The sequence below is a fragment of the Leptosomus discolor genome, chromosome Z (genome assembly GCF_034619465.1).
Source record: "Leptosomus discolor isolate bLepDis1 chromosome Z, bLepDis1.hap2, whole genome shotgun sequence".
In the NCBI taxonomy this organism is placed as follows: Eukaryota; Metazoa; Chordata; class Aves; order Leptosomiformes; family Leptosomidae; genus Leptosomus; species Leptosomus discolor.
This window is the reverse complement of record NC_141419.1, coordinates 50047822-50119910: the sequence shown is the minus strand read 5'-3', so window position 1 is coordinate 50119910 and position 72089 is coordinate 50047822. Positions and strand designations below refer to the sequence as shown.

General features: G+C 40.9%; 1 protein-coding gene across 1 annotated transcript; it reads right to left on the bottom strand.

Annotated features, from left to right (window-relative positions):
• Positions 1 to 13367: 13367 nt before the first annotated feature.
• KCMF1 (potassium channel modulatory factor 1) lies at positions 13368 to 63924 on the bottom strand. The gene is made up of 7 exons (XM_086479353.1): positions 63856 to 63924; positions 38652 to 38819; positions 29805 to 29944; positions 22851 to 22952; positions 18631 to 18805; positions 15721 to 16003; positions 13368 to 14002 (listed from the first exon to the last, which is right to left on the bottom strand). The coding sequence occupies exons 1-7, from the start codon at positions 63869 to 63871 to the stop codon at positions 13741 to 13743; spliced, it is 1146 nt and encodes a 381-aa protein (XP_086335479.1). The 5' UTR covers positions 63872 to 63924; the 3' UTR covers positions 13368 to 13740.
• Positions 63925 to 72089: the final 8165 nt, after the last annotated feature.

Here is a 72089-nt window from a genome sequence, read left to right as displayed (position 1 = left end):
TTCCATTACCTCTTTGGAAATAAGGAAATGGTAATCTTGTCCTGTCCTCTGATGTTGCTTGAGATAGCAGTCATTCTTCTTCAGGTTTTCTGTGGCTTTCTATTGATGTAAGGAGCACTGGCAATTTTATATTCATTGTGTATGAAAGAATTAACAGTGAATATTCCTATTACTGCTTTATGATAATCTTAAATAGTGATACCACTGCAAGCTGTCAAGAAAATTTAAGAGGATTTAGAAGTTTTAAAGTCCTTAGTATTTTGACATGTGAAAATAGCTTTTGCTTTTCCTCCGTTCTCTGGTATATGAGACTGTCCACTTAGCAGCTTCCTGGATGATTTTTAGTGGGTTTAATTGTGTGGACATGTTGATATTTTCTGTAGATTAGGTATTTGAAAAATATTTTAATTTTACCACTTGATTTTGTTATAGTTTGTGATTTGGAGGGAGCCTGTCCTGAATGTGGCTAAATTTTCTTATGAAACAAAACAGTATCTGAATTTTACTCATTTTATAGAGAATTTAATTTCTGCCCAACATTTTGACTTTTTGCAAGGATTGATGAGGGAGCTTTTTTTGCACTCAAAGTCAGCTAAGCAATACTGACTTCTTATGGGGATTTGCATATGTGTTTTAGGTAGAATGTGGACTCTGTTTTACAGTAATATTGCATTGCTAAGCTTAACTGTATCGAGGCCAAGTTTAGGAAATTTTGCAGGCCTTTTCCTCACCAGTATTGTGCAAATAAATAGCTAAAAGAGGTTACACTGTCAGGAAATGTTTTCAAGTTATGTGTGAAGTAGTCGTACTTCAGGGTTTTCGCCTACAGAGTAGTTTGATAGCTGGATTATGCCTGAAATGTGATCTCAGGAAATCACGCACTTTTAAAGAAACCTTTTCAGAAGCCCTTCCTTGGAACAACCGTATTAGCTGATGCTGGCGGTTTGAGACATTTAGCATTCTGTTAAAAGGAAGATGTGAATCCTTATAAGAATTTAAAAGTAAAGATCACATAAGCAAGGAATTCGGTGAATGAGATTTTGAACCTTACAAACTGCACACAGCCCAGATGCATGTCCCCTCCCTCCCAAATCTGAGCAGTTCAGCTCTCTTCTGTGTTGGCAAGAGCACCATGTTTCAGCTTTGTGCCTTGCATCGGGAGAAGGAAGTGGTATTTGTGTTATCTCATAGGTTGGTGTAGGAGCAACTAACAAATCTCACTTGCGCTCAGAGTATCACCACAAGCCAAATCACATTATTGGCTTGTGGCAGATGTCAGATTCTGGGTAGGATGCTAGCTTCCAGTTTGTCACTTTCAAGGAATCAAGAAAATGTCCTGGTATGACTGCATTGCATTGCCTTGCTTCTGTGATCTGTCTTCTCTCTGGAAGTCCAGAACAGGTGCAGAACCTTGTCAGTAACTCTGCAGGCCGTAAGTGAAAATAAGGGGTGATTTCTTCAGTGTGAAGGTGGAGGAGGCAGATGCAAGCACGTATTAAGTACAAAAATGTGAAGAGCAGTATGTCTTTCGCTATTTTGCTTTTTGGTGTTAATTTAAAACCAAAGAAACAGAACCTGAGCTTTTGGAGCTGGGTGGGATTTTTTTTTAATTAATTTTGAATTGCAGTTAATTAAGTATTAGAGGCTTTACCTATGTGAATAAGGAAGAAGCTGTCATTATCAGCCACAGCAACCTCAGGCTTCTTGCATTTGGTACAGTGAACCCCCGAAGATTTTGACTCTGCTGCCAGCTTTGTTGCACCGTTTGGACATGTTGAGGACTTAATCTAGCTTTGTCCTCTGTTTTTCCTTGACTTTACTTTTGTGGATTCATTGGAATACTGGAACACAACGTTCATGTTTTTTAAAAGGCATTGCTAGTAGAAGGAAATCCAGGACAGCTGGGAAGCCTTTCCTCTCTGGTGGTGACTTTATTCATTGCTTCGCATTAGAGAGGTCCTTTACTATCAGATGAAGTTAGAATATCACATTTCAGAAAGAGCAACATGGTTATTTTAATCACTACAAAAGTGGCTGTTTATCAGCCCTTTGAAGAGCTTTAACTACGGTAGCATGGAACAAATCTGAAACACTGCAAAAGCAAGTATTGCCGCAGGTATAGGATAGCTTATTCTGCAAATGGAACTTGAATCCCTGATGATTATCCCTAACTTTAAGAGAAGAGGAAATCAACAAAAAGTCCAATTGTTAGCTTGTTAGCATGCTCGTGTTATTGGTGTGATCATGAAAAAAAGTGGAGTTCTGAAAGAAGATCCCAAATGGTTTATTATTTGTGGAGTTATAAAATAGCTGTAATGAGACCATCAGACTTTTGATTTGGATTTGAACATAACATTTTTTATTTAATTTAAAATTTTGTAAAGCAGAGACTATAGTTCTTAGTCACCAAGATTAGTAAGCAGGAGACTAAACCTGTTTCCTGGAGGCATCAGTGGTTTTGAGAGAGATTTTAAAGCTTTTATTTAGCAGTATCTGTGAAGTCTTGGAATAGTTATAGGCATGACATTATAAGGCCACAATTCTTAGAATTTATAGTCTGCTTTGTATTCTCTGGTTGTAATAGTTATAAAAATGCAAAGTGGTGTTAATACAGCTCTGGAAGATGCTGTGTTGAAAGGCTCCTTTAAAAAAATCGAAAGGAAATTCCATGGAGAAAGACATAGAAAGAATAGCTGCAGAAAGGAAAACAGACTTTAGCAGTAGAAGCCAGTAAGTAAGTTGGGAAATCTGCAGGAAGAGAAATCTGGAGGCAGTTACTTCAGAGCAGAAGCTTGGCAGAAATAGTTGGGAAGAGTGTCAGGTGTTAGACTTGAAAGCGAGTAGACTGCATTGTTCTGATAGCTTTGGTGATTGCATTACAAAGTACTGCTTACAGACAGCAGATTGTTGGCTGCAGAAGGCCTGGTCCATCTTAGGACCATAGACTGAACAGGAAAGTAGTAATTGCTCAGGGAGGACATGTGGCTGTGTGTGTTTGTGGTCTTTTTTGCATCAGATTTGGCATGTGTGAGCAGTCTCCAGATTAAAAGTTCTTGTGTTAGTAGGTACCTCCAGAGCTGGCTAGGTTAGTGAAGAAGGCTGCCATCCTTTCTGTGGCTTCAATGTGCTGGAGGTGTCGTAGTGTTTTGAAAAAAAACGGAAGAGGACAGCAAGAAGTTAAGGAACATTTTAAGGGATGGATAACCACTCATAATGAAGCAGAGCTAATGAGATTAGGTACTGAATATTGAAGGAAAATGCCTCGCTGATAAATAATCCCCCAGGCTGGCAATGAGCCTTCGCTTACACCTGGACTGGCAAGGGAAGTAAGGAAGAGAAAGTCACTCCCGTATAGACACATCATCTGCTGCATAAACTTGTGTCTTTCTGAAGACGCTGCAGAAGCAATGACAGGTTGTGCTGAGTGACTTTACCCTCACATCTCTGTTGCTTCAACACATCTTTAAAATATATTAATTTTGAGGAGGCCTCCAAGAGAAAGAAATTGACAAATTTTTTTAACCAGATCAGAATTTCCAGTCAGGAAAGGGCACTGTCAGATGCATTTGTTACATCCTTGAAAGAGAATATACTGTCCTGAGTTCACAAGACTTCTCTCTCGAAAGTACTGTTGACTCAGAGAAACCTAAAGTGTGATTTCTGTTTATGTGCAACAGGACACTTGAAGTCCTACTAAGTAATAAGTGTGAACTAAGTAATAGCCAGGTGAGACAAAAGGAGTCGACTGTGTTCATTTGTGCACAACAGAGTAGATACATGCTTATGTAGATTGAACTTTTAGTGTTTTATAGCCTAACTACAGTAATCTTCCTATTATTAATCCTGAACTCTTTTAACTATACGCACCCAAGCCGTGCTAACCAAGCTTAACAGACAATGATTACTCAAAATACTCTCTCGAGGTCTGCTTTGTTGGTTGTGTTAATTTTTGAAAATTCTTATTCTATTTGATTTGTGTCTCTATGTTTCTATTTGTTTTTCAACAATGATTATTATTCTGGGTTGGTGAATGAGAAGGGAAACAAGGGATATGCAAGCTGCAGGACTTGCAGCAGAAAGACAGATTTTTTTGTAGTAAGTCCTTGAGTTTAGTTATAGATGTTCTTCATTATCTATTTAACCTGGATTTTCCTGTTACAGGAACTGTTCTTAGAATAATTTTTGACCTGTGCAATACTAGGGAGAAGGAAGTAGGGAGAGAAACAGTTTGCATGCTTTGATTTGTCTGGTGAAGCTATTTTGCTCTTTGGAACATCACAGTGAGTGCAATGCGAAAATGAGAGTGAGCAGTTAGTGCTGTGCCATGCTGTGTAGGGATATTTGTGTTACTCGGGGAAGCTGAAAGCACTGTAGCTGTGTTAGTAAAGCATTCCACCTGTGCAGTCACACTGGCGAAGACAGAGAGTGCATCAGCAAGGATGGAGAAATATGCCAACCTCTCCAATTCTCTTCCAAACCTAGATTCACGTCCACAGCGTTGTGATGTGCACTTTGGGCTGCTCAGTGGCTCCTACTCAGCTTATTTTAACAAGAATACATATCATTTTCTTGCGATTCAAACCTCTATTTGGATGCAAGACATAGAACTTGCCAGTGCCGTGTGGCAGTGATGCTGTTCTAGCCTCACGCACAGGATAAGCTTTGATGAAACATAAACACTTAAAGTCTATTGTGGTGCTCAGAGCTCCAAGGCTCAGGCAGAGTCAGTATGACCCTGATTATCTTTTAGTATATAACCACACACAGTATTGGACAGGCACCTTTCACTTTATATTGCATTGGTTTTTAGCTGTTGCACTTACAGACCACAGGAATGCTTGAGACTTTTTTCATCACTGTGTGAACTTAGTTTCCATAGCTATGTTAGCTGAGAGTGGTGCCCTGAAGGACTTTACTCAGAAGTGCTTAAATTTGTCTGAATTATGTCTAAATTTGGATGCTGTTCAAGGCTGGTTTTTCGGTCTTTCCAATTATTGGCATGTAACCTTCCTGTTAATTTTAAGAGTTGCTCTGGCAAAGATGCTTTGCCCATGAATTTACACAACTCTAAGTATAGACGGCCTTACTAAACTGCTCTGAAAAATACCTGTTCTGTTCTCTGTTGTTTTTTTTTTTAACTGTAATATGTTATCTGCTTTTTAACTTTCTTCTTTATTCTTTTATTTGCAGTGATGTGGTTGCATGACCTGCAGCATTATTATAACAGGGACTGTTCAGTGCATGACTTGCTTTTCTGTCCAGACTGCATAACCAAAACTTAATCAGTTCTACACTTAAGACTCATGGCCATCTGATTTCAAAGGGAGATCTACTTGCAGAGAAGCTTACCATCCTGGGGAGTGGCTTTCCCATTTCCCACTTCCATTTACTCTTTCTCTTCACAAAAAGTCTCCAATGAGGCTAGAAGAGAGGAAATCCAGTATTCAGAACTCGACAGGAGGCGTTCTGCAAGCTGACAGAGCACTCTCAGCTCTCCATTTTACTTCCACCTGTCCACTTCATTTAATTCTGATTAACAGTATTAACACACAGACTTCCTGCAACATTTTCATATACTGAACTAGTATAAAAAACTAGTCTCAATGAGTTCCTAAAAAAGCCTTCTGGTTACTGTTAAAATTTCAAAGCACCTGCACCCTTAAAGGATCCACTTTGAATCTTTGAATAATTAAAGTAAAGCGAAGGAGATATTTTACCAGGAGAAATGACTAATGAATTGCTGCTTGGCCATCCCATCTTCCTTAGAAAACCAGGCAAAGTTCTTCTGATAATCTCCGAGCCAGGCAAACTACTGGGCAGTATTTTGTTCACAGACACTGCCTGCTTCCTTACTATGTATATACACAGTAGTTTGTGGCTGTTGTGTTTTTCTCTCTACGTTTTAGCTGTGTTGGTCAGTTTCTATGAGAAACTTCTTTTTCAGTCTGTGTACAATTGTTAAAACAATCTGAGGAAAGAACATGAATGGACATAAATATGAAAGCCGTCTACACTGTCAGTATTATGCAGACTGTCCTTGCCAGTTTATAAATTGGGTCGTTTATCTTTTACCTGTGCTATTTTTTCTCTTTTTTTTTTTTTTCCTTATCTCAGTCTTGGCTATTTAATTTCCAATTGCACTAGCTTGGCTGTTTCTTTGTATTATGAAGTTTAGCTATAAGATTTGCCATATGTAGACAGTGTAACTCAAAATGCTTTGTGCTGCCTATATTAATTTAAAATGCTGCTTATTTAATATTCTTAAATATCTGCACATTTGTACTACTATGTCTTTGATTTGTATTGGACATCCAGTACTGGCAAGATTCAGAAGATGAGGGAGTGCTGTAGTATTGTAAGTTAAGAGGTTTATTGTATAGGATTTTTTTTGTATGTAACAAACAGGGAAGGGGGCTTTTAAGCCATAGGACTTGCTGGAAAATCTGAAGAGAGTCTGAATAATGAGTATCGTAAGTGCACTTCAGTCCAGTTCTAGAGAAACCCCATTCTTACTCGCTTGGATCTTAATGCTGCAAAAATACAAATGTGTGTACTCTGCTTGCTCCAAGAATGGTTTTGCTTATTCGGGCAGTAGCATAACCACCAGCCCTGTTTTCCATGTGAGCACCCCTGTGCAGGAGAAATGTTGTGTCCGCTGGTCTCTGCAGTCACTTCTGGTCACAAAACACAGTGCATGCCTTGTCCCTGGCACATGAAGTGGAGCTCTGGGTGGAGCTGCACCTCATGCGCTGAGACACCTGCGTGTGTTCAGTCCTCAGGGATCCAGACACCCACTGTGTCAGTGGCATTGTGCAGAGTGACTTGGAGAAAAGGCGGATCACGTCCCCACCCCTGTTTCCACGGGGAGGCCTGTGCCACTGGGCAAAGGGAAGGGCGGGAATGGGCTCCAAGCAAACTGTGCAGGAGAGGGAAAGGTGAGCATTAAGATCCCGGTGAGAAGCATGTGGTGTGTTCCCTTCTGGAGAAGGGGAGCCTGTGGCTGCGGGGTGCTCTGGCTGACAGCAGTCTGGAACGACTCCTGGAGAGGGATGTGTCTTTCCTAGTCCACTGAGACCTGGGACAGTGAAGTCTGACGTGACCGGCAGGCAGAGTCTGGGTTTGATGGTGACAAGTCAGGTATTCCTGCAGCAGAGGCAGCAGCACTTTTATCAGACTCCAGCAGAGAACTAAGGGGTTTGTGCCTTTCCAGGTCCCAGCCGTTGGTCCCGTGTTACGTGTCAGGGCAAGCGTTATTAGAAAAACTTTTTGTTGGGTGTTAGAGGCATGGTTTGTTTCTCATTTGCAAGTGTTGCTCCGACTGGGACTGCATCCTGCCCGAAGGCAGGCTGGGTGTGGGATCCCTAAAGCCAGGGGCTCTGTGCAGGGCGGGAGGGGATGGCTGTGTTTTTGTGCACCCACCTGCACAGATGTCCTGAGGTGAAGCAGAGCAGTGCCTCATTTCTCCAAGTGATCTGTGCGAATTAGAGACTAAGTATCAGTTGTCTTGAGCCTGAAGACATTTGTATGTAAGTGTGTTTAGCTTAACAAAAATTGAGTTCACTAATACAATAGAGAGATGTCTGGTGGAGCCGGTAACTTTCAGGAAGTGAGCTGGCTACTGAGATTAGCCTAGCATCTCTGTCATGAAGTGATTGTGAGTTCACAACTCAGAGGTGGTCTCCAGCATTTCTCTGATATAGTAACTTCATTTGTGCTGCACAGGAAACTTCTGCTTTCTTAATAGCAGCTTCTTTGATAGTCCTGAATTAAGTGTTAACCAATCAAAGTAACTGTTTGTGAAGTTGCCAGTGACACATTTTCTGTGAAAGAATGGATTCCTAGACTGTCAAAACATTAATTTCCCATTTCAGTTCATCTACAAATTGTGTAACTACCAAATCGTCATGATAGCAGTATTAATATACATATCTGTATATAGACAAAAAAAAATAGTAATGATCATTGGAATCAAAAGGTTTAATATTTTTTCCCAGTCAAATACACTAATGCTTCCGAGGTGACAGAAGAGTGTACAGTTGTTAAACAAGTTGTAAATAAACGCTTATATAAAATGTAAATGCTTGTTTTTCCATTATTTGGTACTTTGTTATAATCTGAGGCCAATGCAGTTTGTGTTACTGGTTTGAGCCTGAAGTGCTGTTCTGCCGTAGGAGATGATGGTGGCTGATGGGGACTTTTGCAGCCAGTCGTTGATTAACAGGGACCTCAGTGGAGGAGGAACAACATGGATTAACACAGACCTGGCCTTTAAATGCACTTAGAATCAGGCGCTACAGAACAGCCGGGAAAAAACCTGGACTTTCTAAAAAGCACAGCTACACCTGGGCCGCTTCGGTTTGGCAGGTCGGTCTGATTCTTAGGTCCTCAACTGGCATCGTGGCATCTTGGAAGCGCCTTTCCTGGGAGGGTGAATGGCAGGTAGACAGCAGCAGCGGTGCACAGGAAACAACAAACCTCCTGGCTTCTGCTGGGAAGCATCTGATCTGTCTCCTCCCTCACAGCAAGGATTGCCTGACATGGTTTGCCTCTGAAAGGGCCAAGGCTAAATCGCCAAGTAATGCACTTTTCTCTTGCTCATGGGAGTTTAGCTACAGAGGCAGCTAAGGGTGGGGGAAAAAAACCACTGCTTCTATGGACAGAAACAATTGTCCTCCCTGTCTGCATTGATAAACAGCTCTGCCATCTGGTGTGGGGGGAGGAGGTAGCGGTGTCAGACACAAGTGAACCTCGTTAGCTGTGAAGGAGACGGTAACAGCCAGTACAGGGTATGGAGCCCACGAGCGCCATGCGAGAAGGATGCGCGAAGGACCACGTTGCCGTAGCCTTTCAGGGGCTGCTCTGTAGCAGGAATAGCGGAGCAAAAACAGGAGCATCCCCTGCCCGGGCGCTGGCCAGGCCCAGCCCACCCTGGCTGCTGCAGCTGCAGCATCGCTGTGGCAGTAGTGCAGAGCCCAGGGCCCTGCGGGCGGAGCTGGGGTGCGGTGTTTGCTGGCTGAGGAGGGCAGGAGAATCCCAGAAGTGGTGACCAGCTCTCCCTGAGCTGCCAGCAGTGTAAGGTGGAGCCTGGCAGCTGCCACAGCCTCTCCACAGCTGACAGCGATTTACTGTGCTCCCTCACCTCTGCTCAGTTTCCACCCGTCGCTTCTCTTTCTTCACCTTGGTCATTACTTCAGCATTTCCTGCCTGTGACCATCATCCTCTCTGCTGTGCTGTCCTGCCATTTCTCACACTGCCATCCTTTCCATTCTCTCGCTGTACTTTTTTTCCTCCCCAGCTTCACCACCCCACCCCCCAGTACACCGAGACCCACAACAGCATCCCTTGTTCCTCCCTCCCCATCCCCTTCCTGTCCCTCAGGCTCCTCCACATCAACTCTCACAAGGCCACGGTCACCTCCTACACCATTTATCCCCTTCCTTATCCCCATGGCTGGGGTGGGGGGTAAGTGAGGAACCGTGGCCCACCCTGCCCTGCTGCTGTTGCTGGCCCCAGGGGTAAGATGCAGCACTGCACCTTGTCTTCCACTGCTGTCTCTCCTACACACACCCACAGAAGAGGCCCTGCTTTTACCACTGTATCCTGTGTTTGTTTATCCTTGTGTTGCATTAGATATTCTTGCAGGAGGGAACTGCTGCTGCTGCATTAAAAAGGACACGTGGTGGAAGCACAAGCTAGAAGCTGCAGTTCCCCTTTTCCATATTTTTTTGCCATAAGTAACTTTGAGCTGGGCATATAAATATCTGCAAAAAATCTTTGTGCACACAGGCCTGTCTCGAGCTCCTTTGTGCAACAAAGCACAGCCCACCACATCTGCATCCACTGTGCTCTGCAAGCAGGTGCCAGCAGCATACTGCAGGGCAGCTGACTGGCTGCAGAGCCACCATGGAGGGTGGTGTCACTCTGCCCTTCAGCTTAGGACACAGCACAGCAGAGGGCTTTCCACCAGTGCTAGGCATGCGTACTTAGGTCCTTTTCCTCAGGAGCCAAAGAACAAAACGGGCTCAAAACAGCAAGGCATCCCATTTATCTGGGAAAGCAGGCATCCAGAAGTGAAGGTCAGGCATGTCAGGGAAGAAGAAAGATTAAAGGTGATGTAACTGGAAAAGTCTTCACATACCAAACGTATCCACAGTTTCCCTGTTTCAGGTCTTCTGAGAGCCCCAGGAGGCAGCAGAGCATCTCTCCCTCCTGGGACTGCTGTTAACAGAATTGCCTTTACTCGTTCTCAACAGACAAACATCTCAAAACTGCACGATGTGCACACATCTAGATGTTTGGTTTCTGGGCCAAGGTACCATGTCCACAAACTACCTTGGAGCACACTAAGAAGGGAAGGTCTTTCTTACAAACCCTTCCTGAGACAAAGGCAGAGGAAGGAAACATGCCACCCCCCCCCAACCATCCCAGGGAAGTGATGAAGGCAGACACAACAACCGCAAGTAAAACTCAAGGTGGATGGAAGTTGATGCATTTTCATTGTTTATCACAATATCTTGTGCAAGTATCTGTCTTTGGCATTGACCTAAACAGAAAAAAATAACAGACCCTTGATGAAAGCACGTGACAAGTCACAAACAGAACATAATGCAATTCCAAGTAAGTTCTCCACTGACAGTCTGATGGGACTTGCTCCCCAACACCTTCAAACAAGTCTGCATACACCTTCAACTGCTATAAAATATTGGCAAAGAATATATGCCCTTCTGCCTGCCCCCCTCTTGCAAAAAAAGAAAAAAAGACTCTTTGGCAGTCCTCGCTAGCTGAAGCCTGACACCAGGATGAAAGCTGGCGTGCTCTCCGCTGACAACGCAGTTAACAGACGATGCAGCCCCTCGCCTGCCATCCATGACACAGTGGGTGACAGTGCTCTGGCATGACACCTGCCCCATCAGACACACCTTACAGGCAGCTGGGTGCCCATCCCAGCCCAGGTTATGACCCTGCACATCAAGGGAGCATGTACTCATCCTCAAAACCTCTGTGAGGGCTCCCACCAGCTGCACCAAGCATGTCTGATACAGGTTTCACTGCACTCCCAAGAACTTGGCAAGCACCAAGTACTTGGGCTCCCTTTTCTGAAAGGGTGGTGGTCATGTTGTGTGTTGGGATATGGTTTATGGGGGGTTTGGTTTGTTTGTTTTTATTTTTTGTTCCCTCCCAGGGAAAAGGTAGTAACGCCTTACAGGATTCTCCTGCAATGTTCCTGAAGGCTATTTCCATTACAGCCCAGAGCACCTTGGAAATAAACACAAATGTTTTGGAAATACCAAAAAAAAATACTACAGAGTAAGCTTTGTCAGATAAATGAAAAACATTTCCCTGCAAATAGGAATTGATAGACTACTAGAATTAACATCTTCCTCGTAGCCATTTTGTATTATTTCTAAACCTAAACAAACCCCAAACAATCAAAGATTTCTAAGAGTTAATGCAATGTCCAAGAATAACTTTAAATCCAAATCAGTATACATTCAGTCTCTAAATAAACATGAATAATACTGGTTTGCACCACCTTCAAAGCAAGTGGAATGGAGTTTAGGAGTCATGCAAGTGTCCGCTAGAGATCAGCCATACACTGTCTGTAGGTAACAACACACCAGCAAAAGCCTATTTTAAATGCATCTTGTTCTATGGACACCTGAATTCACGTATCTGTGCAGAGTTTAGGATCACACACTTCATCAAGCATGCCAAAGCATGTGGGTTTAAAATGTGTTTATGTAAATCAACTGGCATTTCTACATGAACTTGTTTTGTATACAGGTGGAATTAAAGACAGCTGCAGAAATTTCTGGAATGAAACTCTCCGGATAATACATCAAAACCAAAGAAAATAAACTGACAACAGTCTTGAAAATGCTTTATTGAACTGTGTGTCTTATTGTAATGTGCAGAAGATGTGTTTGAAAAGACTACAGCTTGAAAAATTTTTGAAAATCCTCAACAATAAATAAAAAAATCCCTACAGGGGGTAACTCTCAGGATAACCAGAGGCCTCATGTAAAGTTTCCCTTGAAACATTTTCTGTTGCAGAGACTAAAAGGGAAAAAAAAAAAAAAAAAAAAGCTAGTACTGCTCTGTGTGGAAACAATCAGGATTTGAGGATTTTAAAAAAAAAAGAAAAAAAAAAAGAAAAAAAAGGAATGGAACTTCAGTCTACCGGGTCGCTTCTTTTGCTGCTGTTATTTTGGATTGGCATACATGTCAGTTCTGCTGAGAACACCAGAACACCATCTGGTGTTCAAGTCTGTAAATTTACTCTAGAACGCTAGTAATGCTGTGGAGATGGAAGGACATAGAGAAAGAGAGAGGGGGTGAGGGGAGAGAGATCTGGAGAGACACCATTACGATACCCGCCTAGTTTAAATTTTCTTCAGAAGCTGTGTGCACTTTTGTTTTTATAATCTAACTTTACATTCAAAAAAAAAAAAAAAAAAAGGAAAGAAACCCAAACCCAAACATACACCTTCTGTCCTTGTCTTGGGACTATTATAAACACCAATGCACAAGAACATCATACTCTCTTTTTTTCCAAACCAGCAGGGTTAACAGTATAGGCGTGTAGGTGGCACGATTCAACTAAAAGGCTTTTTCAATTTTTTTAGACCAGCAAAAATAACCAAAAGAAACAATAAATAAAAGGTGCTAAAGTTAGCATTAAGAATTCAATTGTAATATACTGGCAATCTGGGAATCCAAATCCTCAAGCTCTCCTGATACTGACAGGTCTCTGCAAACTATGAAGCAAATACATAAATAACTCAAAATATGACTCAGACTCTGAGAGGCTTTTTAAACTAAGACAACATGATCCAGGTTAACTTTTTTTTTTTTAAACACAGTGAATATATGAATTGTCTACACCTGAATAAAACATAATCAACAATTAAAAAATTTTAACAACGACAAAAAGGAAAAACTTTGAACAAAAGTGAACATAATTTGATTTCAGGGCACACAAAAGCCCCTTGCAGTAGCTTCCAGCAGTGGCCTTACTGTTGTGTCTCCTACAGATGCATAGAATGAAGTTCAACTCCACACTGAGGTGATGGCTAACAGGCAACATAATGGTCACATACAGCAAAATGCCACACCCTGGTCACAACAATATATCCCACTGCAGTTTCCATCCTGTGCAGCAACTGCACATAAAGATGTCATTCTGTCATATATTATTCAAAAGCTACTTTGTGGCCACAAACTGCTACTCAGCACTAACTTTTTTGCCCTGTAACCTTTGAATAATGGGAAAGCTTTGGGGTTTATAGTTTTACTCCTTGTATTTAAATTTTTAAATGACAAGGTCACTAAAATTCATGCACGCTGCAAAAAACTTCATGCAGTAGTTAAGGTAAACCATCCAAGCAGTTTTTATTCATTAATATTCATAAATACACACAGCAGCTTCATTAGAGATTTTTCATTTTTTTTCCTCTTCAGTTTGAATGTGGAGTATTAGGAGAGCCTTTTGCATGTCAAGGTACAGGACACAGAGATTTTTGCTCTGCACTGCAACCTACATTTACCTGCTAGAAGTAAAAATTAGTTAAGTGGAAATGATTATCATATATATCTTTTCTCTCTTTCTTTTGAATGTACACAATGTAACAAGAGTGACAGACCTGAAATTACAATCACCAAAACAAACCCAAGATAGTTGTTGTCCACTTTCATTGGCAAATACAGCACAGAGGACATTGTCTGCAAAGTGGGATGTCATCAAAGAGGAGGTGGAGGAGGCTCATTTCCTTTATTACTCTCTTTTAAATTTAGGTTTTCTAAAGCAACATCTAGAGGCATAATATCTACGCAGCCCATAGCACCAAAATCTGCAATCTCCCCCCGCTCATCCTCATCTGAGGAAGAACTTTCTTCCCGCATCAAAGTGGACAGTAGAAGCTCCTGAACAAACAGGCTGCAGTCTGCCCGTTCGCTTTCCATTGACTGACGCTCTGCTTCCGACATCTTCGGATCATTCAACCTGTACAGCAGCAAGGGAAGAGAAGACATGCAGTTGGTGAAAGCCCATTTCACCGATGACACTACTGACAGGCACCAAAGGGCACTCGAAAACCACTCCTGCAGGATAGTCCTGCCTGCCCTCTGACACCTCAGTACAACAGGCATGCGTTTAACAAACCACCCTTTCCCTGTTGCTACAGCAACAGTGGAGCGTAAAGTTAGAGGGAAGTAAAAAATATTTGTGAGGTTTCCTGATATTCAGATGACTTTCAAGGAGGGCTGTCGTGATTTCCAAGATGCTCGTTATGTGCCTGTTCTGTTTCTAGGTCAGCTTCTGAGTTCACATCTGCCTTAAAAATGCAAGTGTGAGGCCTAGGGATCCCCAAAGCATGATACAATGTTCTTTCCACCACTTCTCCTAGGTTATAGTGCATGCCCTGATAGGCAAGGAAATTGCTTGCTCCAACTCTGAAAATCACAATCTGTGACACCTGCAAGTACTTTCATTAAGTTTCTCAAATAATAATGAGTTTCTGATTGAAAGATGTCACATATTATTACTTTCCACTTAGATAAAAATCGTATTAACTCAAATCCAGGTTTCTTCATACAGGAGCTGTTAAAATGCCCACACTTTCATGATACCGTACAGAGAAACACAAGTTTGTTAGGGGGGAGGGGGCGGGGCAGGGTAGATGTGGAAAAGAGTTTTATTTCAGGTCAACAGCTGACCTTCTAAAACAACTGTAATGACACAGTGGGTGACTCCTCTTTAAAATAACCCTGGGATCCAAGTATAATTTCTAAACCAGGTAAGTATCCTGTTAATTAATGGCATCCTTTATTTTCTTTGTTACCCAGTCCCTAAATTAATTAACATATAAACTTCCATCCAACCTTCAGCTTTTACTAAAGATTAATCTCCTATTAAACAATACTACCTTCTGACCCCCTCCCTCTCCATTACAGCTCAAGTCTCTATGCTTTCATTACTGGAAATGCACTTGTTTTGTTGGAAGTAGTAGGGGAAACAAGCATAATTTAGTTAAGAAACATTCCCTTTGTTCCTCTTGAAGTTGAGATGCAGCAACTAAGGTTTACCCATTGCTTAGGAGCAGCCAGACCGCAGGGTTGAAAAGATGTCACAAATGCAAACAAAAGCACAGTACGTTGGCTACAGACTTGATGAAGGATCTGGAAGAAGTCCCCTGCCTGGAGTCATAAATAACTTTACTCAGCCAAAACTAAAAACCAGCCTCCTTTTCAACATTTGCAGAAATCCATACTCAAGTCCAATCCTTTAAACATATTCCTATGCGTGTCAAAAAAAGCACAGCACACTTGTGAGATTCCCTCTCCTTTTTGCAAACGCTAGACCGCCACAGGCTATTTCTGTAGCCAGCTCCTGGAGCTGGCTTTCCAAAAGCAGAGTAATTCTCTTTGGGCCAGCTATAAACTGCCACCCTTGGATATTAAATTACTGGTTTTACTTTCATGCTTGAAATGTGGATGGAGCAAGTTTTATGTATTACACATTCTGTGACCACTGTTGACAACTACCGTTAATATATTCTGCACGATTAATCAGCCTGCTAACTCTGGGATATATTTGATCAGACATCACTGTACTAAGGCATATGCCTAACTCCAAACACTTAAGTTTCAGTGAGTTCCATGTGTCTTATCAGGACTAAGGCAAACAGAATTGGTAAAAGGTAAATACACAGAACAAGTTACCTTGTAAGAAGGAACTGGGAATTCTGGATAGTTTGCTGACTGTTTTCTGTGTTAGATGTGTTGGTGGTTGTTGTAGATTGTGTCATAGCGGTGCTGACATTGATCGTGTTGGTGCGCCTAGTTGCATTGCGTGCAGTCTCCAGTTGTTGTCTTGCTGCCTGTGCATGTTGTCGTTCCAACTGCAGTTGCATCTGCAGCTGCTGTAACTGAGAAGCAGAAGGGCCAGAGGAGTTGAGCTGTCCTCCTGCAGAACGCCTCACGCCTGATAGCTGAGATAAAAGCTCTGCCAGAGAAGATGAACATTATACAACAGAATGAATACACCCTGAATTCCAGTGCATCAATTCCTATTTTCAGTCAATAAAATCAAAGAACAAACAATGCTGAAGAACCCATGAAGCTCTTGAAAAAAGTCCTAGCATTCAGTGTCTCAAAAGGTAAGCAAGATTAAGACTCATTTATGTAAATTTATTCCAAACAAGAAGTCAAAGTTTAATGCCTTCAAAATAACAGAAGAGCCAATCTACACATTATGCCTGGCAAATTATGTCCTCTCCCACAATTCTCTGAAATGTCAAGTCAAAACAGCAATTGACTGAGGAACTAGTTAGTTTTAGCTTCGGTTGATGGTTTTATTTTCCTTTCAACAAATGTTCCCTCAAAACACAGACTTAATCTTCCCAATATCCCAGAAGCAAGCCATGCTGCAGCAAAGAAAGAAATATCATACCATCACTTCAAACATTTAATAAAAAATATTTGGTTAAGAAAACATATTAAAAGTATTGCCTCACATCAAAACTGAAGTGGTCAACCTTTTTTGCTGTAAGAATTTTTATTTCTGCCAGAAGTACAGAGAAGGCCTAGCCATCAAAAAACCTCTCTCCTTAAGTCTTCCAATTCAGGGGGATGGAATAATTATAGCACATTTCACTCAGAAGTATTTTTGTGAAATAAATATTAGCAGTGAATCACTGCTCAGAGCATTACTGCAGAATCTCTTCTACACCGTGTGTATCAGATACTTCTTGTATCACCTGTTTGCTATAGCCGATGCAAGGGCAGAGGAAGTAGGGGATGACATTGCTCCTGCCCCTCACCTCTACATTACAAAGTTACTATATAGATCATGACAATTTTCCTTCCCTTGCATTAACAAAATATAATCCTTCTAAATAAGGCTTTCTTTGGAGGAATAAAGCAAAATGCAATAATCTTCCATGTCAGAAAGCCAGGACGGTCAAGTAATTTTTACCAGCACTGACAGCAATACTAAGATTAAATAACTTTTAATTCCATTGTAATTACTAGAATGTGCCACAGGGAGGAGGGGAAAAAAAAAAAAAGGTAAAAAATGTAACATGTTATAAACTTCATTCATTTTAAACATAAAAAATTCTGGCGGTCCTTCCTATTTATTACTTCAGTAACAGGGAAGACATCAAACATCCAGACAAGATCTAGATGTATTTATTCTCACTCTAAGTTAATGTGTAAGTTAAAGCTTAGAGTATAGCGAAACTGTATTTTGGAAGCAGATGTGAACTCAAGACAGTCTTGGTATATGAAGGACACCCAGCTCAGTGTGCAGCTGAACTCTAAATGCAAGAACAGAGCTTCCACCAAAAAAGGTTCAGAAGAATGCCATTTTATCTTGTATTTAATCTTGTTGAGTAGAAAGGCCTCGTGAGGCTGGAAACAAAGCTGAGCAGCCACTGCATGTTTAACTGAGCTGAACCAGCTGCTCTTCTAAGAGAAAGACAAGGTCTTGCACTGGAGGTTCATCAACATCCTCCCTCCTTGAACAAACTCTAGTCCTTTCCAGACTCTCCTGTGACCTCGCTCATTTTCTTCTCTTGATGGGATACTTCTTCCCAGGTAATTTAATGAGTTGAATCAGGCTACAGCAGGCCAGCAGGGCACTGTAGCCAGCAGAAGGCAGGCAAGGGGACCACAATTAAGGAAGGCAGTGGAGCCACAGCTCCCCTTTCAGGGGCAACACCTCATTAAGCTGGCTGGCTACCGTCCTCTGAAGAAGTCAGAACATCGTAGTAGGAAGCTCCAGTTTAAGCATTATGCCTTATTGGCATCTGAACGTGGATTATGGCAGAAGTTCTGAGGTTTCCCTGACACTTACAGTGGCATGGTCAAAGACCACCGCATAAAAACATCCATATTTCCCCTTAGGGAAAATTGTTATTTGTTTTCAGAGTTGTTATTTTCACATCAAAGCTAAGCATACACCAGACAAGTTATTCCTGGGAATCCTGAAGAGAGATCTTCATTATTTGCTGGTGTTGAAAATGAGACATCCTTCCCCGCCTCAAGAGTTCTTCCAAACTTGACCAACATACACTGCAAATACTTGCAACAGTACATTTATGTAAGAACTTACAAGTACACCTAAAAAAAAATATAAAATCCATGGTATTAGCCAGTTTGGCATTCAAAGATCTGACTGAATGCAAACTGAACATATTTTAAATACCCATTAATATTCAAATTCAGCTAATTTAATCTTCATTGAGACAGTTACTTTCCTTCATAAATACCTTTATCCACATGGCAAATTACAATGATATGTATTAAATTAGGTGATTGGACGATCACTTGTAAAAATATACAACACCTGTGCACAGATTAGGTTTGAGAATAAGCCTTACACTGTCTAGAACTAAAAGCACAAGATACAGGCAGCTGTTTCAGCTCCAGCATCGCCATGCACAGCCCCTGTAACAAACCAGCCAAGCACAAAGCTCACCTGCAAGTAGCCATCAATCACACTTGCACTGTGGAGCATATCTGTATGTGCAGCTCCATAACACGGGAAAGCAGGGCAACTGTTACCTCCTGCATTTTACTCTCTGTGTAAGGAGAACACTGGTTAAAGTTTGTGGTTACAGCTCTTACCAGCTATAGGATCCATGGCTTCTCTATTGCTTGGAGAATATGAACTCTGAGAAGATGAAAGCCCACCAGGGGAACTGGTAGTAAAGTGCATGTTTGATCTACGTGCACGGGGGCCTCCCAAACCCCGACCTGGGTGGAACATCCTACGTACATGCCGAACACCACTGGATTCATCGTAATCAAGAAGTTAAGGAAACAAAACCGTTTGCAATTGAGTATTAAGTGACAAGGACACTTGATGGGTGAAAAGCTCAGGTGCCCACTGTTTTCATTCATAAAATAATGACTCAACTTCTGAAGCAAAGCTAAGGTACACTGTAGCTATGGTGCAAATCAGACTTACTGATCTAAACTCAAGATACCAGTCCTGTGTGTAACCAAACTCCCTGTATTTCTCCAGCTTTTTATGATGTCTGAGAAACATCAGGATTAATTTCTTGGGGTTTTTAGATCAAAGTTTTCTACTTAGTAATCTGAAAACTCTGACAAATACATGTTCAGCCAAACTTATTAGAGACATAGGGATTTTACTCCCCCTCCCCAATTCTTATGTTAAGTATTGAAAATAATAAAAAAGTCTATTGCCATTCCTATCAAAAGCACATAATAATTACTGCATTCCTTTTGACTTTTGTTCTTCAGGCGTTTATCCAAGAAATTTCATCACTTCAATCCTTAAGAAATTGTAGGTTTCCGGAGTATTGAGCACTTTCATCACACCCCTTTGTTTCACCTTTCCTCTTTTAGCCAACAGAATTTCCAGTTATCACAATGGTGCCTTTCATATTTCCATTTTCCCCCACTTCTCCATATCAGATGCTCATATTTCAAGTCATAACTTTTATAAGTTTCTTCATATAAACTAAGAGACAATCAACAAATTATTTAAAGATAATTTGTGTCAGAAAGTTGTTAGCGAGATTGTTGTTAACATTCCCCCAAGACAGCCCAGATAAGGCTTCCTTTTATTTTAAAAATCACTAGTATAATTTACCAGTGCAAAATGAAATAGTGTAGGCTTGAATATTTTATTTTACTGTTACTAGACTTTTAGCTTAGATCCTCCTGTCTCCCATGTTCTTTATTTTTATAATAGTATGCTGAACACTCATATGGTATCCATTACTGTCTAAGAGTAGTGTCCAATGTACTTTTCATAAACAGTGTTACAGGGCAGAACCTCAGACTGTCATGAAGGTCCAGAACTTAAGACTGAAAGAAATTACTAGACTTCTCATGGCAAGAAAGAATTTCTGGCTATTACAAAAAGATTTTACAGAACATTTGCCTCCTTCAAACCTATTAGTTACACTACAGTGCAAAACGCTTAACATCTAGGGTGTAAGAGGAAAATCTCCTCTGGCACAGAACACTCTTTGCCTAACACAGAGTGCCTTGCACCTCCGAGCATGCTAAAACGGGATGATGCTGGAGATGAGATGCTGTATTAGATGGACTACTGCCCCCACGCAGTTTGGCAAGCTTTTTGTTACTAGGAAAGGTAGAAAAGGTCAGTATCTGGGGATTTTTAAGGAGACACGGGACTATGGGGTAACTCTCCTAACTGCAGCTTTTAAAGTGTTTTGAGATAAACATCATTCTTTAAATACTAGCTAAGCATGCACCCAAGTCTTACCAGCTAAGCTACACTAAGAAAAACCTTTGTAAACCTTAACTTGTGACAAACAGATAAGCTGAATAGCCACATGAAAACTATACGATTGATACTGAAAAGCTGTATTTAATAAAACTTTTCAAATATTTTCCTGCTGAAGTGAGAAACTGGGCTTTAAAGAGCTGTCCCCAGACTGTAGGAATAAAGGACACACCTTACAATGGCTGCACAAGATATCTAACAAGAAATGCATGCAGCCTTCTGGGACAACTTAAGGGAAAAAAAAAAATTAAAAAAATATCACAAAAACCAAAACAAACCACATATGGCTAATCAATACTTGGAAGATGAGGCCACTCCTCAGAACTCCAGCAGACCCAACAATGAAAGCTTACCTCAAACTGTAACAGAAATCTTCACTAGAAAAAGGGCAAGCGAAGAGCCTTCTCTCTCTCGATCTCCTTTTGAACATGAAGGTTGTTACAGAGCATGGAGAGTTAGTTGTTCTATACAGCTTTAACTTCACATGAAGATGTTTAGATCAGCAATATAATGGTATCAGAGAGCAGCTTTCTAACAGCTCCTTGTTAGACTAAGTTATTTTTTTCCTACCCTACCAGACTCTGGATGAAAAGGGGCATCTGCTTTTCCTTTTTTCCTACTTTAGACCTGCCTATTGCTAGGCATGATGTAGCGCTCAACATGGAACAGCCACTTCACAATACACTTCTTACCAGGTTTTGGAGACTTAATAGCACTGGTCACTGAAGCAATAGTCTACAAGCAGAAAATTCTACATTTTAATGCTGAATCATGGACAATGTATGCCCAAAATATATCCAAGAAAGATCCATTTTGGGATGACTGACACCAAAACTTTACTCTGCATTTGAAAAGATTGATTTTTCTAGCTCAAACATTCCCAAACTAAAAAGTCATCTGGTGGCATCTCTGATACTGGAGGGGAAGTAAAAGCTGCAGAAGCATGAATTCTAATCAAACATCTTGCTCATTTCAGTAGGAAATTAATTTCACTCTGTAACAGGGAAAATTTAAACTTCCTGACCTTCAGAGCAGTTAAGCCAATGCTGGAGGCCCACAGTTTCACCTTTGGTACATTGCTTCGTAGTTATCAGGGATGTAAATCTGGTTAGAAAAAACATATTAGGCAGATGCTATGAAAAACTCACAACTGGCAGAAAGAGCAGAACTAAATTGATACAAGAAAAATTGCTCGGTGACTGACTACACCAGTCATCAAGCAACATCTCAGAGCCCTCCAAAGGCCAGGAAAGATCCAATGGTCTGGAAGATGCTCTCCCCTCATCAATTTCATTGCACCTCCGCCTAAAAGGGAGGATGGTGTGACTCTGCCTTGGGGAACACCTGGCCATGGAGGACCTCCTTGGACACCTGGGACCAAGCTCACAGGGCCTGCCCCTCCCAACTGCTGAGAGCTCTGCTCCTGTCTACACGGAAAAGTGACACAGAGATAACTGCTTTTATCTGACTTTGTAGTGTTCTTTGCATTTCTAGCTACTCCTTCAGAACAAATAAACACCCAAACTCCTTTACACTGATCCAGTTATTGTGTAGCAATTCTCATGTGCATTTAGTCTGTCCTGACCCTAAATCATGGTAACACTAACAAACTTAAATGCACTCAAAAACAATCGTAACTGAAACGGAGCTACCTCCCTCAATGCTGTCTCCCTTCTGTTAGCATAACAAACTCCAGTTGCTAGGGCTTGGATTATTTTTTTTACTCCAGTTTTTTAAAAAAACCTTTAACCAAAAAAGCCACTATCAAAGTAATAATGTAGTCTGTTTGTCTAAATGAGACAAAGGAATACTTCAGAGGGACTACTTACTGTAGGTAGGCTACATAGCCTGCATGTCATTACATAAAAAGCCCAAACCAAAATGCATTTCATTAGTTAATCAGGGGGGAAGGGGGAGAATTTTAGAAAAAGTGTTAGAAAATATTCCTAGAACAAGGATAAAAATCCTGAATAGTTACAGCTCTTCAGCCATCAAGCATAGATAAATGAGCATAACCTGCTACTAAGGTAAGTGAAAACCAACATGCTCTTTCCCAGTAAATCTTTACATTTTCCAAGTTATATTACAAAATATCAGTAACACTATTACAAAATTATGTTATTAAAACATGGTGTTAAAACTAGTTAAGCAAGTTTAAAATAATTTCTCAAAAGCAGCTAAGCTCAAATCATCCTCAGATCATCATCTTCACATCACAAATAATTATAGTACAGGACTGAAGGTGGATATATAAAGCAGCATCAAGACTGATAAGACAGGATAAACCACAGTGCAAGCAGAAACAAGCCTTCATGTCAAAGTTCTTTAAATGTTTTTGTTGTTAGAGCAAAAAGCACTATCAAGTACACCTACAGTCTGTTCATAATCTCGTATCTATACTTTTTTGAAACTAGCAAATGAACATTTTTGACATACAGATCTTTAGCAACTTAAGTTCCAGGAAAACCAGAGATACGACCTCTTGACTGCAAAAATCAACACAAGTCACTATGGCTACTAGATGAAACCATCTAGCCTCTTTGCCTCAACTTGGAAAGGATATTAAATCTCTAGGAGCTCTGTGTTCCAGTGTAAGATGAGCTGCAAAGTCATCTGTGACATGATTTGGATCCCCTCCAGGTAATGCTGCACATATTGGACAAATCTGAAATGATAAAGCAAGAAAAAACCCCAGCTTTATAAATTTTACACAAAAAGAACTTGTATCATTGAGTCAATCATTAGACATTGATTCTTATGCTTTAAAAATCACATTCTAGGTATTCACACACACCTGGATAGCAACCTATTCAAAAAACTCAGAAAACATATTCAAATGCAGACATTAATTTAGACATCTTTTACTTCATGATTTTCAGAATGCTATGAAAATCAGAGCAAATTCAATTTGCAGTGTCTTCAAAATTAGTCTTTGTATGCCAATTCTGCCACAGACAGTACAGTCTGATTACTCAGGATTACTATTTGCCTGCTTGACACTTATCCCAGCAGAGGAATCGGAATGAAACCACACCTAAGTATTTGCTGAAGTATCAAACTGAGACTACCGATCCAGGTAATATGGAATTATGTATCTGGAAGACAAGCGTTGATCTCCATATCCCTACACAACAGTTTAGGAGAAGGCACGGATGTCTGTCTTTGGTTTGTTTGGGGCGTTGCGTTTTTTGGTTTTTGGAGGGAGGGGTTGGGTTTTTTGTGTTGTTTTTTTTTTAAAAAACAAAAACACACATTAAGTGAGTAGACAAACTGTGCCATTACAATTACCATGTTATGACTTGTTTTTTGAATGACTCCACAAACTGCTTGAAAAGCATCTTCCATTTTTCTTTATAGTAGTTTTGCAGACTGATTTTAAAGTATTACAGATGTCAGACAAAAAAAACCCCAGGCCATTCCATTAAATTCTTCCCTCAAATGTTAGGTGCTCAAATTAACAGCACTTTAACAGTTAAATGCAACTGCTGTCCATGAATTTGTATCTGTTCCTCACAGTCAAACAGGCTTGACTTTATGGAGCAACAACTATGGCTGCAACACAAAGTCCAGGTTCCCAATGCTCTTCATGCATATACTCAAGTTGTTGACAGAAGATTTCAAAAGACCGTGGGCATTAAGAATACCTATATAGCAGCGCACACATCTGTGTTACTCTTACGGAAGTGAGGATAAGGTCTTGAAATAAGTTCACTGTAAAATCTCAGCCGCTTTTGACAGCAGCTGCTACATCTTTAATGCGACTTTAATTTTAGTAGACAGCTCTACACAGAAAATGAGGCATTTTAAAACATTTTTGCTACTACGCCTTCTGCTTTATTTTCAGTGTTCAGCATTCCTCTTCACGGAATTCCTCTTCCCAGATTTTTCACTACTACACAAGCCATACGAGACGACACACTACAGAGCAAAGACATCTTATTACATCATAGTATAACAAATACTCAACTATGCCAACATATCATACAGCTAACCCTGTAAGGACATAGAAATGGATGTCTATTGGACAGATGGTTCTAAAGTCCATAAACTTATAAATAAGCTGCTTAATCTCCAAGAACATGTTTCATACCAACAGGAGGATAACACATTCAAAGCAGTCTTTTTTCATTTTAGCTACTCTGAGGAAGCAGAACTCCAACATGAGAAGAACAACGTACTTCTGAAAGTAGCAAAGCAGAAGTTCTTTTGCTAACAGGACAAAGGTGTTATGAACTGCACGTATTTTGCTGAAAAGAAGAGATACAGTCCTCAGAAAAAACACTGGCTAAGAAAAAGTTATGAGGAACAATGAGAAGGAGAGAATTTAAGTATCCTAACTGTAATTCTAAACATGGACTAAACTGCCAAGAACTCTCTGACTGGGAAGCTACTGAAGCATTACGCAGAAACAAAAATTTAATTAAGCATAAGCTCTTGCAAAATTACAACAAAGGCTGCAGCATCACTGATTAAGCATGACACAGCTAAAAAGCATTGAACAAATGGTGCAGACAAAAGGAAAATGTCAGAAGTTTCTCCCAAAGTTATGATTACTTGTATTAAAAATCATCATGTTACCCTGAATGGTCTGAAAGATGACTGCAAAGTCTTAAGGCAATCATACAGAATACCTGACAGTATTTCTGTAACCTCAACAAGAGACACTGTAATCTTCAAGAATGAAACAGGAACCATTCAACTGTCTCAGACTGTCTATTTCATTACTGCAAGGAAAGCTCTCAATTTTACCAGCAACATATCAACAACCTAGTCCTTCCAGTTCATGTACAAGATCACCAGTTACTGCCTTGCCAAATGTGAGAAAGTTGCTCACCAAAATCACGTGATTGATTCCTTATAGTGTGTAATCTTAACGACTTAATCACAAAACTTACTATTCCCATAGACACCAGCATAATTTTCAATTAAAGTATCCAGAATTAAAACAATCACTTTTTAGGAATTACCATCTAACTCTCCTCCTGCAGTTCCTCTCCAGGACCTCAACATGCTGGGGTGCCTCTCCAAAGAGCCTGTATACTAATGCACACAGCATGAGGAATAACCATCACGAGCTCAAGATCTGCATGCAGTCGCAGCCCTGTGGTCTTCTTGAGATCACAGAGACATGGTGGGATGGCTCCCATGACTGGAGTGTTGCAATGGAGGGATATGGGTTCTTTAGAAAGGAAAGGAAGGGGGCTCTTTAGAGGAGAAAGAGGGGCTTGCCCATTATGTGACAGAGCAGCTGGACTGCATGAAGCTCTGCCTGGGGATGGAAGAAGAGCTGATGGAGAGTTTATGGGTTGGGATTAAAGAGAGGACAGGCAAAGGTGACATTATAGTAGGTGTCTACTACTTGACCATGAAGAAAAAACAGATCACACCCTCCACAGACGCACGGAAGCTGCCTCACATTTGCAGGCCCTGGTCCTCATGGGTGACTTCAACCACCCCAACACCTCCTGTAGGGACAACACAGCATGATAGCAATCTGAGAGGCTTCTGGAGTGCACTGATAACTTCCTCCTCCAAGTGACAGAGGAACCAATGAGGAGACGTGCTCTGCTGGACTTCATACTCATCAACAAGGATAGGCTTATTCGAGATGTGAAGGTCAAAGGCAGCCTTGGCTGCAGTGACCTTGAGATGGTGGGAGTTCAGGATCCTGAGGGCACGGAGGAAGATGAAAAACAAACTCACAGCCCTAGACTTCAGAAGAGCAGAGTTTGGCCTCTTCAAATATCTGCTTGGAGTAATCCTGCGGGATAAGGCCCTGAGAGGTAGATGGGCCACAAGAAAGCTTGTTAATACTCAAGGATCATCCCCTCCAAGCTCAAGAGTGCTTCATCCCAATGAATATGAAGTCAGCCAAGGCCAGGAGGTCTACATGGATGAACAAGACGCTCCTGGTCAAATTCAAGCACAAAAAGGAAGCATACTGAGGTTACCATCCTAGGGTAACCTTGGAGGAATACAGAAACATTATCTGAGCATCCCAGGACAAAAGAAAGCAAAAGGCCAAATGGAACTGAATCCAGTGAGCAGTATCAAAGGCAACGAGAAGGGCTTCTAGAGGTAACATAGGCAACAAAAAGACAACTAAGGAAAATACAGGCCCATTGCTCAAGAGATGGAGGACCTGGTTACACAGGACACAAAGAAGCTGAAGTACGGAATGCCTCCTTTGCCTTGGTCTTTACTAGCAAGACTGGCCTTCAGGAACTCCAGGCCTCGGGAGACCAGGGAGAAAGTCTGGAGCAAGGAAGACATTCCCCTGGTGGAAGAGGATTAGGTTAGAGAATACTTAAGTGAACTGGACATACTTAAGTTCATGGGCTGTGACTGGATGCACCCACAAATGCTGAGGGAGCTGTCTGATGACATTGTGAGGTTGCTCTCAATAATCTTTGATCAATCACGGTGACTGTGAGAAGTGCCTGAGGACTGGAGTAAAGCAAACGTCACTCCTATCTTAAAGAAGCTTAAGAAGAAGGACCTACAGGCTGGTCAGCTCACCTCAGTCCCTGGGAAGGTGATGGAATAGATAATCCTGGATACCATTTCCAGGCACATTAAAGGCAAGAAAATAATCAAGAGTAGGCAGTATGGCTTCATGGAGTGGAAGTCATGCTTGGCCAACTTGATAAAGTTCTGTGATGAAGTGATTGGTCATAGGATCCTCATAGATTCATAGGACTCCCATAGGATCCTCATAGACAAGCTGGCTGGATGAGCAGACAGTGAGGTGGAGTGAAAATTGGCCTAATGAGGGTGGAGATCACTGGGTATTCTGCTGATATCCCAAAACTGGAAGGAGTGGCTGATATCCCAGAGAGCCATGTTGCTATTCAGAGGGACTGCAACAGGCTGGAGAAATGAGCAAACAGGAACCTCATTAAGTTCAACAGGGCAAATTGCAAAGTCCTGCACCTGGGAAGGAACAATCCCAGGCACCAGCACACACTGCAGGCCACTCAGCCAGAAAGCAGCTTTGTGGAAAAGGACCTCAGGGTCCTGGTGGACCATGAGCCAGCAATGTGTCCCTACAGCAAAGAAAGCTAACCATGTCCTGGGCTGCATTAGGAAGAGTGTTGCCAGCAGGTCAAGGTGGGTAATCCTTTGCCTCCGTCCAGCATGGGTGAGGCCACACCTGGAGTACTCTGCCCAGTTCTGGGCTCCATATACAAGATAGACATGCAGGTATCGGAGAGAGTCCAGCAAAGGGCTACAAAGATAATTATAGGACTGGAGCATCTCTCCTGAGGAAAGGCTGAGAAAGCTGGGACTGTTCAGCCTGGAGAAGAGCAGGCTCAGGGCCCGGATCTCATGAATGTACATAAATACCTGAAGGGAGGGTGAAGGGAGGATGAAGCCAGGCTCTTTTCAGTGGTGCCCAGTAACAGGACCAGAGGCAGCGGACAAATTCAAACAGAGAAGGTTCCTCATGAACATTAGGAAACATTTTTTCACTGTGAGGGTGACTGATCACTGGCACAGGTTGCCCAGAGAGGCTGGAGTCTCTGTCCTCAGAGACAGTAAAAAGCTGTCTGGATATGGTCCTGGGCAACCAGCTGTAGGTGGCCATGCTTGAGCAGGGGGTTGGATGAGACAACCTCCAGAGGTCCCTTCAACCTCAGTCAGTCTGTGATTCCTGCCCACAAGTACCTAACATTGCTGTACACATCAGTGTCAAATAGCTGAGAAAAATCATCACAAAGTAAACTTACCTGCACCACTCTGAACATAAAAATGGTAAAATTTAATGGACAAAAAATTCTTTGATTTATTCTTTGGAAAAAAGGTGGCAGAGGTGGCGGCTGCACAATAAAAGCGATTCCATCCCTGTAAACTTCCCTTAAAGATCTAAAAATAAATATCTAAAATAAAATACATCTTTGGAGAGACAGAGGTACTACAAGGATTACAAGCTCAGTATCAAAACAGAAATAATTGCTTGAAAGTCTAAGACCACAAACGTTTAGAATCCATATTATTTCCCCCTTTAGTAGTATTGTAGCCTTTCACTATCTACAGTAAGACTGCAGTTCCCTAGTAGTTTTACGTGCATGAACAGTAAACATGTGTCACAAAAGCAAGATTCAAACCTTAGCACAATCACATTCAAGGATTAAAATACCGTCTTTTATCACTGTTTGGGAGAAAGATATAACAATGTTGCAGGCTGACTCACAAAAAAAAATTTTTTTTTTTTTTTTTTTTAAACACACACAACTCTTTCCTCAGGAATCAGTGGAGTAGCAGGTGTCTAGAATCACACATTTAGGCTTTCTGTACTGAGTTCTGAAAGTCACAGCTGCAAACAAGAATGTGTCGAATTTTAAAAACTCGAATCAACATTCTGTGTCTGGAATGTATCACTGACATCAAGTGCTGAAACTCGGAATTACAATACTAAGCCACCAATTTATCCAAATTAACCCAAACATGGAACTTTCAATGGCTGATGACATGTTTGAAATTTGCAAAGGTAAAGAAAAACTCACGGAAAGGCTAAAAATTGCAGTGTGTGACTAAGTTAAATTATAATCCTACAGTGCAACTGATTGCAAAGTAAACCTTCATTTCATACGTTTTAAGAAAGATCAGATCACCTTTGAGTCTTGAAGAGGTGGACAAACCACCTCCCCTACCACTACTTTGCACAAGACCTATAATAGGCTTGGAGAGGAAAGGTTCCTTTCCTTCCACAGATTCCTTGGAAGTTAAGAAAACTAGATTAGAATAGAGAACCTATTTGTAAGTAATTTCTTCACAATGTATTAGTGATTAGTAATCCCCTTCAAGCATTCACATACTAGGAATCTATGGTACAACAGTTAACCACACAAGAGCACTCTGGATGTCATTCTGCCTACCTAGTTTCTCCTACTCTCAAAGACAATCAGGAGAGCACGAGCTAACACCTCAGATTGAAGCATTTCTGTTGACACTTGTTTAAGAAGTGCAGTTTTAACCATGTCAAATGTCCTAAATGGTGAGGGATGGGGGAAAAAAAAAAAACCTGCTTTAACAGCAACAGTTTCAAAAGAATGACAACTTCCACTGCATAAATATACCAGGTTCATTACAATAGCTATTTGAATAACATACCAAACTGTCTACGTATCTTTCTTTCTCTTACAGTTGCAAAAGAAAGGCACAGCTATGAGCTTCCACGACAATTACATACTGGTTGTGAAAAGAGACACAGCTACACAGAAAAACCATGAGAACATTCTAAATTTTACAGCACAATAAACTGCTAAACATGGCAGCCTTTACATCAGGACAAACGAACAGCAACCACAAAAGTAAGCAAGCTCATTATATTTTGATACCCATGAAACACAGAAGAATTTTGATGTCACCATCAAATGTAGGTATGTCTTCTTACAAAGCACCTAAATGAACTCATGCTTCAAGGAAAACAACACGAGGACACCAATTTTCCAGAAGACAGACTCTTCTTAATATATTTCCACCACAACGGAAAACTAGTTCTGAAGTTTCTTACCACTTCTGTTGATGTTTCTGCATGCTCAGAAGTGACATGTTCTTGAAGAGATGTTTCCATATAACCCATTTTCCCACAATAAGGACAAGTAAAAGACTGTGGCTGCTCTACGGAGAAAGCTTCTCCACCATAGTACAAATCTGGAACAGAAAATGTTTAAATAGAGGTTACTTCAAAGCACCAGCATCATTTATTTTGTTCATGTAAACCTGTGTTTATAAGTTTACTTCAATGTAATCACTGCCAAATTAATCTGGTATTTAATGGAAATGGCTATTTTAATCTTGTATAAAGGCCATAGGCTGATATTCAAGAAGTGTTCAATTACCAACAACAAAAAACAGACAGACTGCATTTCATTTTGATTAGCGAACATAACACAGTTTTCTAATATTCAGTGGGGCAAAGACTCCTATGATGATGATGATGTTGCCAAACCATCACTTTTCCACCACCCTTCTTATCCCATGTACAAGGTCACCTGGTATTTTTCAAGATGAGTTTTCAAAAGCTGAACTGTCAACAGTACCTCAAAAATCTACATTAAAATTTATAAGCCCTCAGTGATGGCGTATGTCAGTATTTATGCCATAGCTGAACCACTGTTTCACAATAAGTAGTTTTAGAAATGTCTCAAATATGTAACACAAAAGAATGATAGTGAAATAGGAACCTGATTATCTGTGACACAGTGGTTGCAACTTTTAGGTGTGTTGAATTTAAGCACTTTTGCATTACTGATGAAAAGCAGGCACTTTAAAGTTGCTAACGTAGGAGTTCCACAGACTTAACATGAAAATTTATCAAACCACGCAAGAATTCGCATACAAAAGTAACTTCTTCATCTACTATCTAAAAGGAAAAAAAAACCTTAAAATTACTAAAAACCTCTACCTAAAAACCTCACTAATTCATGAAGGTAAGTATTTTCAAGTAAGGCAGAAGTACCCACTCCAAGTTGCCAGCTGAGCAAAGGCCACAGGGCCATGACCAATCTGAAGAGAGTGGTAAATACATTAGCATGCAGGCAAAAGTATCTTTTCCTTAGATAGGTTGTTAGCTCAGTCCAGATGTCAAGAATTCCAGGACACATACTGTTCTATCACAGAGGGGAGCGGTTTAACAAGTACTGTCAAATCCTGTGTTTCCGGTCCTTGCTTTTAGAGAATATGAAACAAGCCATTTATTAATTAAAAAAATAAAAATCTGAGTTCTTTCCAGCATCCTGACTATCCTCCTACATGTTCTCCCATTCATACCTCCTTCCACATCTTTCCATTATACACAGCAAACATACATGCACATGGCAAATAAACATGCCTTCATCTGTAAAAAAAAAAAATTGAAAATGCACCTGTGAGAAGTTAAATCAGTCACTAGCAAATCAAAATATTTTTCCTTTGGAAGTTTATATCTCCCTTCTTTTCTCCTCCTCAACTTTAATCTCTCCATTTCTGACAATCAAAATCTGTCTCTTTTCTAATCTGAAATACAGGTCACCAGCTAAGTTTTCTTTTAAGCTATAACAAAAAAACGACTTGGTAATTAAATGGTATCATGAACCTTTGTGTCTAATTTTAGCATTTAAGTTACCGAATGGATATTTCTCCACCTATTTTTACATCAAAAAATCCTAAAAGTTAAGAACAGTCATGTTATTAACTACCAAAGGCTCGTTTGCTAAGGAAGACCCTATTAATTAGAGGTAGTATAGGGAAAAAATGAAAAGGCCACACCTCCACAGCTGCAGAATTGAGGCAACCTACACCTGTATTACTGTTTTCATTTACAGTTGGTATTACTGTTACGATGCAGCTGGGCCATGACCAAAGAATTATACCTTCTGGCCACAAACAAATCTTTCAGACAATGTTATTTTGTTCTTTCCTAATACGTTCCTACACAAAAGCAGGAACCCATAACTTTTCAAAGCAGCTAGGAAGACAAAGTTGCTTAATAAAAAACAAAACCAGACTAAATCACACCCCTCTAGGAGAAGATTCATTACGCACACCGCTTATCAATTAGAGGAAGATACAAAGCAGTAAAAGCATCAGAATACTGTCTGAAGAGGACTCAACAATAGTTCATGAAGATAGATTTCAAGCTCAACAGTGTTCAGACATAGCTTTTTTTGGGGAGAGAAAAAAAAAACCAACCAAAAAAAATTAACTCCTGCATTTAATGTAAAATTCAACAAAAAAAAAAAAGCAGTTTTGCTTTATTATCCATCTATAGCTACTGCAATAAAAGACTGCTTGTATTAACATTTATGTCTATCCAATACATTCTTAAACTTGTCAGGAGGTTAGTAATGAGACAGAAGTACAGTAGGATTCCTTAAGATACAAATCAATCTTTCAAAAGATGGATGAGGGAACAGAGCGCACTGTCAGCAAGTTTGCTGATGACACAAAACTGGGAGGAGTGGCTGACACACCAGAAGGCTGTGCTGCCATTCAGAGAGACCTGGACAGGCTGGAGAGCTGGGCAGGGAGAAATTTAATGAAATACAACAAGGGCAAGTGTAGAGGCATGCATCTCGGAAAGAAGAACCCCAGGTACCAGTATAGAGTGGGGACTGAGCTGTTTGAGAGGAGCGTAGGGGAAAGGGACCTGGGGGTCCTGGTGGACAGCAGGATGGCCATGAGCCAGCAATGTGCCCTTGTGGCCAAGAAGGCAAATGACCTCCCGGGGTGTATTAGAAGGGGTGTGGTCAGCAGGTCGAGAGAGGTTCTCCCCCTCTACTCTGCCCTGGTGAGATTGTATCTGGAATATTGTGCCCAGTTCTGGGCCCCTGAGTTCAAGAAGGACAGGGAACTGCTTGAGAGAGTCCAGCGCAGAGCCACAAAGATGATTAAGGGGGTGGAACATCTCCCTTATGATGAAAGGCTGAGGTAGCTGGGTCTCTTTAGCTTGGAGGAGACTGAGGGGTGACCTTGTTAATGTTTATAAATACATAAAGGGCAAGTGGTGGGAGGACGGAGCCGGGCTCTTCTTGGTGATGTCCAATGACAGGACAAGGGGCAATGGGTGCAAGATGGAGCATAGGAGGTTCTATCTTAACATGAGGAAAAACTTTTCCACTGTGAGGGTGACAGAGCACTGGAACAGGCTGCCCAGAGAGGTTGTGGAGTCTCCTTCTCTGGAGACATTCAAAATCCTCCTGGACGCATTCCTGTGTGATCTACTCTAGGTGGTCCTGCTCTGGCAGGGGGGTTGGACTAGATGATCTTCTGAGGTCCCTTCCAACCCCTAACATTCTGTGAAATAATTCAAGATTACATTTTACAATAGCTTGTCCTTGTTTTCTGTTAAGACGTATTTCTTTACGTGGGTACACAGCAGTCAATTTTAGTTTCACTTTTCTTTGTATGAGTAATGTAATTTCAATTTGATATATACATAAAAATGTTGGTATTATACAAGTTGTAGTTTATGTTTGTATTTTTTTCAACGTTTGAAGAACGTAAACGGTGACAACACACCACATTTTACAAAGTACGTATATTCCTGTACCACTGATCAAGCAGCCATACTATTCAAAACAGTACTGCCCTTAAAACTGCTGTTAGTTCTGTTTTGCTGCAATTTTCTGAATAAAAAACAACCTAAAACCTTCTTCAGTGTGAGAGATGCTGCTGGGGCTGACAATGATTACATGGCAGGTATTCAGTTATTCATCCAGCAGCAGCTGGGTGTTTTGTTTCCCCAGCAGACATCAGGGTCCCGAGCTGGCCAAGAGGCCTTAGCTGCCTTGACCAGCCTCACAACAGACCATCACACACACCCTCTGCCCATGGGCTACATCTAACGTCTGACCATCTGGCCATGAACTATGCTGTAGCTGCATTCAGCCCTTCTCCTGACTTAGATGGGTTTCCTGTAGGGAAGCCAGAGCTGATTTTTTAGACTTGCTTTGTCTGGGACGGTCAATGGACCTGCTCTACCAACCCTGTCCTGCACACCCTGTCAGTGACTGCACTGCCCCTGCCTGTGTTGCGGTCATCCTCAGCTTCAGGTTTGTTATTCCTTGTGGAGCAGCACTGGTCTTGCTGCTCTCCAACAATAAGAGCCACATGCTGAAGCCATGAACAAGCACAGGTGCTAATGACGATGAGAGAGGATTTGCTTTGCAGCCCATCTGCCAATACTGAGCAGTGCCAAAACAGCAGCTGCTGCTCAAAGGCAGGGTTAAGTAGCTCGGGAGCAGCTCTGCTGAAAAGGACTGGGGGATCCCAGTGGACAGCAAGTCAAACATGAGTCAGCAGTGTGCCCCTGCATCACTGAAGGCAAAGGATGACCTGGGCTAAATCACTAAGAGAACGGGAATCAAACCAAGGCATGTGATTATCTTATGTTACTTGACACTTGTTAGGCAACATCTTCAGTTTTGGTCTCTCCAATTCAAGACAGACACTGAAATAAAATAGAGAGGATCTAGGGGTTTTGTGTGTGTGTATTGTTTGCATGCGCACGTGTTTGTGTCTACCAAGACAGCTTGAGGGTTGGAGAACTTGACGTAAGAATGGTTGAAGGAATGCGGTTCATCTACCCTAGAGAAGGCTCAAGGTGGATCTCATCTCCAACTTCTTATACTGAAAAAGTAATTGTGGAGGAAATAGAGGTATGCTCTTCAAAAGAAAGCATGGTGACAGGCTGCAGGCCCAAGCCGCTTCAGAGGAAATCCCGCCTGGATAAAGGGAAACAAAAAAACCCAACACTCACTGTAGGAACTCAACGCTGGAATAGGTGGCCCAGAATTGGTGAAATATCCCTTGAAGGAAATATTCAAGCCTTGGCTTGATAAGATAGCCCAACTTATGTTCCTGCTTCCAACAGAAGGCTGGATCAGATCATTTCCAGAGTTCCCTTCCAAGCAAACTAGACTATTCTATGATGTTTTGACTTAGCAAGATACACACTGACCACACAGATCTTCAAGCACTTGAAAAACCACAAAAGACTCAAGCTGAATTCTTGTGAATCCAGTCAGATGTCACACTACACATTATCAAGGTAACCATTATTAAGCAGCTCCCTTTGCCTAAGAATTTCACAAAAGGTGGCAGGATCTTGTGTCACATAAGCACCTGAGCTGAGATGTGAAGGTACACTTGTTCTGTATTTTGATCAAAGTAACACAATTATGATTTTGGAAGAGAATTCTACTAACAATTTGTATTACTTTCTTTGCCAGTATAACCCCTTTAAAATGGTGTCGCTAATGTGCAAGCCATATGCTTAAAATCATAAAGCATTCTAACAGCTTAGGATTCTTTTTTGGGAGAAAGAAAACTGGGGATTGTCCTGACAAATTGTCCTACAAATAGCACAAAAGTACAATGACTGCCTGGTAAGCACATTCCTGTTCTTTACACAGGCCTATTGCAACTGTACTCTTTGACCTCTCAGAAATAAACTAATTGGATTTGCGCTTTAAAGGCCACTTGTCATTACATATGAGACTTTGTATTTTATTTTAAGCTCTGTCCCTGTTACAGCAGCATATCATCTTCGTGTGTGTGTTGAAGCATTTTTTTCCAGTGTCTTTTGTGAGGACTAAAGAACAATAGCACTGCCATTGTTCTGGATCCCATCTTGCTTCAAAATTAATACTAGGTCATACACTGACTCATGAAAAGACAATTATGCCAACCAGATGGTACAAGAGTGAACACATGTGTAGCCAGAAATCACTAGGGCTTTGTATTTGTTTTCAGTGTTCTCAAGTGGGCTTGTATATGTCTGAGTCTCATGGGGGAAAAAAATAAATCAAAAAATATCAAGATGACAATAAAAGCTCCTTCAGAGCGCCTGAAGAAGTCCATCTTCTTGCAATATACTCTGCAACATTATTACAGTACCATGAACCCTAATAACTGATCATAATTTTCATGGAGGTAAACAATATGCTAACTTTTTCTATGCTGAAACAATCCCAGACATATAGGATCATCCATGTGATTAGCTGTCCACCACAAACCTGAACTTGGTCACAGCTTTAGGCACAGAGTTTCTAAGTGAACTTCACAGTTATCTGCTATTGATAGTGCTGGCCAGAATTGTCATGGGAACTGGAGGTACAGACTCCTTTTCATTAGTTGCAGATGGGCCTTGAGCAAATGACTCCTTGATCCCCACATGCTCTTTTAAAATCAAAAGAATGACACTGACTTCCTCTGAAGTGTTTGCATCAGTTTTGCAATGGAAGGATCCCCGACTCTGCTTCCTTCTCCTTGGTAAAATACTCATCTTTTACCAGTTGTCCAATTCCCTCCCCACCATCAGCAAAAATCATAAGTTTACTGCTATTAAAAACAGTTTTTATACCTTTGAATCAAGCCTGATTACAGACAACAGTATTGAAATTTATCAATGGCCAGGTAAACTACAATTCACACACCTGTCTTTACTACAGCCTTCCATTCTGTGTTTCTACTAACTTTCTCCTTACTTAGGAAAACTCCCTACTCATACTGTCACACATCAGAAAGCATTCACCTTTCATTTGAATTCACACATCACTATAAAGTGATTGAAGTCTTCATTACTTCTATGCCATCTAATTTTACATTGCCAGTCTTGCCCTTGAGATTATTTGCTTTTGATCCACTAGTATCTGCTTCCTTGGTGATTAATATCCACTAGCACAGCTATCTTGACAAGTCTGAAACAGGTTATTCTAGACTAGTTGTACCATTCACTATTGATTTTCTAATTAAACTTAACATTTCTTAGCTCCTAACTTTTTGGATGCTCCTCAAAGTCACATGATCTCCTTGGCTACACAAGGCCCTTTGAAAAGTTACCATAGTTTTGCTAAGCATCTGTACAATACTGTAAAGGCACACTCCTTTATGTCTTACATCCTACAGGGAACTGTAAAATACAAATATTTTAAGAATGGCATCAAGACCTTCCTGAGCCCTAAGGAACATGTTATTTATAACTATTCCCTAATTAACTGTCCAGTGTATAAGCTTACAAGGTCACTAGTACGCAGGTGCCATCAACCTTTGCTGTGGTTCACAATCCTGGTGGTGATGCATTCTTTCCTGTTCTACAGTGTTATTCAAACCAGGAATCTTGCTGCAGAGCTGAGCCACAGTATTTTTTCCTAACACCAGTTCTGTGGGACAAATGCTCAGATATCAAGCCATATGAAATTTCTGGAGCTTGTTTTCTTATTCTTCTTAAAGAAGTCACAGTAGCATAAACACCAAGCAATGCAGAGTTAGCCCTTGAAATCCTATTACCCATCTCAATACTTCACTGTGAAACTCCTTCCACCTCATCATCTGTATTCTTCACTCAGCCCTCAATAGTTAAAAAAAAAAAAGTCAAAGGCAGACCTCTGCCTCCACATACACAAATAAAACACATTAAACCAAAAGATATGTTTATCAAAGAGTTCCAAAAGAGAAATATCCAAATTGCAAGAAACAAAATATATTTCCTACACGTTCTTAGGTTCTGATGATAAGCATTTTTAAAAGTAGTGTTTAGAAGAAGTTTCCTCATTGCAGAACACTGAAAACTTTGACATTTAATGTTAGCTTAAGGCTTCATAGCAAGCATGTTTCACTCCTTTTACCCCTATGATAAGCATTTAATGTTTACAGCAATGCTGTCATTTTAGTCCATGTCTTACTGAGGGGCTAAGAAGTTTGAACTGTGCATCTCAAACAGTGACCAGAATCCTGAATTAACATACTGTACCCAGAGAATTTTACCTCAATAGTGAGGCCACAAACAAAGCCCATGAAGAAACACATACAAGCTAAAATGGTGGCATGCATTTTTACTAATGGACAAAACCATTTCCTTCCAAAACCTAGATTCCCAGGGCCTGGATTTTTGAAGGCAGTGTCAGGGCAAGCAGAGGCCTGAGAATTAAAACAAAATGAAACAAATCTTCATTCAAAGGCCATATTTAGAACCAACTCCATGTTTCTATATACAGCTATTCTCCAATCTTTAAAGCAAAAAAGTAGTATATTTTACTTATGTTTTAATCAAAAAGGTAAAGAAGTAATTAACAATTCGTAAGAATTCAGCTTTTAAGAAATCACCATATCTAAAGAATTAAAACCAAAAAGCAATACAGCCAGAATCACTATAAAAATTTTATGAAAATGCTAGTCCCATGGGCTTAACATAAAAATCAAAATACATGTCCAGCATCAGCAACATCTTAAGAGCAGTCGTTTGTCACAGAAGTATCTTGTGAGTTACAACCTGTTACAAACATGATGCAGCAGAAACAACAAGCAGGACAGGAGACAGGAATAATAGTTTTTTATTTTAAATACTGACATGTCTTTAGAGTCAGAAATAATTCTTAAATGAGTAGATCTTCAAAGGAGTTCCAAGAAGACTACATGCTAGTCCTTGCAACTAATCTTTACACTCAGTACAGCCCATCACTGCCGCTGCTGTACCTACAGTTCCAGATAAGCCACCAGTGAATACCCTTCCTACAAAATCTCACCAGGATTTTTCTGCTTGCACACTGTGGCACTTAATTAAAGCATTCCGGGGGGAGAAGGTTGCCACATCTTCTGAATTGGAAGTTAATTAGGAATACTTACTCACTGTTATTAAGTATATTTACTAGTCTCAACCTGCTATTATTGGACCAAAATAAAAAATATTAAAAATATATGCACCAATTAAAATGAAATATAGAATCAAAGAAAATGTGCCTTTTTCAGAACACGAGAACTTGCTTTTATTTTCCGTCTGCTAATAGCGGAAGTGATTAATAAGTAGAAATATTAAAATCCATATTACATTTGTAGACACAACATAGCAGCAAATCACTAGTCTGAAATTATCACTTACCAAAATCTACTCTTGTTAGTATGCACTGCATTGGATGGTCAGTTGTATGCCTTGTCGTCGTTGCACCACTTTCATAACAAGTTGCACACAGATCGTAATCGTAGCAAATTAAACACTTGTATCGTCGACCTCGAAAATTTCCTTTTAAACATGCATCACAGCTGACACCTGTGAACAAATGAAATTGCTTTAAAACAGCAATAAATGCACTTTTTTTCCTTATAAGAGGCAGATTTGTTGGTATTGCCTCTGAACAACTAAAAGGAGCCAGCCATCTTTGACATGTGCAGCTGACATAAGACTCAATTTTTAAATGTATATATGTCTTTAAAAGACACTGCTCTCCCAAAATTAGAATCTTGAATTCCTGAAGTAAAGTAACGGCACACTCAAGCACCTGAAATAATAATACATTAAGTTACAAAATCTCTTCGGACACACCATCCTACAGACACCTTTACCTGGTAGCATTGATCGGTATTTTTACTGTTCAGTCAGGGAATCTTGGGCCAAACACTCTTAAAAGCTAAACAGTATAACGGCTGATTGCGAGGAAAATATACAACAATAAGGAAACCAACCACTGATAAAAATCCACTAGCTTTTCAGGCCTTCCTTTCACACTTCCTAATACTTGAATTCTGAACACTGTAACAATCCCTGACATCGTATAATGGGTAGAAATTAGGATCTTTTTCCATTTTAAGTAACAGAAAAAAGTTAAAGTGTTTTTTGAAGTTAGTCTGCTTTAGTTCTCTCCACCCTATTTCTTTCTCAAGCTTAATCTTTCCGCTGTAAGGTAGCCAAACTGCATGTGTCAGAGAAAGGCTTTATAGCTTCCAAAGGTCTTCATTTTCCTCTGTGTGGTTTCAGTACTCTCTCAGTTACATAGCTAAGTGCAGGAGCAGTGTCACCATCTTGTAACCTGTCAGATCCAACACAAACTTCCTTCAATTATAGTACCAAATTAAGGACCTCCATGTAAAATACCAGTGTATACAATTAAGGCAGGATTTTGATCAACATCCTCTTTCAGCATCTGCTAAGACACGTTCTTCATAGCTTGGTACAAGCATAGACAACTTCAGAGAAATAAAGCTGCCAGAACGAAATAGTCACATTAGCCACCTCCCCATTTTTTTTTAAGCTTAACTGCCAGTGGACTGGTGTTAATTACAGAAATTTTTTTTGCATTTTTTGTTGCGCTACTCCACGCTGTAGCACTTGAACAACAGCTTTACCACACATAATACAGGAATGCAACAATAAGTAATTGCTTTTAAAATCTCTACTAGTTGTTCAAACAATTGCATCATCATGTTTAGATGAACAGTGCACAAAACTATTTTATCAATTTTTCCTTTAGTTTCTTTACCTACAGGTGTAGCTTAAGGCATTATCTGATCATTTCTAATGCCTAAGCACTGTGCTTATATGAATACTGAACCTATTTTTTTTAGCGGCCTCACTCAGTATCTACTTTGAAAGCATCACACTACATAGAATAGTGCATTAGAAAAAATATTTCAAGAATCTTTGTTAATAGCCTCAAATAACTACATTTTGAGAATGGCCCTGTTACCATCTTCAAAGCTTTTCTGTTTTGTTTTTCAAATCTTTCTCACTTGATGTGCTTTTCTCTGAAGCTTCATCCATAAACTGAAGGATCTGTAATAATTTTTGATGATTTGGACACTGAGAGCAACCTAACTTCTGAGAAAACCTCCCTGTTAACTCTTCAGAGTGAATTTCATTGATTCAGTTGATTTGTTTGCTTTTCTTCCATATAGAGATCTACAAACTTTTACCTATGCAGCATCCATATCTCCCAAACAATACATGCTATACACAAAACACTTATCAGTTATTGGCAGCACTGCAAGTTTTTTGTTGCCTACTAAACTTTCCAGAAAACAGCTGATCAGCAAGTCAGACATCACACTGAAATAAGTGAATTAAGTTTAACTAGAGCCTGTGTCAGATGCTAACAACTTTCCAGGTGAAGTAGTAAGCCATGGTCCTCTCATAAGTCATGTTTTCCCCAGGTTTTTTCCTTTAAGCTCAGAACAGTTGATTAATACAGATGTAAGCCTCTTTGCAACAGCCAAACTCCTCCTCTCACATGTTGTCTCAAACATCTTGATTGTTCCTACTTGAAGACAGACATGTTTTTAAGAAATTTTCATTTACATGTTTTCTTCATGACAATACTTCTCCATATCATTCTATACACTTTGTGGTATTAACTTCCGAGAAATTCAGCCAGAGACATAAGTCACAACACAATGGTTGTATTTAAAAATTAAGAACATTTCCAGTGGAAATGTACCACAAGATCTCCAAACAACAGATTAATTTTGCTTCTTATGATCAATTATCAGAAAGTCTACAATCTGATTTGAACAGACAAATTATCATTAGCATAACACATCACTATAGCTGGTGAAGTGAGAGCAAGAGAACAAAGTTATAGACATAGCACACTTTCCACGTCTCTCACGGTTAATATTTTGCCACAACTACCACATCCTCGCCTTCAAGAAACAGGCTGACAGCAGGGAGTGTACCATGTTACTTTTATATACTTTTGTGTAGCACAGAATGAAAACCATGAAAGGGAAAATAACTAAATTAAAAGCCTCAGTTTGGGAGCTAAACCCATGCTTAAATCCCCAGACCTCCCTCTGAATCCAGTAGGCTGCCAAAACCTCACCCATCTACCCAACCCAGGATTTGGAAATCAAATACCCAGGCGAATAATATCCTCCCACCCTATTCTTTCTAACATAGTAAACACTTATTTCCTTGTCAAAGCTTTGATTTGGTTTTTAATTTTTCTTTACTTTAATCTTTACATCAGCTGAAATTCCAAATGTTCCTTTCTTTTCCCTGCACAAACTCCAAGCACTCAAAGGTAACATATTGCAGTCAGCACAGCATATCTTTCACGTGATGGTTATCCAACGTTTCCCCCCCATTTACCTTATGTTTGCAAATATAGCAGATACGTTACAGAGTCAAGAATGTCAGATTAAACCGGATGCATCCATATTAATCACAGGTTTTGAGAAGGAAACTTGGTCTGGAGGGGTTCAATTTAAAGCAGGGAACAAAAGCAAACAACCAACCAAAAGAAGAGCCCAAACAGCGTGTGACAAGGATTTCAACAGTCAGCATACATTTCTGAGTTGCACGAAACTCTACTGACTTTTAAATCCTTGAATGAAACCCTATTAACCCCAAATGAATTGCTATTCACAGAGAACTTCTGATTCATCTTTTGCAAAGCAATGACGCAGAAAGATCACAGTAAGAAATATCCATTTTAGCTACAGATTGTTTTCATTATCCCAGATGACAGAGGTGGCTTCATCAAATTTTCTCCTGCTTTTTCACTGCTCTACAAATACCCACATATACTGCATAACATGTATCATGTCTAATAAAACCTTCCTGTTCACTGACAAAGAATGTTTTTTTTAATGCAACACTGTTCCACTAGAGGGTAGCATTGTGCTAAAGCCGAAGGAGTTTTGGCTGATGTTACCTTTAATCATCAAACTTCAAGTTCTAAAAGTTTCTTCAGCAGTATTCCCTTGCAATAACGACAGTCTCCGTCTCTCCAGCTTCACATTTTGAATGAAATGAATCAGAGGAGATACTAAACAGTCCCAGTAATAAAACATGTTTTACCCCTTCAATACAAAATATTTACTACTTTTACGCCAAGTCATCCCACATTTTCACCTAATCCAGGCCAATTAACTCAGGGAAGATACTAATCACACAAGCATTTGGTATGTAGCATGGTGAATAGTGGTGTTTGAAAATAAAAAAACAACAAATCCAAAACAACCCCCCTCCCCAACACCTTCCACAGTTTGATCCTGATAGCCCAATATAATTTGCTCTTACAACACAGAATTTTTTTTGCTAGGAATTAACTACAATGAAAGCAACTTCTCCTGGGTTTAACAGAGACCAAAGGAAACACATAACCTGATTTTGTAACGGAGAGAATAACACTGGACTGTGATTCAAATACTACACACGTAACGATTAATTTGACTTTACCCCACTCGGCCTCCTCAAATACTCTGGCCAATCAGAATGATAATATTAAAAGCCCAATAATCTGGCCCAGGCAAAAGTGATCTGAGAAACTCTGAAGAACTCGGCAGGTGAGGTTTTTTTCTTATGAAGAACATATGGTCAAAAATAAGCCATATAGAGACACTGCAACATGTTCCTGCCTCAAACAATGCGAGCTGCTAAACCTTACCAATACTGTGGATGTATCATTTAATTTTTAGAAATTTCAGAGAAAATACCACCCTCTAATCACTAGAAAACATTTAAAACCCATATGAAGCCTATATCTGAAGTATACAAGCAGTGAAGAATATCTATGTTTAGCTCCTGAGCGCGGTATTTAATCCTCGTGCTATCCCTGAGAATGAAACTCCCTTGTTTCAGCAACAAACTGGAAGACATTACGTTTATAGGTAGTTTCACCATTTTACACTCCTGTCAGCAGCTAAAGGTCTCAAATCAACCTTCCACCCTGTAATTCAGGTACTGGTTTTAATTCATCAGTGCTCAGAGTGAGGATTACTGAATTCTTTAATGTCCAGCATAAATACAAAATTAACCCATCAATGATATCTTCTTCAGAATGAAAATGCCAGCTACTGAAGCATTTCTTCCTACCTTACCTGAAGTACTAAAGGGGTTCACCCTTCTCAAAGACTGACGGAATTACATGCAAGAGTACTACCAAATTTCAAGGAGACCAGAAAACTTTAAGGTTTCTATCTTTCAAAATCCCCAACTTAAGCATGCAAGTGAAAATTAGAAAGTTGTGATGCCTCTTTTGTGTACAAAGCTTGTAACCTGTGTACTGCATTTTATTTTTATATTCTGAAGATCTTAAGTAACATTACTTTTAACATGCATCTGACACATTTCCATCTAAGATGCTCTTTCAGTGGGTTGGTTTGTTTGTTTGGGTTTTTAAAATAAGTTTGCTTGACATCAACTATCTCTTCCGCAGGCTACATGCCACGTGGCAACCCCAGGCCTCAAAGCAAGGCATTCTACTTACGTGGTTCCGTTCTTTTGAAGACTGAAGATAGGAAAACATATGCCATTTGATAACCAAAAAAGAAAAAAAAAAAAAAGCAGCCAAATGTTTCTTACTTTAATAGCTTCACCTCTTACTGCAAACTACTGCCTAATTTGAGAGGTTAATTTCTAGGAATAGAAACTTCTGTTGTTTCTGTGAAAATTGTACCAGAAATTCAGCCAAACCACTGCACTTTGATTTTAGTTTATTTTTGCTCATGTGTTTACTACAGCAGAAGGAAACTTACAACACAGAGTATACTCCATCACGCTTTCAGCTCCAAGTGCTGAACAGAAAATTCACACACCATACCCTTGAAGTAACTAAAAATGGTCCTTCCCCTCACACATCCTGTGTGCAACAGGGCTGAACATGCAGTATCTTCCTATAGCAGAATGGAAGCATCAACCAAACTAGCACGTCTGCAAAAAGAACTAGTGGGATTACAGCTGCGGACAGAGATGATGTTGACTTGGAATTAGAAGAATGGGGGAGGAAAGCAAGGGAATCAGGCCTACGTTGGACCAGAAAGGCAAAAAGGCTTTTGTCTTCTGAACAGCAGCCTCCTTCCTCTCCAGAGTCTGGAGCAGAAACAGACCCCTGAATCTTGTCATCTCCCTGTCATCACCAAGTTTCATGAAGCCCACTTGCACAGTGTCTGGTACTTGTCTAGAGCTGGTCTAAAAAGAACGAATCAAGTAATAAGGCTGGCCCAGCAAGTTTCAGCCTTGGTCTTAACACATAAGTGTCAGTCAGCTTGCTACCAAAAGGAGTTTTTCATTTTTGCTTCTGCATCTGAAGTTGCAGAACTTATACACAGAACAGTTGCAGTCATCTAGGGCATCAGGAACATGTGACTATTAAGCACTGCAAAACACACCCAACTACACAGGAATCACGCAGGAGAGAGAGAGAATGGCTCCCCACAGCAACAGACACCTGCCTTTCCCATGAACATGTCCTTTTCTCTCTAGAATTCCCCAATTAATTTATTCATCATGCCTTCCAATTCTGACACCACAAAAAGAACCTCACACAGCTCACTGCCCCATATCTCTGTTTCAAATGTGCAATAGAACACATGACAGTCTTTATCTTGGCCTCAGAGCAGTCCATCCTGTGCACCTAGCCAGTCAGAGAAGAGTGTCCCAGACACAAACTAGTATCTGGCCAGGTAATTAAAAATACTATCTTAACGCCTATGTGTAAGGGATGAAATAAAATTGTGCTAGTTAGCTTCATTTTGCTGCTCCCTAACTTGAATTTCTAACGTTTACGTCAGTTCAACCATTTCTATTTGATTACACAAATTATGTTAATAATGTGGTACTAAAATCAGTCAAAGAATAAGATGACAGTTACAACCATTTCTATCTCCCTAAAACACCATCAAAAATTCACTGAACACTGAAAAAGTCACTCAGCATCTCTTGACCAGATCCAACTCTGAGAGGAAGACCACAATATCTAAATATAACAAGCAGGGCTGTTTTTACTCCCCCCAAAAATATACTGAGACGTTAACAAAGCATTTGTAGTTCTTCAACATCTTAATAAAAAAAAATTCCTAAGTAATATTACCTTAGGATTTACTGCTCCCACAGGCAGGTGCTATGTATATACATCTCATATGTACTGATCATACTTCCCAGTAGATGGCATCCCATGACACCAATGACATTTATACAGCGGGTCCAAGAATCACTTTGCCACCATCAATGCAAATACAAACTCCCAACAGAACATTCTAATTTTTTTAAATAAATCCCAGAAACACTGGTGGTTTCACTACCACCTTAGATGAAACTGGCTGAAAGAAGGGAGTTGTTTTCTTACAATCCCATACGGATGACATAACAGCCAACCTTGTGCATGCCACTTTCTTTAGATCCCACCTTTTCAAAAAAAATCCAACCAACCAAAAAGCTATCAATATGAATTTATTGATCACTGTCCAAAGATCGTTGTAAAGTTCATAGAATCATAGAATTATTAGGCTGGAATAGACCTTTGAGCTCATCAAGTCCAACCGTTCACCTAATACCACCATGCCCACTAAACCAGGCCACAAAGTGCCACATCTACACATTTTTTGAACACCTCCAGGGATGGTGACTCCACCACTTCCCTGGGCAGCCTGTTCCAATGTTTGGCCACTCTTTCAGTAAAGACATTTTTCCTAATGTCCAATCTAAACCTCCTCTGGTGCAACTTCAGGCCATTTCCTCTTGTCCTATCACTCGTTACTTAGAAGAGACTGACCCCCACCTCACTATAGCCTCCTTTCAGGCAGTTGTAAAGAGCGATAAGGTCTCCCCCCAGCCTCCTCTTCTCCAGGCTAAACAACACCAATTCCCTCAGCTGTTCCCCTTAAAGACTTGCTCTCCAGACCCTTCACCAGACTCATTGCCCTTCATTCGTCCAAATACCAAATCATGGAAAAAGGAGATACTATACTTCTGCAAGATGAGATTTAAATATTGCTCATCTTTTCTGACCTGAAATAGGCCAAAATAGGTTCTGTAAAAGCACAGACATATAACCTCCATCAGTTCTTGTCAATATCAAACATATATTCTCTCTACACAATAAAAAAAGCAATCACTTTATTTGTAAATATTTTACATACAAATCTGCAGATTCTTTCATCCCTCTAAATACACTTCTAGGACACCACACATATAAACCTGAAACTCCTCTAGAGGCTGCTGAAAACTCTTGACTTGCTATTTAGACATCATTTCACCAAGAATCACTATACAGCCTTATAATGCAAAAGAACTACTTTCCTGACAAGCTAGGTGGATGCAGTACTTTCACATCCTCCATAATACAGAACAAAGTTGTCTACACTGAAAAGACAAGACAGACAGAAGAATGCACATCCCTGTGCCAAAATACAGAAAGCAAGCATGAATTTAGTAATGATTTTAACAAGTTTATAGGAGTCCTGGGAAACTCCTTCAGATGAGATAAGAGAAAGCAGCTGCAGGAGACCAATTCCCAAAACCTATTTTTTAGCTAGCCTACCCTGTTTCTATCTAAGGAATTTTGTTTAGCAAAATGTAAATGTGGAACCCACCTTTACTGGAGAACTACTATGTTTGAAATCTCCAAGAACAACATTCGCTATGCCTTCTATCTTCTGGTTTACTACTTTTGCAAGTTACTGCAAACACCACAAAACAAAAAACAAACCACTTTCTCCAGATACATTGGCAAAAAAAAAAAAAAAAAAAAAGTATTACATAGCTATGAGCAATCTAAATATAGTGTTTTCTAGGGCTTCATATTCTTATCAGACTCTTCACTAATTGTTCCTTAAATTCAAACAGAGGAAACTAGGTTACAGTTTTAAGTCCTGGCCTCCTACACAAAAGAGATGCTTTCACACAGAGTACACAGGTTTGATATTTTCAACAAAAAAAGGTCAAATATCTTCTCTGAATAGAGCATTACATTTAACATATCGTAACATTTAGAAACCAGCAGAATTCTTAACCTGTCATGAGAACTGATTCACAGCAAAAGGTTTTGCCAGACACGTTCAAGACTTTTAAAGGGAGAGAACTGAGAACTAGAAACAGTGTATACAGAGCAAGGATCAAGCAGATTTGGATTTCTAATTCAGTATTTGATACTGTCTCGCATGTCACTTATCATTCAATCAATATAATGTAATTTGACCATCAAAACCATTACAACATGAAAGCACGCTTAAGTACTGTAAACACATTAAAATTAAACAAATTGCAACACACTTATCAGAGTGCAGAAAGTTTGTAATGTGGCAGCAAAGGGAACTGGCATCAGACATGAGATCTTACTTAAGAACTCTTGTTAATCTGGAAAATGGCAAACAGCATGTGAATTCTATTAACAGAAAAATACTTAAACTGAGGAAGCTGCAAACAGTGCCAGGGCAAGAAAATAACAGTTAACAGCACTGGTCTAAATCCTGTATCCAGTAAAATCAACACAACATTTCTCATTTAATTGGACAGGACCAAGTTCCTGAGTTTCTTTCAGAACTAAAGAGACAACAGAAACATGCAGCTCAGGCAAACACCAACTGAAAGATAATTGGGCTGGGGGGGGAAGAACATCACACACAAATGAGTTTTATAGGTGTAAGAAACATGAAGAAACACTGAGAAAATACTAAAAAAAGAAATTACACAGAACTGGCTCTGCAAGAATCAAGAGATAGTCTTCTCAGAAAATAAACCTTTGTACATTTAAAGAAAAGTGACAAAAAAAAAAAAAAGGGAAAAACAAACAAGGAGAACAAGATACATGTCCAATCAGGCATGGGAGAGAACTGAGTAGCATGACTCAGCTGCGCAGAGAATTTCAAGTGCTTGAAGACTCAATAGTCTTGACTCCTTTTTCTATAAGCCACTGTTTCAGGCAGATAAGAGAAAAACATCGATACTCAACACACCTGGCAGAGACAAAGTTAACTGTTTTCCTTGTAAATGCCTACCTTCGCAAAAAGCTTAGCAAAAATTAAATACGCTATTTAGGTACACCCCATGCATAGCTCTGGTGTCTGAAATACACACTCAACTTTACTTCCTTTTGCACTATCGGACTCGCTCCTGACCCTTCTATACTTAAACATTCCCCAAACAGGCAAGCAGGGCAGGCAAGCATTCTCCCCTGCAGCACAAAGAAGAGGTAAGATTTAGCACAGGCAGCAATGCAGGAAGCAGCACTGACTGGACAACCACAGAGCTAGAAGTAAGACAAAAAAGTTTTCATGCAGCAAGAGTTCCAGCTCTTGCAGTAATGCCTTCTGATTACATGTCTCACAACAGCTGAGACTTACAGTAGTGGTCTGGAAATACACAGACTTTTCATGTCAGGAAAACACATCCAGAAAGCAGCTGGGAGAGGGAGGGAAAGAGGAACAAGTGGTTCTCCACTAAAGAAAGCAGTGATACACAGCAGTCACATACATATACCTAGATTCCTGCCTATCGCCCAATTAAGTTTACAGAGGAACACAAGAACACTTTCAAACTTTCAGCTTACCTTCAAAATCACTGTTTTGAATGGCTCCACAATGTCATAAAAGGACTTTATCTTTTCTCAACACCACAAGAGGTCTAGGAACTAGTAAAAATATTTTTCTCTGAACACAAGACAAAACGGTAACACAAATTTCTCTTAAAATATGGCAATAGGAGATTAAAAACCTATAGTATATTCACTGAAGTAGTAGCAGGGCTAGTAGGGCTTTCTCAGGCATTCTTCTTACTATGAACATAAACAGACTGCCTTGGCAACCACTTTTACTCCCACTCTTTGTTATAGAGAGCAGCTTCTCAGGTTGGTAACACGCCTGTAGAAACTACAATTGCTTATGATGTGAAAGCTACACCAGAAAAGTGCTATGGGAACTAACCTAAAGTAACCTAAAGCAAAAAAGGTTTCATGCCTACTTTTGTCAGGCTTTGAGTCTCTCTTTCCTTCTTTATGATTCTCCATGGCACATACTTCTTCGCCAATTGCTCACAGACTCCCTGGATGGGTAACCCAGCCATTTGCCAGCCATACCAAATGCCTTTCTCTTTCTCCCTCTCATTAGGAAGAGTTTCATTTAGCTCTATTACTTGTAGTTTCTTTTTAATTCTCCTCTTATACCACATACACATAAAGAAGCAAATATTATCAGAATATTACCTTCTGAACACTTCCCAACCATCCTTTACACATATACCCAAACTTACTTTTCAGAATAATTTACTAACCACCTTATTTGAAAATAATGCGTCAGATAATTTTCCTAAATAGCTTTCAATCTACCACTAAACACTAAATGCAATTGCTGATTTACAGATCACATTTCATGAATCTTCAGTACTTAGGCTTTTTACTGTGATTTCCTCAATCTCTTAAACAAGACTTTTTAGTTAAGAAAAAATGCTTTTAAAAAAAAAAATTCTGTTCAAACCCGTCCTCAAAGTAAACCTGATCCTCAGGAAAATCACTACACTACTGGAGTTTTAATCCAACACATTAAAAATGGAAGCATCACCTGGGACAAGTAAGAAAAAAGAAAATTGCTACCTGGTTTGACAGACTTACAAGGGATCAATTTACTGCAGAAAACATGAAATACAAGTTCATCAGCTTCACTATTATTTTGCTATAAAATTCCTATTAAGAGATTTCAGGACACAAAAAGAGAGATAATTTTTATTCCTAGAAATGAAAGCAGCCACCTACAATTTCAAAGAGAAAAAAAAACACCTCTATTTTTATCTGTACAGAAACTGAAGATACATTAAGGTCAGTATTTAGACCACCTATCTTCATGCAGTGTGGAAAACAACAACTCTGAACAAAACAATCACTGTGGTTTCTATGTAACTGTTTTGTTGCAGGTAGAAACACTAAAAGGCAGAATAAAGACAAGAGATTTTTGTTCTATCCTGGCAAAACTCAGACCTCTCAAATCCTCACATTAAATTTTAATGAAGCAAATTACCAAGCGCTCTGACTTGGACCACAAGATCAGACACCCTTTGCTTTAGTCCCATCACCTTCTTCACACAAAAGCCTTCTGAAGCCTCTCACGCTTACTCTGAATAGGAGATGTGGGAATCATTCAGCCTTGCTCTAGAATAAGACATTCAGAATTAAACAGATGTCAAAAACATTTCGAAAACTGCATTTGCACAAAGGATCAACAGCCAGATGAAAACCAGTCTGAAACTTACAGTTGCAGAGGAATACTCAGTACAGGAACCTAATTTAACAACCGAATGACAACTACCAAAAAACCATTATTTCCCACAGAGTTGTAAAAATTTGGAAATTGTGCTTTAACAAAAAAAGATGGTTTTCTTTATTTGTGGAAGTACAAGAATAAAGCAGGTGGCTAATAACACAGCTTTTACCAAAACACATAAAACATACCTCACTTCATAACTTAAGAAACAAGGAGAGGGAGAATCAAAACCCATTAGGTCTCACCACTCCTCACTATAGACTCAGACGCCGCGCTGCAGTTAGAAAATGCACAAGACAGTATTTTAATGATAAGGAAAAAATCAACTGTACAAACATATCTGATGGACTTCATTGAAACAAGTTTTTAAACAATGTACCTATTAGAGAAAAAAATTGAGTGCTATAATATAAAGATACTACTGAAGAAAACCTAGATAATGAAGCTGGGAAAGGTGGACACACTAGAGATTTTCACTGTTTTACCTCAATTTCCGCATCTTGGAAGTGCAGACATAGTGCATTTGTAACACTGAAAACCACAACTTTTTCTTTACATTTTCAGACTAACTTAGAAGCTCTGGTCTCCACTTCCCACTGGACTTTGCTACACAGAAAGGTAGTTTTTGCCCACTGCACTGCTGAGCTATTTCAAGTTTGCAGATGCTTACGAGCAAAAACACCAACCCTCATACTTGCACCTTCTGTAGTTAGTGCCTTCTTTAAACACACAATTATTTTTTAAGACTGCCTCACTGCACACTATGTGGCATTCTCAAGTTTGATTTGGGAGTGCATCTCAACATGCAACCAGTTTTACCACGAAAATTGCACAGCCTTCCAATCTACAGATACCCATAACTGAGGCTGGGTATGAGCATTAAAGTCTATCCATTTACCTTGGTAGTCTTCAAGGTGGCATCACTGAGGAGCAGGGACAAAGAGAGGCCTTCAGCCCATTCAGCAGAACACAATGTCCACATTTCTGGTACAACTTTAAACCAACTGTTATTTTAACAGGTTTTCTGAGCTCTCTGTCAACTGTTATAACATGTGAGCTCCTACGGGAAACAGTAAGCATTAACCACTTTCCTTCCAGACTCTCCTGGCAGCTACCTTACTTCAGTGCTACACCTCTCAGCACAGTAGTCAAACTCAGAAGCGCCTCTTACCTTCCTAAAGTTTACAATTCTACATTTATTTTTCAGGAAGAAAGAGATATGATACTGTACCTGAAATACTGTCCACATAAAACATATTTTACAGGTAGACTTTTGAAGCTTTCCTTGGATTTGTAGACACTTTTCAGTAGAGGGAACAGACCCACACACAGAAACTTAGAGCCTACAGTACAGTCAATATTGAGTCTATTTTTCTTGTGTAAAATTAGAAGACGCCTTACAGTAGTTGCAGGAAAACAAATGGATTCACAACCCTGTTACTTACACATGACTTCTTTAGTCTTCTTTACCCCTAAAGTCTGCTTTGTCTTGAATACAGGTCATCAGATCATTCAAGGTATTTCCTCTGTAGTTCCTCGTTTCTGAGACATTCCTCAGAGTCCCAGCAGCTTCTCTAGAGTTCCTGGATTAACTGGAAGAAACTAGAGTATGGACCTGTACAATTGCTCTACACTGCAAAGATCTTAAAATGCTTTGCACTATGAAAGAGCGTGCAGACAGAGTCATCTAAGAGATCAGGCACATTTAACGCATTGTCATATTATGCAAGTTAAGAAAGTGTCTGCTTTCTTTGAAAGCATTAGTTTGGGAATAAGGAATTAGAATAAAGGAAATATATGTTTGGAAGAAGCTCATAAAGTTTAATGCAAGCACTACAAACAGTGTTCATCAGCTGCTAACACAAAATATTTGCTCTGAAAAAATAAATCAGGATTCCTCAAAGCTAGAGTCTGAAGTCCTGCACCTCAATCATCACCCCAAAGTATTTTATTCTGTATCCTGGCATGTAATGCTCAACAATCCACTCCTTCAGCTTTCTGGTCACTTTCCTTAAATTCCTAATGCTTCCAGGAACAAAATACTAACTGATCTTTGAGGCACAATGAGAATGCACCTCCCAGTAACTAGCTCCAATACGTAAGAGCTGGATAATATCATTAACAGACTATAAAATAACCCCAAGATATATTAAAATCCTCAATTTGTATTTTTTTTTGGTGACACCATCAGTTAATCTTTAGAATTTGCATCCTGCTGATCTACTGCTTCTAAATAAACTTCAGACAGCAGTTTGGAATAACACAAGAACACTATCGATAGCAACCTCCACCACTACAAATTTGACTAATAACAGTAAATTATTCTAAGGAATCCTCCTTTATAAAGCCACCCTTCTATAGCAAACTCTCAAGCTGTTTTCTCAGTTCCTCACAAAAGCGTTGCAGAATAAGAAACACTCAGTATGCTGTCAGATCCTGCCTGGCAATTCACAGGTCTTACGCCAAAACAACCTGGGACAGGGTACTTGCATCATAGCACCCATTCTTGCTGCATTCAAGAAGATAAATACGTTTATTCACCTTTCCAGTTTTCCAAAATTGAAGACAACCAATGCAGAAGAGACCTGGAAAATCTATCTGACCTCCTCCTGAGTCAAGATCTCGGCACAGTTTCCACTCAATCTTCTTAAATCTGTAAGGTAACTAATTAATATAATTAACAAATACAAGTCTAAACCACAAAAAAAAAGCTGGTCGTGGTTTAGGGCAGAAGTAACCAACTTCCATCTGTACACTCAGAGATCAAACTACACTTACTGACATTTTCATCTTATCAGACAGTATGGAATTAAGATGATCTGAGCTATCTTATGCACATGTAGACTGAAAAAAGTCTAATCATGATGTAGAGAGCTCTGCATTCTCTACAGCTTACTCTTGCAAAGCTTAAGTGTCTTTTTTTCAAGGGCAGCTTGAATTCTTTTTCCCAACATTACCTCATTTTCCACAGCTAAGTTTAGGGAGGAAGTCTACTCTAGACATGTGAAAAATAATACTAACAATAATTCAGGTGCTGAAGTTAGTGGCCTTATTTACTTTTGGAAAGTAAAGGGGTAAAGTCAGAAGAAACTTTGGAAACTGCAGTGCTAGAGTTATGTCTGTCCAGTTGTGACCTATGTTCCACCACGATTACTACTCTTGGTGAATATGCTCTCACTGATTTCATCAGTGCATCACAAGATGCTTTTCACTAGAGAAATTTTCCACTTGCAGAGACAATCCACACCTCAGCTTGCATACCAGTATACACAGAGTATCTGTACATTAAACACCATTTGTGTTAGGCACATCTCATCATTACTGCCTACATTAAAAGCACATGCAAATATTTGCAACAATTCAAACACTTGCTTTGTTGAAGTGCAAGTGAGGTGATGGTATCCTGAGTACAGACAAGCATTTCTGCCCAAACCACAGATTTCTTCACAGCTAATTTCCGTCTACCTATCACAAAAGAAAGTCCGACCAACAAAGGTTTATAGTCAGACTCCCCGCAGCTTCAAATTCATTCCAGGTTTCTAAGCACGTACAGCTAATACACACACAAACTGGTAAGTTACATAAAAAATGTATTACCAGTAAAAGTGAACATTGTTTCTTGCTAGAATTATTTATCTGGAAGTAAAGACAGAAGTTACTGACAATCACAAGTCGTACTTACGTGACTATAACCCAACACATTTCTGACCTTGAAATCTTGTACGATCTACTGCTGCTGGAGCTAGGATACTTAAGTATCCAGAGAATATCACCTGTTTAACAGCTCCCAGTACTGCTCTCCAACCAGCCACCTCCAGGATGCCTCCATCCAGCCTCTAAGTAATTCTAACATTGTTCTAGGCACACGCCCAACTGTTTACTACCAGAAGCTGCCATGAAGTTCCTGCCATACTATCAAGCATCTGGAGAGCAACTCTGTTGGTCTGTAGAGGTGCAGAATTTGCTTAGAAATTCTTTTAAAATTACACCTTAATATAAATACCGTTTTTTCTCAAACCCCTTTAAACCATCTGTCACATTAATTTATACTAATTTCTACACTAACTGTTTATACATAAATACTTCACCTCATCCTTTCAATTTTTTAGGGTAAATACAATCCAAGAGAGCTGGCCAATAGTAATCACCTTCAGCCAAGAATATGGGTTGCTTTAGTATCAATAAGCTAATAGAAGTCAGACCTTAAATACCACTTACAGTAGGAGCCAACTGTTACTTAAGAGTTTTGTAAACAATGACTCTCCTCAACAAATAATTAAGGAATTAATCAGTCATAACCCAGACTAGTAAGTAAAATTTTCACTACTAAAGCTACCTCATCTCATCTAAAAAACAAAAACAAAACACAAATTCATTTCTGCAACAGGGCAGAGAAACTGCTGCCTAAAAACATTTTCCACGATAGTTATTTTCTGAAATAAGTGAGGACTAGTTGTGCTACCAAGAAACACCAGAGCTTTGCTTTTCAAAGAGGCTTACAGAGGCAGGCATTAAACTTCTATTGCACCTGAACCCAACACGGGCCTACAGCTTCCCCGGTTGTTTTTGAAAATCCCACCCTACAGCACTCTGAGGAGGAAAGCAGGAGAGGGGAGAGCACAGCAAAGGGAAGGCAGAACAATGACAAGGAAAAAAGAGGGTGAAAGATAAGAGATCAAAGACAAAAAGAAGGAAAGTAAAGAAGATAATTCATCCTACCAGAGACAGCACCTCTTGTCAGTCAAGACAAGAAACATTGCCTCCCAAAAAGAATCTGGCACCAGGAAGTGGCAGAAGTGATGGGAGAAGACCAAATCTGACCTGAGGTAAGAAAAGAAAAAATGAAGTTATAGTTTTTTGTTTCTTCGTTTTGGTGGCCTTGTTTCTTTGGTTTTTTACACTTTGCCTATTGCCACATCTTACTTTGCAATGTATTTTTTTGTAAAAAGTGGTTTGTTTTTTTTTTAAATTAGTGTCTGTCTTCAGCTGGATTTTGTCAGTGATGACAGTGGGATGATCCAAATCAAATGTGGAAAAGGATCAACAGTATCTTGATAAAAACGTGAAATACTACGTAAATACTGAAATTAAAAACAAATTTAAAAAACTATAGGGAAGCTGTATCGAGTGATAGCTGCAAGCAGTATATGCCACTGAAATGAGTCAAGCATTTGGAAGAATGGACTTGCATCAATAAAACTCATTGCAATGGAGTAGAAGACCACTAATTCCTATATTTAGGTGACCTTCCCAAGTGCCTTCTGGCAAGACAAAATCTCTACCTGATATCCCACGTGCAAATGAGAGAAACATCATGGTCTCCTAAGTCGAAGTTCCCTGTTTAATTGTAATTAAAAAGTTTTACCCAGATCTCCAAATGAAAATGGGATGACTTTTAGAGAAAGTCTCCTAGAAGCGCCAAAGAAAGCAATCACGATAGAAAGAATTAGCATACTCATGAAATTCACTGCACGGTGGCAAATGGACAATAAAAAGAAGAATTCTCATACAACGGCTACTCATAGACTAAGCCTAAAAAAATCATTTAAATGTTTTAACATCAGAAAAAATAAAAATTCCATCAAAACAAATCCATCCTCCCCCTAACACTCATTCAAACTACATCCTCAGAACAAATCCACAGAGGAAAAAAACCCACACTTCTTTTCCAAATATGTCCAAGGCTCCAGTGACTTCTATCTGTACTTAAAAATTAATCCAAACTATAACCAATGACTTCAAGTGGCAGAAATCAAGCCATCACCTGCATATACCTTTGAAATACAATTCTAAGACCTAAGGACAAAGAGCAGTTACGCAAGTGATAAAAATCATATTAAAGCTGAAGACACTTCTATGATGGTGCTCCACAATTTTCACTTGGTACAGACCTCACTTATCAACTTAGTAAACGTCAATAGGCCAAATAAAACTTTTTGAACAGCTCTAAACTGAAACCTTGGCTTTACACATATTTTAAAACAGTGAAACTAGTAAGCTTGCCTCTATGCTCCATGCTGAACTCAAAGTGGTCTTACTTCACTGTGTCAAAACTAATTGTAATAATGCTACACAGAGATAAAAATATGGGTAAACGTAAAGACCATATCTATAAAAACCATTAGGACTAAGTTCAAATCAGATGTTCAGGTGATGCTTCAGGGGAAGGTGTAGGAATCAAATGGGATGTAAGATTTGAGATATTCAACAGCCACATTTGAATCTGAAATAGTTAAGAGACTTCGAATATAAAGTTTAAGATAAAACCCAAAGCTTTAATTTTACTTGTTTATTCTGGATACTAGACAGCCTCAAAAACCTCCAGTGAAAAAATTCTCCACAATCTCATTACATGCTGTATGAAAAAACACTTCAGCTTTAATCACCCCCTTGAATTCACAAAATATCTTCTTTTGTATTCGGAAACTAAGATTAGACTCTTACGCAGATGATGCCTTTCTGATTCCCTTTCCTTATCAGCCTTTCTGAGGTAAACACCTTTTCAATTTCCATCCATGCAGTAATTCCCCCTCAGACATGTCCTGAGCCACTGACAGCACTCTTTCTGAGTTCTCTGAACTCAACAGGCCCAAGCTCCTCACAGTACCTTATAGTGCTGTTTCTGTATGGGTGAGAAACATTGCTGCCTATAGTTAATCTTGTATACCTCTTCTCCACTGCGTCTCCATTTTCAGGACCTACAGCTACCAAACCCACTCATCAATTCTAAATCCTGTAGAAGGAAGACTGTAGTGCATGTGGAGGATTTAGCCCAAGTGATCCCAAGAACAAAACTCATGAAAACTCACAACCTTGCTAATATTAAAATATATGTATCCTGGAATGAATCCATGATCAGAATCCATAGGAAACACAATCTAACACAATTACACTCCTTTCTAGAAAAATACCACCTCACTCAGTGCACCAGGCCACATGGTGTTCAGAAGACAAACAGCTTAATTTTTGTTATCACTGGTCAGTCTAAGCCTTTAACACACACTTCGAAAAATATGCATTGACTATGGATTTTCCACTGCCTTTTCCCTCAAGCATTTCTCTATAGCATTTCAGTACAGCACAAATATCAATGAGTTAACTTTAACAGCACTTCTAAGCAGTATTTTCTTTCTCTTGAAATAGAGGGAAACCACAGCAAGTAAAGATTAAAACTACAAGTTCACAGAATCCAGTTGCCCAATCTACAATGCCAAAGGATGGATGTTTCAGAAACTCTGATTTTATAGAGTTAAGTGGTTTTTTTCAAAGCTTATCACTCAGTTACTACAGTTGCAGTCATGAATGCTGTGATCCCAAAATCCTAAATCAGGTCTTCATAAAATAAGGAACAACTAGCTAACAGACACTTGTGAATTCTTGCCAAGGTGATTTGCCTAGCAGTTCACATGAACTCTGCAGCAGAGGACAGGAGGGTCAATCCAACTTTCCACAACAAAACTCCACTGTCAACACCTGGACCATCCTTTCTTTCTGCAATGCCTCTACCTGCTCACTTGCTAGATGCTCTCAAACACAGAGTAGTGGTCTAACATATAAAACCCTCCTGTGCACCCTAAAGGAGGCAGGGGTGACACGGCGTCGATAATATGCAGCTGTGTCATTACACAATGCACATAGTCAAAGAAGGTTGAATTAGTGCTGTCTGTACAACCAAATTCTGGCACATCCCAACTCCTGAGTGCTGTTCTTCAAATATGCTGCTGTGTCCAGCAGCTTCTTGAAGGCAGTAACACTTTTTGTATTCATCACTATTCCATTTTTGTATTTCTTACCAGTAACTGAGGTGACAATAAAGACTCAACTGTGAACAGTGACACCCACAACTCTTCCTCAAATGTTATCACTAACATAAACATGCAAAGATATTTGAAAAGCTTTCTTTTTATTTTACGTGTACAAATTTTATTTGTCCAGTACTGCTCAAGCAACTTGCATGGCTCTCTAAACTTCCCCTGTGTCCCTTCTACTCACCACTAGTTCCAACAGACATTTGCAAGTAAGAGTTATTTTGTCACTCTCTTCTCTCTTCACCTAATAATGCCGAAAGTATCACAGTTCTGTTCCAGTTTTTCTGGCTATCAACCTTTCACCATTGATCGTTTAAATTTAATCATTTTCTTCTGTTTCCCAAAGAATATTTGATCCATGGCATTACTTATCACAAACCTCAGAGGAAAAAATCATCTATCTTTACACGTATTTTTGGAGGACCTTGTTCACGCTCTGCAGGGACAGCAGCGTATTGGTTCACTCATAGTGTGTTTCCTAAACCATCAGAGCCAGAAACCTTCTTTTAACATGAAAACCTAGCTTCCTCAAAACCAGTTAGTATCTTGCCAGTTAAAACATCACTGATGTGTCCATCTCTTTACTATTAAATGATTACGCAGTTCCTTACTGAGAACAACGTAATAATAAATTACTGTGTCCCAGTATTTCTAATCACATCTGCAGCTGTTTATGTTTAACATTAACATCTGTGTCCTACACATAGCTCTCACTAGTTAAATTACCCCACTAACTCATTTTCAGATACTGCACTACACCTGTAATTATATGCACTAATATGCTACTATAGAGTAAAACTAACAGCAGTATGAAATACTTCAATGTATACCATTAGAAAATGCTTTGTCAGAGTCAAATATTAGTGCAAATTCAAAAAAACTTCAGTTTTATGTTACATGTACAACTTAATCTGGATTTATTTTCTACAAAACAGACCTAAGTAGCAGCAACATATGAAATAATTTGCGACTATTCTGTATTGTGCAATGGCAAAATTCCATGTTTGGAGAAGATGTAAGCAAAGTGTTAAAACGCATGAGAAGTCAGCAAGTTATAACCGGTCTCAGACACATGTTTCATTATTAAACACAATACTTCACCAACACAATATCTTCAGTACTTTGTATGAAAAATATGTAGTCTGGTTACCTGAATTAAGAGTTTTACATGCAAAAACAGATTAATTATGCACTTAGTGGCAATTCTGCAACCGACATTATATGAAATACTAAAAGTTATGCATCAACTGCTGAATGTTATTTGCCTGACTGAAGTTCGTAGCACCCTTCTGCCGATCAAGTATGACACAGCTATTGCATCATTATGAAGGGCAGAGATTACTTGTGCTTTTAATGTTTTCAAAAAGTTTGTTATGGATAAAGTTTTATTTATATTTTGTATTGTGATCATACAGAAAATGTCATTAGCCTAGACTCTCAGTCTGTTCACTGTGCAGCTAAAAGACTGGAGCTAACATTACTCTTACATTAGCTGTTTTCAAGTGGCTGGTACATATTTAAGTGTAACCCTAGGATTTCTTGAACTTCAAAGACCAAGTTCTGTGTATTCTTTTTAAGATGTACTTATTTACTCTTCTGTTACAAACAAGCACTTGATTTAAAGATCTCTATGCAAGACATTTACACACACACAAAACAGAGGAGCACTGAGACTGTAGCTCCCTTGACTACAAGGAGCTTGAAGCCAGCAGAGAACATGTGGAAACTCCACATGGTCCTGAGAGTCACTGCACTTCCCTTCCTAGCTGTTATCACCACCAGTCACAACCTTACTTCATGTGGGACTAGCATTAACTGCAGAGGTTTGCTGATTCATAAGAAATGCTGACAAATGGGCACTGTCAAAGCCAACCACCACTTGCATTGCTGCTAGCTCTTTGGAGCTTAAAGAATACATCCCTTAGTGAAAATAAGAAGCAGAGTATGGGACTGGGGCTGAGAGTGAGATGCGAAGTGTGCAAGACCGAGACCCAAGCGATGCAGGTGGTGTGGTGTTGGGAGCCCTCTAAAGCTGACAGGTGTAGGGAACCTGGAGCCAGGCCCTTGTATGACCAGTACAGCTGCAGCAACCTAGTTTTCACAAAAGAATTGCAAAAAATGGTCTTCTAATGATATTCCTGGTAGTTGTGATTCTCTATTTTTCTGCTGTCCTGGGTGGTGTCTACTGCCATCCAAGAGAATCATTGCCAGATGCATGTCCACAGAAAGAAAATCTATAATATGCAAAATACCTTCTGGTATACTTTCTAGAGTACGAAAAAAATTACCTACCTGCTCCTTGTAGTCTGCCAAATATTACACCATCTACTCCTCAACAGAGGGACTAACCCACAGAAACATAGTGTTGCTCCTATAAAAGGAACAACATGAAACCCAAGACCAGGAGATGACTCCATGTTGCATTCTAGAAAACCAAAGGCAAAGAATGGCTACTCTCCTCACACCACATCACAGAACAAAAATGGTTTTGAAAAATTAGAAGCAACTAGCAACAGCAAGAGGTGGATAAACACTAACAGCTACTCTTGACAGTACTATCAACAAAGTCTCTTTGACACCAAACGAACATTTCAAGAAAGAGCAACAATAATTCAAGTTCTAGCTGTGCCCATTTTCCTGAGTTCTGCAGAAATGCCAGTCCAGAGCTCATGTGTAAAATGAGAGCACAGTGAAAAGGCAGGCTGTGGTCAGACTTTTCCTGAAGGATAACAAAATTATCTTTTTTTAAAAAAAAACCCAACAACAACAACCAATTGTACTTTATGGATTATTACACCAAAGAAAATAGTCAAGAAACCACAACGGAAATTAAGCTTTAAATCTCCATCAGATGCTTCATGGCCTGTTTAAAGTCCTAAGCCTTTCGAATTCCAACTTCTCAACCATTTACCCTTCCAGAGATATCCCTTCCCATCATAAAACTGGTATAGCATCCAGCATCAGAAGCAATCAATAAAACTTGTTTGTAACTTCAAGGATGGACCACTTTAAAGTAAACACAGAAAGGATACAACCTACTAAACACAATTAAAGCTTGCTCTTTCCCTATATCATATTCTTCCAAGACGGCCATTCCCGAACTAGTTACATTGGATCAAAAACTGTCAGCTGTGAATGATGCCATACAGATCTGAAACAAGAATTACCTTTTTTGAATGCTTCAGTTCTAAGGATTTCTAACAAAATTAAGTCTCCAAACCTCTCTTCCATGAAGTTGGAAAAGCATGCCTCCCGTATTAATATGAGTTATTCCAACCCTATAACTAAAGTTGACTAAAACAAAACATCGGAACTGTGAAGTAAGAGGAGAATCACTGAGAAAGTAAGAGGCTAGACTTTTAACAAAAATGTATCACAAGGATACAGTGACAGATGTCATTTTTAATAGTCTTCTCACTGTTTCGCTCGCACATGCTCGTGCACTCGCACGCACACCTGAGGAGTCTAGATCTGCAATACAAAATTACCAAAACGCACACTCACTTATCAGGAAAGACGTGCAGTTACTTCTGTTTTTTCTAACTACGCATGTCTAGAAAGAACAAACATGAATGAATCTGCTTCGGAAAGAGATATGAAGCCTGGTTTCATTAACAGTCACTCCTTATAAAAATGCAAACAAACATCCAAGCAAGGGAATGAAATTTTCCCTGCTACAACATAACACACAATAGAAAAATGTATAATATAGCCTGTGACAGAAACATACTTACAAGTAAACCCACTTTCAAATTTTCTCTATCTTAACAAAAAGGCTGCTCCAGGACTGAAATGTCTTTTTAGCAAACATCAGTACCTTTTAAAACAATCCATGCACTTACCACTGAAAAATACTAAAGAACAACACATGATACCACTTCTGTAACTTTAATCTGTCCAAGCTAAAAAAGCTTGTATTCTACTACTGTCCTTTAAAGAGTGTTATCATGGACACATGCATCACAGCAGAGGCTTAAAGACTGCATAATCCCACAACACTACTAACAACAACTTTGTGATCAATGCTCATTGCATTCCCTATTGTTAGAAACAGCATCTTTAATTGTAAAGAAATACAGATCTCCACTCTCTTGGGAAAATATGTATTTTATAACGGGAAAAACAAAAAAAAAGAAAAAAGATAAGAAAATATTTTGGTATCCTACTAAATTTCAACTTAAAAAAAAAAACTAGTGGATTTAGGGAAAACAATTCTTTGATACAGAAACATACATACTTACAAAAAACAAGAACTCCGCAAAATATTGTGACGGCACACCAAAAATCACTGTCCAGCACCAAGCTACCAACTAGAAGCCAATATTACTAGCCACAAATATCGAATTCTCTTAAGGTTTCTGTTAAAACATTTTTAGATGAAACAGAGAAATGAAAAATTAGGTAAGATGGAGAAAATGGAAACAGGTGCTGAATTAAGTTCCTAACATGGCAGAAATTTATCCTTTCAGGTGACAAACCTCGGTTTTACAGAGTATTTTAATACTAGTCCAAGCACCTTACCCGCTGGTAAGAAAGGACAGAAAAATCAAGCGACTTTTTCTCCTGTTTTCACACTCCCATCTTCTTCCTGTAAAAATTCCGTTCTTAGCTTCCAGCTCTCTCTCCATCCTGCTCTTGACTAACTCTGAACTATCCACCGAACTCACCGTCAGCGGTAAACACAGCGGGACCAGGGCAAACACACAAAACACGTTTCTCTGATGGCCTCTCTGAATGCCTCAAAACATGCCACTACATCAGCACTGGTTTCCTCTGCCACAAGACAAAACAGAGAGAAAACAGGCAGCTCCCGAGGCCATCAACACACGAGCTATCCCTCGGCAAGGCCACGCAGGTTGCCCGCACACCTCCTCCACCAGGCCCCACGCCGGGGCCCGGCTCCCCTCCCCTCCCGCCGGGCGCGACCCCCGTTACCAAGTTGGGCTCCGCTCCCAGCCCGCTCCCCCGGGGTGCCAGGCCGCCCTCCCGGCGCGGTCCCCTGCCACACCACCCCTCCGGGGCGCCATGCCCGGCCTGACCCATCACGGCGGCCGACACGTCGGCAGACCGCCCCGCGCCACCGCCCACCCCGACTGGGCCCGCTGGGGGCCAGGGGTGCTCCGCACGCACGCCCGGCCCGGCCGCCCTCCCTCCGCCCGTCCTTCAGGCTGAGGAGCGGAAGGCGAGAGGGGGAACAGCCTTCACCCGCCGCCAGCCCGTTCCCGGCCCCGCGCAGCGCCAGGGCCCAGCTCCCCGCCCGGAGAAACGACCCAGGGAGGCGGCCGGGCCCGCCGTAGGCCGCGCGGGGAGACGGGCCATAACGGCCGCGGCCACCTCCCCTCCCATGACACTGCAGAGCGGGGCCCGGCCGCCGCCCTCCGCCGCCGAGGCCTCCTTCCGCCGCCGGCTCCGCGGGCCCCCCTCCCGGCGGCGGCGCCATGATGATCCGCCCGAAAGGGCGCCGCGCCAGGCCCTAAAGCCGGGCCGGGCCCCGGGACGCGCCGCCGCGGCCTGGCGCCCCACACCGCTCACCTTCATGTCGGGACATCCTAGTCCAGAGGCGGCGGCCCAGGCCCTTCTCGGGGCTCCCGCGGGCTGCTCGGGCGCCGCTGCGGCCTGCCCCCCCGCCGCCGCCGCACGCACGGAGTCCCGGTGTGAAAAGAGAGGGGCCGGGGGCAGGGCCAGGAAGGGGGCAAAAATACAAGAGGCGGCGAGGAGCCGGCCTCCCTCCTCCTCCCCCTTCTCCTCCTCCCTCTCTCGCTCGCCCTGCGGGGGGCGGATCCAGCGGCAGCGGCTTCCCGGGCGCCGTGACACGGTGACTCTGGGCCCCGCCGGCTGCTGGCGCCACCTCCCGCTCCGCTCCGCCCGCTGCCGCAGCGACGGCGGTGGCGGGGCTGCCCGCCGCTCTGGAGCGCTCCCGGCCCCTTCCCTTCCCTTTCCTTCCCTTCCCTTCCCTTCCCTTCCTTTTCCTTTTCCTTTTCCTCCTCCTCCTCCTCCTCCTCCTCCTCCTCCTTCTCCTCCCGCCTCGGCCGCGCTTCGGGAGGAAGAGGAAATAGCCCGCCGGGGCGGCGGCCGTCCCGCGCGGGCTGCTGGGCCGGGGGCTGAGGGCGGCAGCTGGCCTGGCTGGCGGGGTGCTGTGGGAGGGCTGGCGGCTGCGAGCGACGGCGGGGCAGGCGCCGGGGTAGGAAGAGGCCAAGGTAATGGGGCCCGGCGGCAGTAGAGGGACAGCCGCCAGAACCTGTCTGACCCAGGGGACACGAGTTAATCATCTTTTTGTGTAAAAGGAGGGAGGGAGACAGTGGCAGAGACCAGTGCGCATGCCCCGGACCAATTTTTCGGTCACTGGTGGCGTTACTTGCTCTGCTGGCATTGGGAACGGCTGGCTGCAGATTCCAGGGCAGGCACAGGGCTGGTTTCCTTCTTATTTTTCCCTCTTCCACCTTTGTCAGGCCTGCAGAGTACTCCTGCCAGAAGCGTCCTCCAGTCAGGCTCCAGCTCAGGAAGGAGGAGGAGGCGCCATGTGCTATGTGTCATCACACTCCAGACAAGTGTCTCTGTCTCACTGCACCACGAGTTCATCCCTTCATGGTTGCTTCTTTCCCTGTCACGAAAGCAGGCTAGTCTTGAGTGAAAAACCTGCGGAATGGCTGTGTTTCTTCCCTGGTTCAGGTGTACGGGGTACACACATCAAGCTTCTTGATTCTGTGCCGCATTTCTTACTATGACTTCCTGGCCTTGTCCCAGATTTCATCCTGAATTAGCACCATTTCACTCACCTTCTCTGTCCACGCTACTCCCACCTGCCTTGCTCGTGGCATTCCTCCTTCTTATCTCTGCCCCTTCAACACCTCCATCTTCTCCACCATCTAACACCACAGACCCCATATGTCTGCCCCAGCCCTGCAATTCTTGTACATTCACGTTGGTGAAGTACCTCCATATTGGTCTGTTTGGAAGGCCGTGAGGGCCCACACACCAGAGCGACATAGGCATCAAGCTGCAGTGAAAGGCAGGACTGAACAGTAGGTGTTGAAAGGAGGAAGTGCCAACGTCATTCTTTGCATCGCTTCCCTCCCATGCCAGTCATATTATGTAGCCTGTGCTTTTTCCCTGTACAAGCATGTGCACGCTTCCGTCCCCTGTACTCTGGTCTACTCTTTGCTTCCATCTTTCCCTTGGCAGTTTCATAAACACAGTGCCTACTGAGAGGGTAACCTGCATGCAGTCTGTGTAAAAGTGGGTTGTGGGCATTTTCACAGGAAGCAAGCCACACCTGTGCGTTGGAGTTCTGTAGGAGAAACTGGGGGTTGTTTTGACTGGTGGGAGCCAATGGGTTCACTGTTTCTGAAAGCAGAGGAAGAGTCAGTTGCATACAAGGAGTTTGCAAGAAGCACACCACAGATGACAAAAAACTGAAGAGAAATCTGCAACTGTCATAAAACTTCTTGTCAAACTATGAAAGTGCTATCTCCAGGATAGTTCTGGAGGTGAAGCTGTGCCTGTCTCGCCAGCATTTCACAGAAACAGTGCCCAGAGTGGGGCAGTGGGTGATGTGTGTCCTACCACTTTGTTTTAACATCAGCATTTTTAGATGCAAGTGGCAACTGTCTCACCCAGATGCAAAATACAGACCAGCAGGTGCTCCTGGCTGATGCTACCTTTCAGTCCCTAGAAAAGCAAGGTAGCTTGCAGACTGGTAACTCAGATGGCTAGCAATATCTCATCTCTGTCCAAGACTGTAGTTCTCTGTGTACATAATTCTGCCTCACTCTGAGCACTACGATGCTGTATTTGCCTGTGCTCACTTTTGTCCTGTTTCTGTCAAGGTGGCCTCCCACAGGAGCTTCTCCCCATGCATCTGGTAAAATACAGACTGCAACCCAGGCATTTCACTGGGACCTGGAAGATTCAGTCTTTGGTCATGGAAGACCTTAGGCTAATCATCTCATCTCTCCACTCTACAGTTGCAAAAGGGTTTAATAACCTTTCCTGCCTCTATTAAGTGTTACTCATGGGTATCCCTTGAGTGCACATGGTCCAGCACATGCTGGTGAGCCTGTCTGCACACAACTTTGCTGAAACACCCCTGGTGCCTGTGGCAGCCAAGTAGAATTCTGTGATCTCTTCTCCATCCGTCTTTGCAGGCTTGAGTCCCAAATTAAAGCTGTAATTATGTTATTATATACAGTTTTCTTGCCTTAAGGCCAGTATCTATACCCAATGAGACAGTATAGATAAAAGCCTTGGTACTTTCAGAATCACATTTATGATATGCATGCATGTGCAATAGTGTGTAAAACACACCTTTCCTTCAGTGGGAATTTTTATGATTATTTCCTCTGCAAATATAGCAAATACTGGAAATGTAAGATGCCCAGGCTCCCAGAGGTGAGCATGTGACAACTCCAGCTGGGTGTGGAGAGGTGCACAACAGAATTTGAAGGTCCTTTACAAGGTCATGGCCACCAGTAGAAAATATTCTTAACCTTCTTAGCACTAACTTGATGATTAGTAACCTTTACTGTCCTTGTTTTGAACAATACTGTTTCTCAAACCCACATGCTGTTATTCCACAGACAGAATGAGAAAGAAAGATTTTAGTATGGTTTATAAAGTTCTGTTGTGGATGGAGCCTTTTGTCCCTGAGGGAAGAGCCTGCCCTAATTGGGTTTCTCATTCTTTCCTGTGCAGCAGAATAATCCATAGGTGAGACTTCCTATAAATTTGTGAGGAAAATAATTTCAACGTTAGTATTTTCCTGATGGGTAAATGCAAGCTGAGAAACAAAAATTTTCTTACTCAAGGTCGTTCAAGTTCAGAGCAAGGCAAGGGATTAAAGACCCAGATCTCATAGCTAATTAGGCCATTGTATAAGCCACAGTGAGAAACAGAAAAATTCATGAATTTTCCCAAAACGTAGTCATAATATAAAATTTCTGTAATAAAATTCTCTGAAATAGGAAAGAGGTGCTTGTGTGGCATAGTATGGTTCCTCTCCCTGCCACTGTAAATGTTTTCAGCATCTGGAGCGGAGCAGGACAAGGTCAGACACTAAACTGAATTATCATATCCTAGAACAGGCTCCTGAGTGGTAAAACTTACATTAGAAGCCACTTAGTCCATTATCTCCTTGAAATCTTTCACCCCTTTGTGGGCTACTGGAAGCCCACTGAAATAGTGGTTTTACTTTTTTCAGTGCTATCCCTACCAGGCTTTACCCATTTGAGGAAGTGATCTCTGCTTCACTTTGCTTGGACTTGTCTTTTCCAAGGTTGGGCACCCCACTACATGCAACACTAGCTCCTTGTCAGTTTGGTGGTTCAGCTTTACAGTTGGAGGTAAGATATACTGTCACCACAGTGGAATAAAACTTAAATAAATCAGTTGCTTGCATCAGTCCGGTCATAAGATGAGTAGGGAACTGTGGTTGCTTACGTGCTCAAACGTTAAATTTATACACATCAGGGTCTCCCACTGCACTTTCTTTGCTAACTGCTGTTTTTCTGCCTCCTCTTGCTCAGTAGTTGTTCAGTGTGATACAGAGCTGCTTACTGGCTGTTCAGCATGATACGTAAAGAAAGCTTTTAAAATCAGAGAAAGACAGCCTTGCTGCTTTCTAATTTATAAGGAAAGACCTGAAAGAACTTTGCATACTTGTTTTCTTCTGTTTTGTTCTGGCATCCGTGCCAAGGACACCTATTCTGCCACAATAATGGACCAAGAAACACAGAGGCCTCCTGTAGCTCGACACTATATAGGAAACAGTATTTGCACATAAATACTTCTGTGAACTGAATCCTTCCACAGTCTCAGGCCTACTGACAGTGTCTCACAATCCAGCCTGCGGTATCCAAAGCACTGAGGAACAGCACAACTGAACTTGGAGTCATCAGGAACATCAGATGGCTTTGCTTAGTGGGTCTCATTTAGAGGTTTTGCAATGGAGTACAAACATCCCCGTGGAAGAGAGCAGGGCTTGAATTTTTAGCAGAGACATCTCTCCTGTGGGAACTATTTGGCCTTGGAGCTAAACTGAGCTAAGCACAACTAAGTATGCTGTAAAATGCTCATCACCAGTTTAAACTTTTATTAGAACACCTCCTTTTGAATGCTGGACACGACTGGGATGTGCAATGCAAATGCTACACTGCTATGCGCATAATTTACTGGCAACCAGCAGCTGCAGAAGCTGTACCATTTTTTAGACGTGCAATCCAGGTGTAGATATGACATCTGCCACCTTTCCTGAGCAGTGGCATCCCCATATTCACCTGCACATACCCTGAAATGACTGCCTTCTCCCTAGGTCATCTGTAACAGATTTTGCACATTCCCAAAATCTTTTTGGAAGCCAGACGAGCACCATGAAGAGGTAGAGCTGATCAGTACTTGTACACAGTCAGGCCTACACATGCAGGCATTGCACAGAATTCTAATATATGCTCTTTTCCTTCTATCAGCAAATATACCTGAACTTTGGCAACCCCAGGAACTGTCTCATTAGTCTTCTCACCTTTACAGACCACTCCACTCTGGAGTCAGCATTCAGGGGTTATCCCAGATCTATCTTTCAGTACTGAGAGTTTTCATCCTTCTCAGCAGTCAGTTTTTGATGTTGGTTAAAATACCAGATGTTGATGTAAAACTAGAAGTGCCTCAGCTACCTCCTTCTCTCCTACTTTTCTAGCCAAACCTTTATGAAGAATTGGAGCCAAAACAAACTCTGGCAATTCATCAAATCATTCTGTCCTCTTATAAAAATATTCCAAACTGACCACATACCCTTGTAACGGCGTGGTTCCAGTAGGCACGCTGTTTTTACAGGACCTAAAGTCACAGTGTACTAGGAAATAGAAACATCTTTCAAAAATTCTCCAAATTCCAGCTCTGCTCTCTGTCAGAAGAGGGCAAAGAAAAAAGAATTTAGCCTTACTTGAAATTATTGATACTGTTCCTTTGGAGGTTACCACTGAAGCAACTCACATTCCTCTACTTGATAACCACAAATGTTGCTGGTTTTATTCCATTCTGTGTGAATGTATCAGAAACACAGTGTCCCAAGCACTGTTCTAGCAAGGAGGAGATCTCAAGGATATATCCTGTTTACTCACAAAGGCCTGTTTCTGTGAACAGGAGGAAGCAAATAAAACGATATCTGCTCATCACCATAAACACTCTCTCTCTGCTGCTCAGATATATTTTATGTACATGTTTCTCAGGACCATGCTACAATACTGGTTCAGGCTATAAGCTACGTTTTTATTATCCTCTGTTTTTTTCTGCCCTTTCCTTCTCTGCTATCCCCACTCTTTCAAAACAATACCCGCACTTCAGCAGGTTCTCTATGAATTGAAATCACTGAGTGACCCTATTTGACCTTTTAAGTGCTGCTCCATGCCTATTCATACAGTGAATGCTAACATCTGATACAGGAGGCAAGCTGCTCTTTGTGAATCATAGTGGTTAATCTTTGGATCTATGCTCCTGTATTTCAGTAAGATACAAACCTACTGCTACCTTATGCCTAGACCTCTCAACTCACCTGCTGGGATTATGTGATGGGTGGGATTCAGTGATGAGGTGGTACAGTCTCCACAACTGGCCGAAGGGTTGGTGGGGTCACAGGAGGCCTTCATGGCTTGGTCCTTTTCCATGAGGACCCTTGTGAGCAAAGGGGCCCTCTAGAAGTCACTGCAAAATCTCATCAATTCCAGCACTTGCCAGGCTAAGTACAGTGTGGCAAAGCATGGGAAAGCATTGCCCTGCATTGCTTGTATCTGCTATGCAGGCATGGAGCTGAGCAACAGAAAGCAGGCGAAACTCCTGCAGTGACAAAGAGACTGCTAGCATTTGTTGGAGTGGACATGCATCTCTGTGTACACCAGGCATTTTCAAACATGTGGGGACATGTGGTTTCTGCTCTAAAAAGCCCGTCCTATAAAGTGACAGCTGAAAGCTGGCAGCATGGCATATAAAGCCCAGGGTTCTGGCCATGGCTGCTGAGTAGCAGTCCTGTGGTAAGATGGGTTGTATCTCATCTTTCCCTTCCTCTTCTCTTCCTATAAATTTTAGCCTGTGTAGCTCAGACAAGAACAGAGACACCAATGTATCAGCAATTAAAAAAAAGAAATGAGAAAGTTGATACAGACTAACCTGGAGGCAAGGCACTGCTTTTACTGCAAATGCACAGAACTCCTGGGTGTGCTAGGTGGCTCTGGTTCAGCAGCAGGCACCTCTCCTGAAATCATTCACTGTAATATTTTTAGCTGATGTTAGTGGTGCATGAACAGTGATTTTGGATTGCCCTGGACCCAGTCATCACTCAACTTCCTTTTCTTTCTGCAATGACACAAGAGAAAGTTTCAGCTCCCAGGGGGACTTAGCTATGCCTGGGACACCGCTAATGACAAGCAGAACTCATCTAGCTTTTGGGGTTTTGTCCAGACATCTCCTAATAAAAAATTAGATCTTGCCTAAACCAAATCTTTCTTACACGTTTTCCCTATGAATGTCAGAAGCCAAGCAGTTTTCTATTCTCAATTGACAAGTTTTTAATTTTTCAGTTAAAGAATGATCAACATTGCCATTTGAATTTTTTTTTTTAAAAAAAAGATATTTCTGGTTTTCATTTGCACATTTAAAATACTGAACAGTCTCTCCTTTTATTGTAGTCTTTGACTAAGTTCAAGGTCTTTGCAGGCTAGACCTCCAAAACAACTTATCAAGATGACTGTCACTGCCACTCAACTGGTAACAGAGTGCTGGCACAGTCATGCAAAGGGTTATGTGCCTGGGAGCCCTCCACACTGGTCATGCACCTGAGCTGTGGGTACCTGCAAATGGTCATTTTGACTCATTTTGCAGTACAGAAACTGTCAGTGCAAGCAGGTAGAAGAGCCAGTGAGTACCATATGCTACGATGTACAGGGAGAGTGTGTCCTCACTGTCCTCTAGTAAAATTAGGAATAAAACTCACATTCATGGTGTGGCTGGAAGCTAGAGCAGGGACAGATGTGTGTAAGCACCTTGGCTCTGAAAAGGGAAGAAGGTTATCTACCTGCCGTCTTCTTGTCCTGGCGACAGGCTTTGGCAGAAAGGGAAGAACAGGGGATGTACATCAACAGTACAAACACAGCTCCCTTTTCCTTTTCTTTTCCTCATATCAAAGCTTCTTGGTAGCACAAGCATTTAAGCAACTGTTCTTGGGACTGTGTAGAGATGACTTGGATGACAGGAAACACCAGAAAATCGCTGAAGTAATTAATAAAATACACCTATACAAACCAACCCAAACCCAAAGGAATGAGAAGCGCAAGCACCGCAAGACCTCTTCTACAGTGGCGAGATCACTGCTCATGAGCGGTACCTATACAGCAGCATTACACCTGTCACTTGGCTCTTTCAGATAAGGGCAGAGGTCCCAGAGCTAGCATTATACCTGCAGGAGGGGGCAATGGTAGCATGTCCTTGCAGCTCAATGCATACACACTTTGGAAGCAGCTGCCTGAGTAGCCTTGGATGCTCAAGCTGTCTTGGCTAAAGCCACACATGGCATCTCTTCATTCGCTTAAAATCCTGCACTGTGGTGACAACATGCAAGACTCAGTTTCAACAAACCAGTGGACAAAGAAAAGGTCTGTCTTTGCCTTACTTCACCAAAGTCCTTTGTCCTGCTTGCTGATGAGCTATGCAACTACTTTTGGACCTGCAAAGCATGCTCAATTTCCTCAACTAGGCTTAAGTCCTCTCCTGACTTCAAAGCAGGA

Coding starts and splice junctions, on each gene's coding strand:
- KCMF1 (XM_086479353.1), bottom strand. Junction 29,945..38,651: donor ACTAACAAGAGTAGATTTTG/GTAAGTGATAAT, acceptor TTTCTGTTCCAG/ATTTGTACTATGGTGGAGAA. Junction 14,003..15,720: donor TCCCAGTTCCTTCTTACAAG/GTAACTTGTTCT, acceptor GCTGCTGTACAG/GTTGAATGATCCGAAGATGT.